The following is a 72,089-nucleotide window of genomic DNA, read 5'->3' as shown; positions in this document are numbered from 1 at the left end:
GAAGGACAACGAATAACATCTGCAAATTTATTTGAGCATTTGAGTGTGTGATGAGCTATGATTTTTGCCAGAAACCCCAGGTTTTAAAGAGAATCATTTCTTAGAAAGCATTTCTAGCAACAACACACACAACCAAAGCAGACCCCAAAATTGTATTAATAATAACAATAATAATACATTATTATTATTCTATTCAACTATAATGATTTCCTTTAAAAAATAGTTTTCATTTATGTAATAACAGATTTTCAATATTGTAATACAAATACAATTTCTATATGAATTAATGTCAAACTTAACTTGATTTGATCTTATATTGCTAAAATATCTCTCGTTATTTTTTACAATTAAAAGTCAAAAATTACATTTGAACCTGAACCGGTTTTACTTAACATAGGAAAGAGTTTAATGATTTGTTTGTGTCAGTTGTAGCCAATTGAAAACAAATGGTTCACCTGTGCTGACAAGACACCTCTAATCTAATCGCTTTGCTGAGAGCTACAAGGAAGAGTGTGATAACAATCTGACCATCTGTTAAGACCTGTAGGAAAGACGAGAACTCAAATGCAGAAAAAGAATCAGGGTGATGAGAGACTGCAGTGTACTATCACTTACTAGAGAGAGGAGTGACTGAGAACTAACTGCTCGGCTGAGCTTGAATGAACAACTGTTCTGCTATTGTATGGCTGATGCTGACTATGGGGTTTCTATTGTACTGCATTCAAAATCTACGCACAATGGGCTCTTGTTGCTTTATACTTAGTAATGATTGATTTCTTATACTGCAATCTGAATGTCTAAAAAGTTCAGCACCAAGATATCATATATATATATACATATATATTCAAATAACGTATAATGAAAACTTGCATTTTTCCCCTACAGTGCTAAACTGAAGAACAACAAGGAGGTGTGCATTAACCCAGAGACCAAATGGCTGCAACAGTACCTGAGGAATGCCGTGAACAGGTAAGGACACCCTCTAGACAAATAGGAGCAGAGAAACGGAATAGGAAATACAGGGTATTGTTCTCAAATGCACCATAAATTGTCTTACAGATTCAATTTTATTCCAGTTAACCAAACTATACTTACTTATCCCAGATTAAATCGTGCACTGCATCAAATATCAAAGTCTCATTGTTATAGTTTATATAATAGTCTCCCAAGACCCTAAACATTAAAACATTGGTATTTCTTGTTTTTTTTTTTATTATTGTTTCTGTCCGCTTATAGTGGTGTGAAATATTTATCTTAAGTTGATGTTCAAGATTAGAAGCTACTGCCTAGCAAATGAAAAACATGTTCAGGCTTTGTGGCCTTGCCTTAATAGTTCCTCCGCTGATCTTTATCGTAAACGTCTAAAGAAAGCAAAACAAGCTTTTGTTGTACTGAATCATGCGAAGAAAGACATTTTCCCACATCTGATCATGAGCTTGATATATTAGATCAGGGGATTGGTTGCCTCCCTCTTCATTTCACCGCTAGCTGTAAGATTGTCATGCACACTCACATTAAATTTGGGTGGGGTGAATATAAAAGGACTTATGGATGTATGGCGAAGTAGCTGGTACCATCATGGTGTGTTTGTATCTATTAAACAGCAAAGGGACAGAAAAGTGTAAACTGTCCAGTCTGCACAACAAAACACTCATAGCCAGAGATGAATGATGGCTCCATGGGGCTGAACACCCATGAATGGCCGCTAGACGCTAATGAGTACATATACTGTGCGGTCATTAGTACAGCTCAATTAGGGAAAAAGGAAGTTGTACATCTGCAGGTAGTGAGGGAGGCTGCTGCCATCTGAAATACCTCCGGTCAGTGAGCCAGAGAGTTTTTTTTAACTAATTGCAGCATGCGGTTACTAATAGAAATTGCCTTTAAAAGTACAGAAATGTCGGTTACATTCTTGCCAGAAGCAGAATTTAGGTTTATTGTTGTAATCACTGTGGAGATTCAGGCTATTTAAAAATGTCCTGCTTCTCTTAACTAGTCATGAACACATTTAGTTAAAATAAATAGTCATTGAATTCTCCAGCGTTATGGCATGACAGTTTTCTCATTCTGAAGTTTTTCTTCTTTTCATTGCAGAATGAAAAAAGCTCAACAACAGCAGAACTAAGAAGTCTGTCCAGATGACAAGAGAATCTGACAGCCCACCGTCACAGATATGTACCATATAGTCCTCTGGCATGCTTGCTGACCCAGCACTTAACCTGCCAAATATGCATCCCCAGTAAATGACCACCAGACCATCATTGCCACCCATGTAGTCTCCTCTGTTAGCACCAAGTGCAATTTTATATGTATGACTGTATTTTTTTCTTTTTTACATATGATGTATATACAATGTTTTTATATATCGTCTTAAAACAGTAAAGAGCTATTTTTGGAGTCGTGCTTGCTCCTTGTTTGTTGGGTTATGTTGGGTTAGGCAGAACGGCAATGAGATAATGAGGTATTTTGGAGCAAACATTCAAAACTCTGAAATATATTTTAATCTCAGATATTAAAGAATATGTGACTTTACATTAGCAGGACTGAATTTCTGACAATTCATATGCATGCAAGTGCTTTGACAGAAAAATAAGGGCATTGATTTTTTACTATTTCGTTATGTATTTTACTACTTCATAACTTAGACATCTGTAACAGCATAAACTACATGTAAACATTATATAGCATATCAAAAAAAGAGTCACTTGTTTTTGTTCTTGGAAAAGGCAGGTTACTTTGCAAAACAAACATGAACATTTACCCAAATGGTTTTTGAATGACTTTATGTAATAGGTTTGGTGGAAGGCATTCGAACACCGATAGAAAGTCTTTTGCAACGTTCTGTATATACCAAAACATCTGTGCTTGCAAATGTTAATGGACCGATCAGAGTGTGCGTAAGGAGCTTGGTGTCACAACATAATAAATCTTGCTCCAGCAGAATTATGTAATGAACAGAGACATTAGAGATGTCAGTCAACAAAGAAAAACAATTCAGGTTAGTGAATTAAAAGCAGTGTTCTGCAAATACTAATTCATTCAATGATGAAAACTGAATTTAAAGCATGGTAGGCATGCTAATCTCAAAAAACAAAACAAAACAAAAACAGCAGTGTTAGTGGAACATTTGAGGCAGACCTTGAGGTAGAACTAATTGATGTAATGACTACCTACTGTATATATAACAATGCACTTTATAACCCCTTGTGACATTGACAGAAAAAAAAAGATTCTGAATGACACGCATGACGTAGTGAATAGTTCCAGCGTCTTTGTTTAGATGTAGTTATGACTGTATTGCCAAATGTATTAAACATCTGTATCTTCAGCATCAGAATTATTTTGGGGTTTATTTGATTTGATTCCCCCCCTAGTGAAGAACAACCTAAGTGAGTCCCTTGGAAAACCATTTTGTCTAGGAATACACATAATGTGAACACCAAACATATAGCAAAGTATGTCAATGCCTTCTACCTCTCCAAAGAAAATTAGTGTATGGAAATTGTGTTACATTACTCCCAATTTCATAATGTTGAGCCGTTAAAAAAAAACAGACCTCACAAACACAACCCTTAGGCACAAAATCTATAAAAAACCATAATGTGTACAGGATGAGGGATTATATCCCCCGCCAGTACAGTACATCTTGCAAAAAATATCATGCACTCTTTGAAAATGGCTATTTCAGAATGTGGTTAAAGCCATATAATTAATGAATATTTTTCAACATTTAGAAAATGAAAACAGACACAATAAATGTGATGCCAATAAATAAACCATTTCCAGGATTAAACAGCAAAGTAAGGGTCGTTTAATATATATATATATATATATATATATATATATATATATATATATATATATATATATATATATATATATATATATATATATATATATATTCCATCAAATTGCCAATATTCTCAATGTTGTAATATAAGTAACTGTGGAATATACTGTCCTTCCACTCATTTTTCCCACTTAATGTGAAGATTACTTCTGTGTAAATGGCAGCTTAAAGCATATCTGTTGTTCTTTCTTTTGTAAGTTTGTATATTGCCTTGATTTAATCCCTTACATGTTGATTTTGAAATAAATCATGATGAAGAATTCTGTATGAAGTTTTACTAATGGATGCATATGAACATCAGTCATGTCGCCTGTGATTTGTTTCACACCAAGAGAAAAAAAGGTCACCTATATGTCTCCAACAATTAGAATCTGGATGTTAAATGAGCAAAAGGGAAATTAAGATTTCAAATGAGAATTGCAGGAAGACTCAAAATTCACACCTTGAATTCACACAGCTCTTATAAATAATCCTGGAAGCACTTTTTTTGATTTACACGAGACACTGAATGACTTTTCACCTGTCCACACATCCACTCAGGTTTGTTGTCAAATAAAATACCTGCCTTGTACATTTTATAAGTTGTCATATTCAATTTGCCTTAAAAACGGAAAAAGAAACCCAATAAAAACCAAACTTTACCCTTACTCTCAGAAGAAATCACTTATAGCACAGCAGGGGTAATTCAGTCATATTAAAACTTAGTATAGCTGTCAAAATCAATATGCACAATAAGGTCAAAATAAATTAATATTGTTAGTCAAAAAATCTGGTACAGAGCTTATGTAAGATATATCCTGTAAAATAAATTCAATCAAGTTTAAATTTGAGGTACTAATTAAAAACAGACATTTAACTGACAGTAATAGTATAAAGTACTTGTATAAGGTTACATTTGTTCAATGTTTCTAATACTTACAAAAGAGATACTTTAAGCAAATTAATAATGGAATTATTATTCAGATTAACACTTTTAACTGATATTAAAAAGACAAAGGGAATGTGTGGCTAAACAATATTATTTGTGATATGTTTATGAAAAGTGTAGAATGATAAATGACAAAAAACATTACATATTTAAATTGTATAAATTGCTTATGTGAGTTAAAAATGTGGAATATAGTCCAAAACTAGGAACATCACAATGTTTATTATGTATTATAATTTTTTTATAGTAAATAAAGTTTCAGATTTAAGTGAACAATTAGAAGTTTAAGTTCAACATAACTTCTTTCACCAATTTCACAAAAGTCACAAGCAGCTACTTTAAGGCTAAATGTGATGTTTCTAAAAGGTAATACTAGTTGCATGAAGTCTCCAGAGGTGAACTGATCGATTCAGCAGAGAATGAACTGAATGAAGAGTTTAAAATTGAAAATACAGAAACTCAAGGTTGCCTGAGCAACCGCATGTAAGAATAATACACCAAGCTGCTTTAGAGCTTGAAAATTAGGACACTTACAGTTAAATTGAGAAATTGCTTCATAGACTTCATAATGAAATCAGGAGCAAAAATATACAAAGTCCTTCACAGAAGTCATTCTGGGCACTTTATTAACAAGCATGTAAGATTATTAATCAAACAATCATTGTATGGTAAACTCTGACACACTTTTATTTATAACCACCTTGTTTTAAGATCTACAGTCTAGAATGACATTGTGTAAAACTGTTTGAGGATGCCTCATTTTATAACCTGTCATCAACTATTAGGAATGAGTTACAGTATTCAGAGAGAAAGCTATAAAGATATCATCAACCAGATCAGTGTTTTCTGTTGCTGTGAAGATAGATATGATGTGAGTTATGAGTGTCAGTTTATCTTCACCGCAGGGCATGAAGAATGTACTTCAAAATGTGATACAAATATTGTTGCCTTAAGTATACATAATATACTTATTTAAAACTTATGTTTTAGCATCTGATTGGGTCTCAAGAGAGCACAGAACAATCAGTCACTATGAACACAAGTGAAAATTTGAATGCACAAAACAAAGTTCAGTGAAACTAAATGCAGTAAAAAAAAAATTTTTTTTTACAGAAAAGGAAAAGTATAAATGTGCATTATGAAGCATAAAGTGTATAATATTTGCATGGCACTGGGAGACACTGGGAGCATTTGAGAGACAGTTTGTCAAAATTCAAGTCAACAAATCTGTTATTACAATCTATATATCAATACATTTCTAGAGAGAAAAAAAAAAACACTGCACCGACAACCACTGAACTCATTGCCAGTTAATCAACAACCAGACTAACATGCATCAAATATTCTTTAAAAAGCTTTTGTGCCATTTAAACATTTGTACTCTATTTGGAGGAAGATAATATATTTTCCTTTAAAGTTCAGCGAAATAAAAAAGTGTTTCTGTTTTACAAAGTGATCACCAGCAAGATTTTAGCTCTGCTAATTTCCAGTTCCTAACTTTGTGACCTCAAAAACAAACAGGAAAAGACTACAGTAACATGTTATTGATAATATCATATTTTGTCAATATTATAACTGAAAGTTATTAGAAAGGGATTTGTGACTACGATCTATCTGGATTAATTACAAAAAAAGAAGGTATGCTAAAAATGATTTATACATTTCCCTCATTCAGATCAGTGATAGGTCACAGCGGTTAATTCTCATAGGGTTTCTGCGTCAACCCCTGCATTATATTTTGTCTAATCTTTCAAATAGCTTGAAAACCACTCTAATTCGCTCCCCAGGGGACACACAGCAAGGGCTACTGCACTTTCTCATCACAATCTCTCTGAAGTTGTACGATGTGGCCTATGGCCATTTAACTTAGTCCATATTCTTGCCTTATTGCAAGCATGTGCTCAAATAATTGCTCAAGGTTATGTGACAATCACTGAGTCACAATCCAGCAGGGGATCGCGCCGCATTGGCAAGCACTAGTTGTTTCTGTATCTGATGAAACTTTATGATACAGCATGCAAACGCTTTCCCTCAAAAGGGCAATAATGATTCTGGAATGGCTCTGTTTGAAACGTTTCCTGATTATACATAGCTGAAAACCCTTTAATTGTTCCTTACAATGGACAGAACCTACAGAGACATAAATCAATTCTAGAAGGAAATAATTCGGCTGAATTTCTCGAGGGAAGGGCAACAATTGAACAGTGTTCCTGTACATAATAACATTGTCAGAGTTCCTTTAAAATATAAAAACAGCCCCCTGTGGTTGATGTGTTTCATGTGTTAAGGGAGGATTTTAGATTTAATGCCACAGAGTCCGAGGGATTATACAATATACATTATACAGGCTCCAACAATGGTGAATATAGATGTTGGCGAGAGCGAGATCTGAGCAGCAGACAAAGCATTGCACTGCCAGATTCTTTCGGAGTGACTCAGGCTCTGATGGAGGCTCCCCATCCTCCAACCATGTGAATTCCCTCTTTCAGATGGTTGGTGTTCTTTTCGATCACAGATATTCACAAGACAATAGACTCTATTTCATGCGGTGAAGTGACCAATAGAAAAACACTTCTCTGGGGGCTAACGAGGCATGACGGGGGCCTGTTTTTGCTTCCCCTCCACACCTTATGCTAAGATAATAATGTTTCAGGAAGCCATGTTGAAGTAAGAAATCATTTTCTATTACTCATTAATTACTAGCGGTAAGACACAGAATACAGTCTCAAGATATCATGACTTAAAATCACAAGAGGCCACATCCAACAGTGAGGCTCTAGGTGACTAAACCACTAAACAGCTGACTGCTGACAAGACAGTGATCTTATGAGATTTTTGAAACTTTATCGGAGACACTTTTAACTAATTAGAATCAGAAACAAGCAAGAATTCTATTCTGAAGTCACATTTGCCTGTGTGAGTGTATATGATGCTGGGTAACACAGTAACACTTCATAAAAAGGTTAAATTTGTTAACACTGGTTTATGCGTTAAGTATCACAAACTAGCAATGAACATTTTTACAGCAATTATTTACTAACCGTTTGGGGTTGGTAAGATTTTTAAATGTTATATGCTCACCAAGGCTGCATTTATTTGACCAAAATACAGTCAAAGTAGTAATACTCTGAAATATTACCATTTAAAGTTTCCATTTCCATTTTAATACGAATAATAAAAATGCTATTTGAGAGCAGAGGATACCGCCCATTTTCTTTTTTTCGAGATTTTGATATTTTATGTACTTAGTGGATTTTTTTATCATTCAAAATTAGCTGAGTGGTTAATAATAATTTTTTCTGTGGTGTGACAAACTCAGAGCACATTAATATTGACTTTACAGGGACTTTGATAATGATATAAAGCCAAAAATCCAGAATGTGGCCCAAAGTGGCAATAGCCTGAAAGCTTACAAAAGTTTGCATTCGTTCATAGCAGCACTAAAATGAAAAACGTATTGACACTTACAACCTAGCTTTTTCTAAATCTATGCTGCAGACAATGGAAAATCACAATAAACACAAATTCCAGAGGATATTATCTGTCTTATTCAAGTTTAACTTATGCACGACCAGCCAAACTCAAATGTTCAGATTCCCTCAGGTTTTGAAAAAGAGACCTTCAAGCTGTGACAGTGACATAATACAAAATGTGATGTTCAGCCCATTCGAAATGTCTGGGGTTAGTCCGGATGGAATTAAATTAAGATGACAGATGGGGAACATTAGAACTAATTACATATATTTCGTTAGCTTTATTATTACACTTTTCAGTCTTTAAATCAGAGCTGCTGCTGCTGCTGCTGCTGCTGCTGAGGAGATGTACAAGTGTTTGGTTTTTCTAACTGGAATGGCCAAATAATGTTGAGTTTATTTATTTTGGAGTGCTATTTATCCACAGACATACGAGAAGCCAAGTTGAGTCAGGGCTGTACTGGCACAAACATACTTATGTAATCATGCATATGGCTGTTGATCAGCTCCTTTATGCAGGTATCAGTTGTGAAAGATTAACTCTGGGCTGATCGTAATGAAATTCCTCTGGATCAACAAAACGGTTAAATCCACAAAAGGAACTTTACAGTAATAAAAGCACTGCTTCAGCTGGGAAATGTCTGAATGGCAGACAGTTGGAAGAGTGAAAAGGGAAAGTGCAGGGTCAGTAATAATTTGTAGTTTTGTTGAAATAAGCTATTCTGGGAAGAAATATTAATTGGCTGCTGTACATAGTCTTGCTTTACACATGTAAAGGATTATAAGAGAGAGAGAGAGAGAGGAAAGTTAATGTAAGAAGCATTGGATGCAGAGTAAAAATAAAATAAAATCTACCAGCAGGGGCTTTATTAAGCCAAACATGTAACAAGCCAAACAAAAAAAGAGAAGCAAATCTTTATTCAACCAGTTAAACATCTGCATGCACTCTTACCACATTGGTAAACTGTAATATAGTACCTTGGTACATCAAAACATATCTTTTACAATTAAGATTCATAGAGTAACAGACATGTAGGCCTACTGTTGAGAACATGAGACGGTTACGTATGGAGAGTTCCCAAAAAAACACTACCCTGATCCAAACTAGTACAACTTTTACGTCATTCACTTTTGGCATCATTCACGCTCTACTGTGCATTCAGCATTTTAACAGACACACTGATTACTTTTCAGATTCACAATGTATTCATTACATACAGACACAAGCCAAATGGATGACGCAATCAAGCATTTTAATATGATGGGCTGCTTTCTGCATGTGTCTTTTTTATTTTGACACCACAGACAACAAGATTGATTCCTCAACGAGGCATGGAACTGCGTAATAAAACAAGCTTTTAAGGTAAATAACAGTATGTCTTATTGTGATTGGACAGATAAGAACACCCTTCTGGCTTTCTTTTGAGCACTTTGCAAGTTCACAAATTCTCAGAAAGTATTGTTTTTTTTCTGTCACAATATTGAAATGATCTACAATGATGGTTCGTCATACATTTACTTTCACATTTAAAAAATGCACTTCGTAAGGTTGTAATTTAATTTTAATTTTGATTTAAAACCATTTTTAAAGTCTGATTTAATTTTTCTAAATTACATGTATAAACAGTTTTTTATGACCTCACCTAAGTTACATACCTTGACTATAAATCACCTCAGTTTCATGTTTGTCATTGCTTTAAGTTGCAGGTTTTACAATTACTCTGTCAATTGTTTTTTAACTGGCATTATTTTGTGACCAAAAAAACTCTACACAGCAAAAAGATGTGGGGTCAATGGCCACATGAAAATCCCCCAGATGGCTGTCCACATAATCAAACCCCTATGCATGTCAGTCTGTCAATGAAAAAAACCCCGGCCATTTTTACATTGAATTTGACAGTGTGGACTAATGGCACAGGTTCAAACAAAATACACTGGCAATACTGCTGTAAAGAACTGCACTCCTTTTCTAGTGTTTCACCAACATACTTCAGTTAAATGTGTTATAAGGCTGTAGAAACTGTTCTTTCTCAGCACATTCTCATTGTTAAGAAACCACATGAGGCTTATAGCAAGTCAATGAGAACTTTGCCTCCAAGGAAATCATATTTATTATCACAAATCAACGGTAAAGCCAAACCACACAACTAAACAGTCTGTTTGAATGAGTAACAGACAAAAACAACTGTCCAGATGAAAAGTGTTTGAAGTGGAATAGAAAATCAAATACATTTTCTTTAGTCCTATGAATATAAGGCAGACCATAGGGCTGTTTCAACATGGCACCATCACAAAAAATGTGTATTGTGCTTCACATGCACAAATATTGGTAAAATCATTAGGAATTTTGGATACAGATATCACTTACATGTTTTAAAACTCTTTTTTCCGCTTGCAAAATGTAAAGCATGCACATGCAGAACTCACTCATGCAAAAACATGAGTGTCTGAAGAAACAGCCTGCAGATGTTTTAGTCCTTCATCACTTCCTGCCCCACTGAGACGCCACCAGGTTTCCAGGCCCTAATTAAAAGGTAATTGAGTTGGACCGGTTAAAATCTACCTAACCACTGAGCACACATTCCAGACATGGCATGTTTCACCTCTCGAAGAAACAACAAAAAATACTTTGATATTTAAAGGCGTGCTGTTTTATCTCGGGTGGCATTACTTCAACAAACAAGGATAAACCGCAGGGTCATTTTGTTAGTGAAAAGAAGTCCAGGATTATTAACCTTGAAGGATGCAGTCTGAATGTGCTCAAAATTATTTTAGCAAATTAAACAAAAGCAATGAACGTTTCAACCGCTTTAACTTATATCACAGCTTAAACACTCAATATAATGGTATGAGTCATATTATTCACCAAAATCGTCTGGCTCAAACCCTCGGAGGTTCTGGTAAATCTGGACTTGGACACTCCTCAGTATGAGTCTTTGTGAAAAGTGGAACTGGAAAGTTACGTCAACTTTGTATTATATCTGAATTCTCTTGGATTCTTTATACACCATTAAGTTCTAGAAAATGGAAGAGCATAAAAGGAGAGCATAAACACTATTTCCAAACTTGGACTGAAAGAGAATGAGTCAAACTATGAGTCAAATGTTTAGAGCAAACAAAAGACCTCTACATTGAGAAATCAATAACAAATTGAAAATAAAAAAAGCGGAGGGACAGACAGAGATGGACAAGAAAAAAAAATGTAAACGACAGGACAAAAAAAGCAGATAAGATTCATACAAGAAGAATTACAGTAAATCCAAATGGAAAGCAAAGACATGACTTGGTGAAGATTCCTGGGAATTTGAGGAAAGAATAGTGAAATTAGAAAGACTGGAAGAAGTCAAAAAAGGTTCAAGAGTGTCATACAGAATCTTTTGAGGGGAGCAATAGAAATGACCAGTTACCACCAACATCTGTGGATCAGTTTCACCCCTAAAAGAAGAGCAAATTCCAAGAACATTCATAGTCTGATATTCTCCAGTAGTAAATCTCCACACGCTCCCTATTTAAAGTTTTTCATATTTTCAGGCTCGCACATTAACTCTGAGTCACACTGGTCAAATAATTCTTACCCTTTCACACTAGACAGCTATTTAAAAATTATTAATGGCCAGTTTAAATTTCCCCCTAAAATGCTCTCATGCTGAAACACCTGCAGTTCTTTAGACCTAGATTTCAGAAGCTGTCTGTGATGCACTGTCATAGCTTCACTGCTTTAAATGCACTGTAAATCTGAGTATCATCATGTGATTCATTACAATTCTTTACAGATTAAGCAAAATAATGTTTTCCTTTAAAATACCTTTAATGACTTATATATTATAAACATGACTAATATATGACATAATATATTTATGTGATTTCTTCATCTTGTTTTGAGATTTACACTGCATTTACTTCACTGTTTATATATTATAATTTGATGAAACACGGAATGTATAAATAATCTCCTACAGGTGGAGATACCTTTTATCGAACATAGCAATGTTGAACTCTCACTTGATGTTGGCTTACATACTAAGCCCCCCCAACTCCTAAATTAAAAAAAAATAATAATAATAAAGAACCTTTGCAAAGGGTATAATTTCCTGAGGTGAGAGAGCAGTTCACACCAATGCTGCTTTATTATTCCAAAGGTGAGAAGTATGTACTTTAATTTGATCTAGAGAGAGGATAAGGATATTAGTTACACAGGTTTTTATTGTTGTTCAATAAAAATGACAGAACAGAGTGTGCAATAGTCACATTCACACCTGTTTTTGTGAGACACAGTATAATTAGTTTAATGTGAGAACCTGCTTCAGAGTAAACTTTCTGAATAAACTTCTAACACAGTTGGTTATTATTATAGTCTTTAACAACTCTATAGTTGAACTCTTTGGATATTATCATACTATAAACAAGGACGTGTTATGCTTGGCACAATGCTTAGCATAAAAATGTTGTCTTAAATATAGGCATGTATATATAATTTAATAAGATGGAACTCTTTCAAATTGTCATATTGTTAAATTATTGTCAGATATTTTTATCATCATCTTTTTTTTTTCTTTGTAAATTTAACAATATATCAATAATGATCCAAAATGTGGTATTTCAGGACTGATCAATTTCAAAAGAGATTTAAAAAGTCAAATAAGATCAAAACTGTAATTCAATAGTGTAATAACATAACACTGCGTGAAGTACAGTGCAGCTGAGTGTGTAGCGTGAAAGTTCACTTACGTTTTTATTAGATTGTTTATAAGAAGAGTGTGAGGTTTCCAGTGAATTCCTGAATGTCAGTTTCATTCAAGCAGCTCCCTCAGTCCTGAGTTAAAGCAGAGATCTATAATCAGCCCCAGGCCTGACATCAAGTCATCCACAACTACCAACAATTTTTCACAGATCGTATGAAACATACGTCAACTACAAATCTCAACTAGAGCTATAAAGAACAGATAATGACCATATGACCCATTGATGCCCCACACTGTTGTAAAAATATTTCACGGAGCGATTGCTTCACTGAGAGATAAATGAGGAGTCACCTCGCTGAGAACACTGAAAGATGTATATGTTGCTTGTTGTTCTGGGCCTTGAGCTCATTTGTGCTCCTTGACACTAAAACTGGATGAGACCACAGAGATCAGATACTTTATATAAGCCCCTTTCACACTGCACGTTGGTCCAGGAAAATTGCCAGAGCATTATCGAATTGCCTTCTGTGTGAACGCAAACACGTCCCGGGATTGTCTCCGGCCCGGGATCGTTTCCGAGTTGGTGAACTAGTTCAATTTCCGGGTTCAGTCTTGGAACGAGCTCTTTGTGAACAAAAGCCAGAACCAATGCCATGAAGGGTGTCATAGTGATGATGCACATTATCGTGCAACTCTTTTACAGAGTGTTTTGAAGGTAGATCAACGTTTGCGACGAAAAAATAGGTGCAAACTGTAATGAAGCAGAGATCAGTTAGTTCCTCACCATCCGCACTGAAGCTTAAAGTTAACGTGCCTAGCGTTTTTGACTCGTACATTTCACGTCACATCCTGATGTGTCACGTGTCATTACGGGGCCTTTACGGGTTGTGTGTGAACCCACGCACATATTCCGGGAAATCACTGACAGTGTGCATGAACCAAAATCTAACGATCCGGGAACAATTGCCGGGACACATTACCTGTGTATTATCCGGAATCTCAGTGTGAAAGGGGCTTAAGACAGATGTATTCAGAAAAACACACTGCTACCTTCGTGACCTGCTTAATCAGATCAAAGGCGATCATGTGGCCTTATACCGATAACTGCATCACATTTGATGGAAAGCCATATGGGATGCATTGGAAGGGTTCTGTAAGCAAAACACAAACGATGTTTACAATAATTGTGAAAAAGACACTTCTACATTGCTAGCAGCCAGAATGAGACGTGGCAAACACATCTGCTAACTAATTTCTCAAATGGGACACTTGTAGCAGTGAGTTTAGCAGAACTGAAAACACAGCCCCTAGTCACCATTCACTTTGACTGTATTCAACATTCTACACAACAAAGAATGTGATCCAATTACTTCAAACATTCAAAAGGTGATATGTTTCACTCTTGCAGCGTGCGTTTAGCATTAGCAATGTTCCTCAGCTAAAGACTTGGTCTGTTTTGATTGCTGTGTGTGTGTGCAAAGGAGAGGAAGGTTATGATTTCACCCTGAACGGCAAGAGGTCATGAGTGATGTGTATTTGTCTTGCTCTGTATGTGAAGTCTGGGGATGTTATTAATCACTGCTGTTTTACTTTAATGGAGCTGGTGCTATTCATCATGATCGCTCACTGAAAGTTACCTGTTGAGAGTGATTAATTCAGAAAGAAGTCACCGGAAGAGGAATGAAACAACTTTACAACTCTTGTTATTTCATCAGAAGTGAATGAAAACATATTAGTACCTTCAGTTTTGGAGATAAATTGTGTTTAATCGTGATTTTTTTTTTTTTTTTCAAATTAACCAATCAAGGTGTTTAAGGAAATATTAAATTTAAAGTGTAAACAAATTCAGGTTGGACAATTTGTAGTATTGCAGCATTTGATGAAAACCAAATTTACAATACAAACGAAGCACAAAATCAGCTAGGATTTCCATAAAAAAATGTTTAAGCCTCCCAGCCAAATACTTGTTTTTATTCCATATGTGAAATTGAGAGGAAGTTTAGACGCCTTTCAAGGCTCACAAAAATATCTGAGGGGCAACCTCGTGTATCAGACCTCCAAGCTCTCCTGACCTTTGCCTCTTTATGCCAGGGTTTCTAAAATCACGAACGCTCAGGGATTTCACATGCTTATAAGAGGGCCTCAGAGCAGAAACTTGTTTTGCTGAGAGTGTGATTGTCTTTAAAGAGCTTTGTGTTGGTCTAAAAGTGTGAGAGATAATAAAGCAGGGCTTACAGATGCTTAGTAGGGCAGCAACCTTTTTAGCAGCATTACAAATTGGACCTGTATTACTGTGTGCTCAGATAGAAACACTTCACTAAGCCCAGCTGAGTCAATAGCGTCAGGATGGGAAATCCTACTACCTGATAGAAGTTAGATAGGAAGTACTGCAGAGATGACCAATAGGGCACACTAATACATTTATTTATCCTTAAGTCCTTCACAGACTATTAGTCAGGTTTGACTTTCATAGCAAGAGAATAATGTATCTTATAGATTAAAATACATTTATAATTTTTTTGTAACATTATACACTACTGTTCAAAAGTTTGGGGTCAATTATTTTTACTATTATTAATAGCAAAACTGTAATAATATTTTACAATAGTACTGTTTTTACAGTATTTGTATCAAATAAATACAGCCTTGATGAGAATAAGAGACTTTAAACATTAAAAATTTTATAATTAAAAAAAACAAATATATATATATATTTATACAGATATATTTGAATAATTTTCACAATTATTCTAATAAAAGACAAGAATCAGTTGATAATGTTTACATATTTTATTTATTAATTAAATATTTAATAACATTTAAATATATATGTATATATATTTTTACTGCATTCAAACAGAGAACTTACAATGTGTAGTAAAGTTAGACCAAACTGATCAGTGTGTTCTCACTCTATTGATCTCCTGACACTCTAAACATGAGTAATATATTTGCCACATAAAGGGCCCCACACATTGTATACACTACCTTAAGCAAGCAAAAATAAATGCAATGTTGAATGGGGGAACAGTGTGCTACATATATTTTTCCCTGGCCCCGTGTAATCACTAAAGATGGCTGTCAGTGTTTGCTCTTATCTGGTAGAGACTGATTGACTTCGTTTCTCGATCCAGTTTTACTTGCAAATTCCATGTCAGCATTTTTTTTTCTTTGTGAAAGGCCAGGGAATAAAATAGATGAACTGTAACTCACATTATTGCCTTTGCGCAATGTAGAATTATCTGAAAGCTCACAATAAAAATGACTAGGTTTGCATTTCTTACAGTTGCTTAAACTACACTCAGCTCCAGGGAACCAGAGTCATTTGAGTGAGCAGCAAACCCAAACCCAAACCCGGACTCTTTGAAAAATAATTGTACAGGAATAGAATGATTGCACACAAAAAGCAAAGAAACAGCCGATTGCCATATTTAACCTACTTCCAAAAAAATAAGATGTACCTCCTCTCATTTTTCAAAATATGCTTTTTGTAGAATAATAGGATATTAGCCCCTATGGCACATTCACAAAGAAATGCGTTCCTGTACGGTTCTAGATTAGAAATGCAATCTAACCCTGTGGCAAAACATCTGGTCCTCACATATGAGTTGTAATCTGTAGAGTTTGGAAAATCCCAATAGAACATTTGTCCCCAACTTCCATCCTCTCATTGACATGAACAGGATCTCTTGTATCAGATTCAGCTGAACAGACTCGTTACATATTTTCTCTGAGAATGTCTTTAATGTCCAGTGCCCTGGAGGCCTGAGTGCTGTCAATTTGGAGAATGAAAGGTGGCGACTGTATTCTGAACAGATTATATGATACAAACAGTGCCCTGAAGGCCTTAGACTGGTCAATAAACAATTATATACAGCACTACTTGGGGGTTTCCATTTCCTCCCAAAATTACATGCCAAATCCGAGCCCTTGCCATTCTAGTCATCAAATGAACCAGAGGAAGACTGTTTCAGTACATTTCATTTTAGAGTATATATATATATATGTATTCTTATTTTTTTAAGTTTTTAAGACTCCAATAAACAATAATCTTAAAAATACATTTGCTTTAATATTAAAATAACACTACACATTCTGCTAAATTCTAAAACCACACTTGCAAAAAACTTGAAGTTCCTTATAAAGAATGTTAAAGGGATAGTTCACCCAAACATTAAAATTATGTTGTTAATTACTCACCCTCATGTCTTTCCAAACCTGAGATATTTTTGATGAAATCCAAGAGCTTTCTGAACCTACAGACAACAATGTAACTACCACGTTCAAAGCCTAGAAAGGTAGTAAGGACATTATTCAAATAGTCAGTCAACCGTAATGTTATGAAGCAACAAGAATATATTTTTTGTGTGCAAAAAAAAACAAAAAAATACACCTTTATTCAACAATGTCTTCTCTTCTGTGTTGTGTTCATGAGAGCACCACAGCCCATGCATCTGCATTCCTTTGCTTGTAAACTTGTAAACATTTCTTGCATCAGCATCATCACATGCATGTGTTGTGGTCCTCCTGTGAACATGTCCACTGACAAGGAAGAGAAAAAATAATTGAAAAAATTTGTTATTTTTGTTTTCTTTGTGAACAAAAGTATTCTCATAGCTTCATAACACTATGGTTGAACCACTGGTTTCACATTGGAAAAAATATTTTAATTTGTGCTTGTGGGTTTAGAACAACAAGAGGGTGAGTAATTAATGACAGAATTTTCATTTTTGTTGAACCATCCCTTCAACATTCTTTTTAAAGGAACTTCAAGTTTTTTGCTAGTGTGGTTTTAGAATTTAGTAGAATGTGTTTTGTTATATAAAAGCAAAATTATTAATTTGTTTTTGTTAGAATTTAAATTTTTGGGTGAACTAACACTTTAAGGGGAAACCGTCTGCTTGAGTTATGTTCTCAGTGCAATGTACAAGTTTTTTTTTTTTTTTTTGGAAGGATAATGTGGGAAAATACATATTTCTTTCTTTTTATCACAACGAATAGCAGCAAGTTGGCATATTTATGAGGTGATCCTACAACAGTGAGTCTCTTTGTAATAACCTTTTGCCTGTACATAAATAATATATTAAGGACTGGGCTGTGTCTGCAGTTTGACTCTGGACCATTTAGTTATCCAGAATGGATCTGCTATTCCCTGCACACTTCTTTTAGGTTCACTCAAATTATTAGTGTACTGAATTTGACATATGATCCAATTCATCACAACATCAGTTATCTCTGAAAGATTAGCCAAGGCACAGGGCCAAGAGTTCACATAACCTTTACTATATTAGATTCAACTAAAAACCAGCAAGACTAAGTATAAGGAAAATCCCAAAAGGCCAAAATGATTGTCTGCCAAAAATAACAGATTATAAGAGATAAACTCTTGCTGCTAAAAGTAAATGAGGAAGTGCAGCATAAGCTGACATTATACAAATGCAATGTCACCAGGCCCAGAATACGATAACAAGGGTCCTGGGAAGAGGAAACCATTCAAGTGGTTTGCCTGCAAATATATATTTTTTGTAAATGAACAAAGGTACAGTTGGAATTTACAATGATCTGTTTGCCCCTAACTGGTACCTTGAGCAGGTGCTGACAGCAGCTATGTTGGGTGCCAAGCAAGAAAAACAAAGAACGCAGCCAAGAACATGCTCTGTTTGTAATGCCAATCCAACCCATGTTCCTTCCTGACTGCCAGAAAACTGAAAGTACTTTTTTTTTTCCTCTTAGTTACTTTTATTGATATAAAACTAACAAGGTGTTGACAAACAGGTAACACAGTGAGCAGATACAGATTTGGGACTTTCTCACACTGTGTTTGTCTCACATCTGTCTAAATGAATCCATTCCCAAAACCATTAGCAGTCAGTTTGGGACGTCTTGTAACAGTAAATGAACATTGCATAACCAGGATGTATGCTTGACCCTCCAAAGAAGCATTAATCATTCCCTCTTAATGTCAATTTACTGTTTATTTTTGATTACACCAACTTATTTCTTGAAACTCCTCAGTGAACCTCTGCAATGTCAAAGGCAAAGGACCTGTACATACCTTACAAAAAATACAGCACATTCTGTTTTTCAACTATTATTAGATGTGGCTAGCTGATTCTTGATTTTTGTATCCCCCCAATTCCTAATATTTCACATTGAACAGTCTCCTCTCAAAGTAAATGAACAAGGACATTATGTTTCTCCCAGCAGTGATTGTGCAACTGATACAAATTTGTGCAAGCTGTAAGATGGATCAAAAATATGTCTTCCATGACCTGCAGTTGATTTCTGAAAGTTCCAGATTGTACACACAAGAAATAAAATGACAAAAACAAAGGTTTGTTTGATGGGCTGTGACTCTGTCACCTGATTTTCAGTTGGTTAAACTCATTTAATTGTTAAAGGTCTTTCCCCTGGGCCACTACAAGAAGCTTGCACAGCTTCAAGCCTGATTCTGTGTGACATTACAAACCTTGTAGAACATGACTTTAGTATGTTGAAACAAATGAAGTCTGAACCCTTGAGGTCTGGTCTCTCTAGTCACTTACCTGAAGCACAGTCGACTTCTGCAGCAATGAAAGCATGCTGGAAACATTATTTTGACAATTAGATAAATTAAATTCATATAGAATATATTAAACTAGAAAAAGTTATTTTAAATTGTAAATGTTGTTACTGTTTTTATTGTATAAATGCAGCCTTGGTAAACATTAAAAAAACACTAAAATAAGGTGACAAGGCACACAAAATTAACTTATGTATTGTGAACATCCCAGTTCTATAAATAGACAGAATGCACTCTTTCCTAGAGCCACATTTTTTTATTTCATCGTCCATGATAATTATGATTAATATAACAAATTGCCAGTCTGCCAGGGTTTTTATTGTGCTTGACAAAAGCAGCATCTGTTTCCTAGAGTCCTAGCAGGGCACACTGCAAACTCACCAATGTTGGGAGTGAGGACAGAACTGTGGATTGCTCCTTGACTAAACTTCAGAGTCTGTTGTAAATGATCTGTGACTGCTCTTTTTCTGATTTAGCACCTCGAGTTAAATAACATCGACCACAGGATCCTCGTGGGCGCTCTGCACTAGGCCAGGACAGTCAATCTTTGAGTCTTCAGTCTCTTTCAGACTTTAGAAAATATCAGTGGCTCCACCAGCTGACATGGGTAAAAGATAGAACGATACGGGTGGACAGTTCTTTTGACCTGAGATTTTAATCTCTCATGACTTCTGGTGGGGGGGCAAGACTTGACTGGAAGCTCAGGTCTGTTCCCATTCAATGGCATAGACTAATTGTCTAAGGTCAGCGCTTGAGGAAAAAACTAAACAAAAAAGAGAAAAGAAACATTGACCTCCTCAAACTGCGAAAACACAGAATCAGTTTGTTGTCCTCAACAGTATTACTCAGAAAGGATGTGAGCATCAGACCTGGGCTACTTCTGTGTTGCAACCTACCACATATTTCCTGTCCTTTATGCATGGGATCTTCATTGGGACATTTTGTTTTGCTGTAAAAGACAATGCCACACACATCTGTTTGTCTCATTAGAGATAATAGAGGGGCAAGGTAATATCAGGGCACTGAACTCAAGTCTTTCACTGCTGCTCGCTTACTGTAAAACTCTTATTATCCATATAAACGTAGCAATGCCTATATATACAGTATGAATATATATATATATATATATATATATATATATATATATATATATATATATATATATATATATATATATATATAAAACGATATGACCTTTGTAATCATCGGGAAGAAGGAGGCGGGAACCGGCGCACAATCAAAACATTTTTAATAATTGAAAAATAAACGCAAAACAGCACACCAGCCCCTCACGGACGACTGGTGCGCTCAAAATAAAAAGCAAACATAAAATAATGTCCCAGGCCTGGTCCTCTCTCGTCCTTCACAGTCGTTGCTCCAGTTTTATATCCTTCCATCTCCTACGTGGGACTCGATACCGGCGGTGGGGCGCAGGTGCAGCTCATCTTCAATCACTACACCTGGCCTCACTCCTCGTTCCCACGCCTCTCGGCCCCGCCCCACTCGCCACAATATATATATATATAGTGTCTGGAGCAGAGCAGATGTAATCTTTTGTAATGTTTCATTTTATCTATCTACCTATCTATCTAATAAGCTCTCAGAATATGGCAAGAGCAGACATGATTCATTTGATTCCTTAGCACTAAAAGTGTAATACAGTCTGAGTCTGCTGGCTCAGGGGGGTGTGATGGCTCATTAATAGTGTTGACACAGTGAATTCTTTCTCATAAAGGGAAACATGGACACAAAGGGGAGGTGGCACAAGGGAGAGAAGGGGAAACTTAGTGAAAGCATGTTTCCTACCACGGGAAGAGGTTTATAAGCACATACGGCCTAATTGCAAGACTATAAAAGTGCCAGAGCCATATTTAACACACTGATCTGCTAGAAAAGACTGATGAAGATGCGACGCTTCTATCTGTAGCCTTGTTTCTGTTTCTCCTTAGAAAAACAGGAAAATGAGGTCAAACTTAAATCTAATAAATTATTGTTAATGACTGCTAGAAAAGACTGATGAAGATGCGACGCTTCTATCTGCAGCCTTGTTTCTGTTTCTCCTTAGAAAAACAGGAAAATGAGGTCAAACTTAAATCTAATAAATTATTGTTAATGACCACTAAAGACTTTGATTTGAATGCAATTCAAATACTATGTATCTTCCAAAAATGAACATGCTATCATCATTTACTCAAGTTAATGTTGTTCTAACTCATGTGATGTTATTTCTTCTGTGGAACACAAAAGTAGTTTGGCTTCAGAAGACACGAAACAGTGTGTCCTAACTGGCTTAATAGTGCTCATCCGCTCCTAAATATTCAGCTTCAGAGTTCTACATATGTCTTTGCAGTCTGCATTGAATGTGATGCAAAAGGGAGACAAATGCAAAAACAAACATACAACACAACCAGATAGATTCATGAACAAATTATGAGCAAGTTTTTACATTTAAAAAGACGAGTTACCAGTTTCAAATCTTTTTAACTTAATCCATTAGTGGCTACTGAATTTTCTGATTTATCGAACTGCAAATGTGTTCCAATAAAGACAGAAAAGAAGCGCAATAAAAGTATTAATAAAGATTCAAAGACAGAGACTAACATTAGATAATTATATACAATTGAAGCCATTTAACTATAAATATGGTGGAATCTGTGGTTACGGAACCATCTTCTGACTCACTCACTGAACTGCAAATCCAACAAATATATACAGCGTTCCAAGAAATAAAGAAAACCATATGCAAATAGGGTGAGTGAACGTTTGCTTTTGGATGCAGCAGTTCCTTTGTTGTTTTTCTGACTTGCACTAAACCGTTGCCTTCACACTGAATTATGCATCTGTAGCCTGTTCAGTGTCAGTGCAACCTCAGACAGAAGATTAGACGGACATGTTGTGTGCTTATTTCTCTGGTTATTAATCTCAGGCCTTTGACTCCTCCAGAACTGTAACCCTCCCGGAGCTCTGCTAGTGAATGGAGTCCTGATGCCATTGCTGAAAAGACACAGCATACATCACCCCCTTGGAATTCCAGGCACACTTTCACTAGTCTGACCAGATGTCGACTCATCATGGTTAATCATTATTTTGACTACAGCTGCTTTTTCTCATGATTCACAAATGCTTTTTCAGTGGATGCACTTTTGCATTATAAACCAAGGCTTGATTGTGGCTGTAGAAAATGGTTCCAGTGGACAATAAGATCCCTGTGAGATTAATTCCAGAAAAAATGAATTGTTGCTCGACACTGACACCTCAACACCAGAGGTTTCCAAGCCTTCATGTCCCATCAACACATCTGATGTGAGCATCAGTTCAGAAGAGCATATAATGGTTCTTTTAATTGCTAAATAACTTACATATGTATTTTAACTCAGTACTGCTTAGCTAATGGATGTGATGCTACCAACTCATCCAAGCTAAATATGAAGCAAAGGCTCAAGTCATTTATCATCATCAGAATCATGGCAAACTGTTCTCTGCAGCCATTCCCTACAAAGGCTGAAGAATTTAATTACTACCATAAAAAGAGAAGGGACGGGTGCTGTAGAGAAGACATGTTATGATGCAATCTCTGAGTAAATTATGATAATACAAGTACAGTGAAGCCTTGGTTGTATAATCAGAGACAGCTGTTGAGAAGTGTCCAATCACTAATTGAATTTGTGCAATCAGGAACCGATTATCCCCAGTGTATAAACAATTCATTCCTGTGAATCAAGTTTCTAACAATCATTAATATGGAATAGAAAGTAAAATTATTTAGCAGGAAGTTCATCCATTTGGTCACATAAACAATTTGTGCATTAATGCATTTGTAACTCAGATATAAACCAAGAATATTAGATCCACCAGTGTTGTTAATGATGTGAGAGGGGGAAATATCGCAAAGATCTTCTTACACTCCACCTGTCTGAACTGGAGTTAATGAAGAATGTCATTAAAATGGAAGTGTTTTGCTGCTTGCCTACAGATGTATGAGTCTCATTTCCTTAAATTAATCTTAAGACTGTCAAGGGTGCTATGGATCCATATAGTGACACCCTACAAAAGACTCACTGGACAGATCCCCAGCTCTGATTTCATGAATTATTATCTGTACATGATATGGCAGACGCATTAACACAGCTGGTTTCTCATTAGAGTCTAAAAAAAGTGCCTAGTGCCTCAATCTTGAAGAATCTTGAAGGTATATTCCTTGTACAAGTAAAGCTTGGTAGAACCTGTGGTTAGGTATACGTCCATTATCCCAAAGTAAATAAATAAAATGAACTATTATTATTATTACCATTATTATCAAAATCATTACTTTGACTTGCCCCTTCCTTTCTTTCAAAAAAGCAAAACTTAAGCTTACAGTGAAAGACTTTTAGTATCAAAAACCTTTTTGTGTACAGTTATATACTTATACTTTGACAATGTAAGTGCCTCACCATACCCCTGATATTGTTGGTTGGTTGTTTTTTTGTTTTTTTTTTATGGTAATAAAAAGGTTGATTGATCTTAATTTCTATTGAACTAGGAATATTCTTTTTAATTTATTCTTGACAACTTCCTTAAACCTATACCAGTGAATCGACAATGAAAAATACAAACAATCAAGGCATGCAGTCAAGCATAAGGAGTTTAATGAACCTACAAAATCTAAATTAAAAAGTAGTGGCACTTATTTCACATCTATTAGTTCTGGTGCCTTCTGCTTGTGTATTCCTAAAAGTTGCTCCTAAGAAAGTAGCAACATAAACCCATTAAGATCTTAAAGGGGTCATATGATGTTGCTAAAAAGAACATTATTTTCTGGATTGGTGTAATGTAATGTGTTTATGTGATTATGTGATTTAAGGTAAAAAAAAACACACACACACATAATTCCACATAATGTACATTATTGTTTCTCCTCTATGCCCCACCTTTCTAAAATGTGCTATTTTTTACAAAGCTCATCAGTCTGAAAAGCAAGGTGTGCTCTGATTTGCCAGCTATCCAGAGCGTTGTGATTGACTGAATGCCTCAAGCGTGTGACAGAAATGTTATGTATCTTACCGTGATGCGTGTCCTGGTCAGAACACTGGTGTGACTAGACAAAAACAATAAAACCCATTAGAAACGAGCCATTTGTTGCATCCAATGGGGACATAAGTACGAATTATAATGACTTATACTGTCCTTTTGCGCATTGCGCCATGCCACGTAAAAATAAAACCATGTCTGCATTTGTGATCGGAGAAACGACAAACAACAAGTGCTACTCTACACTGCTCAAAACTTGATTTGGAACAGTGTTGTAAATAGAAAGTTACGCATTCTTTATTTGCGTGAACATTTGGGCATTGTTATGCAAATCTTCCCACACAGTGACATAGACATGTGGGGGTGTGTTTAAACGAGGCGTTTAAGGAGGGTGTGGACGAGTCTAAACATTTATTAAAAATATCTCTTTGGGCTTGAGACTTTAGTCTTTGCAACTTTAGGGATGTTATCCATTCACGAACAGCTTGTGACACTCCAATGAGAAAGGAAAACTTGAAATAGCACCATATGACCCCTTTAAATTTAAATATCTGAATAAAAATCCCAGTTGGTCTTTGTATCTGGGGTGTAGGCAGGATTTTCTCTTTGGATTGGTCTCCAAAATTGTGCATTGTGGCTGGGTGGGCAAGAATGCAGGTCCATGCTGGCCTAACCAAAGTAATGTGCCTGCTTTATACGCAAAGTCCTGGGTAACTGCTCAATGCATCTGTGATGTGGTGGCAAAATCTTTAGAAATTATTGGGTCTCCAAGCACATTAAGTTCCCATGGTGATAATGGCAAGCAAAAGGTGAAAAAAAGACTTACGGTCCACTTCATTTCTTTCAAAGAAATCACATATTAGTCTTCCATCTCCCCTACTGTTGTGGGAATTTGGGCAAGAACTAATAGTGCTGAATTAAAAGGGAAGGGAATTGAAGGAAATGCCAACTCCAGTTCTAATATTAGCCATGTCATGCAACAGTGAATGCACAGCTAAATAAATAAATAGTATACACACATGATAGTTCAGAAATCATTCTAACATGCTAATTTGGTGATCAATGTTTTTACTATTAAAAATGTTGTGCTGCTTAATATTTTTATAGAAACTGATTTTTTTTTTTCAGGATTCTCCAATGAATGAAAGTATTCATTTCTTTAAAAATTTACATTTTACTGACCCCAGAGGTAGTGTATGTAGTTATTTGTTATTTTTAAATATCATTTACAAATAATTAAAGTACCTTTTTTATATCACAGTATAAAATGTGGCAGCATAGTAGAAAACTTATTAATTAATTTATTAATGTATTAATTGTACAAGCTGTATGTGCACTGCACTTTAAACTAGCAGCACCAACGTGTTTCTGAGGACATTCAAGCATTTACAGCTACAACCGCAGGTGGTTGCCCAATACATTACCACCTTATAAGATTCAATAAATGACTCATATCTGCTGGCAAGTCAGATCAGGGAGAAAATCCCCAAAGTATGGAGCCAGTTGACATTCCTTTTAACAGGTCAGCCTTTGATTCCAAACAACATTAAGAACATATCACTGGCTGAGGTAATTCATTTGTGGCTCCGTAGTTTATTTGAGTAAGCTTTCTCCACCTGCCTACACTCTTGGCTCTCTCCCGGAGCAACCTGTACAGACTTGTGCTGGGAGCAATTCAGACATCTACTTTTATTTCCCTCCCATGAGATTTCCCCTCTCCTTTTTCATGCAGTGTACATGCTGAGTAAATATTTTAATTGCCCATCCACCTTCAAAAAATTCACACAGAGGCAGAAATTACGTAAAGCAGTGATTAAGTGATTTCATCATACACATTTGTTCAAGATGGCAAGAGATTTACTGTGGTGCTTGTAGTTTCTGTGCCATAGACATTTTAGTGAATTCTGATAAAGAATGTTCATGTTAAAGGAATAATAAGAATGCAAAATATTAAAAGTATCATAAGAGTGTAGTCATACAACATGTGTGCTATATTTCTCTTCTATGCACAATAGTTTGTTGTGAGGAACAGTATGAACTTGTTCAAACTCTGTTATTTAATATTAACAATAACTCCCTGTGTATATGCAATAAATGTTATTTGTTTCTGCTCAGTGGGCCTACGTGACATTTATTAAGTCTATTCGCAACATACAAAAAAAAAAACATTGCTATAATGCGCTGTGTATATTTTAATTTAATGTTTGGTTAAGATGCCTCTGCATTTGTGTATGGCTGAGTAAAACGTGGATACGATTTTAATTAAATCCTCTGTTTATTTTGAAATGCTCCGTAAATAAACACTTTGTACCATCGGCTTTGCTTAAGTTTCTGTTCATAGTACAGATGTTCCAGTGAAAAAGAAAAAGTTAATTTGGGGTTTACACAAAACACCTTCCCATCAATCTATCAATAATCATCTGAAGCTCCACTAATAAGTAACATTATTCCTCATATTTCACAAAGATCTAACTTCAGGGGTCAGAAACTACAAAGTAAAGGAAAGAAGTGAGATTTTAATTTATAGCATCATCAGAAGCATAGACTTAAGCTAACCCAAGATTCACAAACACACACACACAGACACACACACACACACACACACACTCAGTCTGATCCACTGAAACCTTCCAGGTGCTGCACATCATTGTATTTTACAATATGAATAAAAAGCATTTAATGTAATTCATCACTGAAGCCTAGACTTATGATTCCGATTTGGGGATTTTTCTATAATCAATGGATTTATGGATCTTTGTATCATTTATATAATTTTCGGTCAATTCTTAATAAAGATATCTACAGTCCAATTTAGTCAAATTGACAGTCTACTTCTAGCATTTAAGATTATTAAATTTTCAGATAGTAAAAAAAACATAAGATTAGAATTTTAATAACGTCACAAACTCAATGAGCTTTTCAAGTAAGATACACTGCCAACAAAACAAATAAATAAAACCATTGTGATTGTTGAAAGATGAACGTATTAGGAATTATAGAAGACAATTAAGAATAAAACATTCAGAAGAAGAGATTAATTAAACACTGGATATATCAGTTAGTACCTCAGCAATCCCAGGTTGACACAAAGCCAAATAATATCATTTATTTCAGGCTTCTGAAAGGAAACATACGGGAGTGGAAAACCTATCATATGGAAGAAAACATCTGCCAGCAAACTCAAGGACAAAGAACAATTGAATTAGGCTGACATGATATCATCAGGAAAATAAGTAATAAAGTATAAAAGTTGTGCAGACCAAGCACAGGATATTATGGAATGGTTGTTTTCCTGATCGCTTACTTTGATGTGTCACAAACTCTTGTCATTCCTACTGTAGCCTATTTAACAGAGCCATTGAGGAAAGGAGGAAAACAGAATTGGAAAACTAAATATAAATCTATTATTCTTTCGGACTTTATTTGGATTGGATTGGAGGCACGAGAAAGTAATCAAAGTCTGGGAGACAGTCAATAATATTAAGCAGTTCGCTTTCGCCATCTACAGTTCATTCACCAGTATTATTCTAAAACAAACACAAGCCTCAGCCGAATTAACACTAAACGCTTGAGAAATTGTCATTTATGTAGCCTATATATATGTTTTATCCCTTAATGATGTTGAACATTTTAACTGTAAAATATACATTTATGAAGAGGGTGACCGTGTATTCAGTGTAGGGATTGTACCACTGGCGTATATTATCCAGACCCTCAGTGGATTGAAAACGTTTTGATCTCAAGAGGGCGCTGTATGATCTTGTAACGTGTCCATTAAGCGGCAATGTTGGCATGCTAGTCTACTACATAATGTTTTATAAAATTATAAAAAGAAGGTCAATAAACTGATAATCATAGTTGTAAAATGTTAAATCAAATTGATTTCGAATTCAAAATATGTAAATAATACACAATTTATACACAATAATAATAATAATAAATGCAACATCTCAAAGCGCTTCACATAACAAATAAAACAAAAACACACCATAAAAATGTATGAAAATAAGTGAAAAACAAACAAACATATACATACATACATACATACATACATACATGCATACATACATATTATATATATATATTCATTAATAAACTAATTAATTCTTCAGCCCACAAGTATGCATTTTATATACAATGAATACAAACAGGTAAATTAACTCGGGTTAGAATTTTTGCCATTATTAATATGGCAATAACAATATATCTCTCTTTACTTTCACTCAGAGCCATATAGAGTGGCTCTCTATATCTCTCTATATGGCTCTGCTTTCACTGTACATGCGATATTGACTTTTATTTTGACACGTTTCCTCAGTCGGTGACATTTACGTCGTGCCTTGAACTTTCTTTCTTCACAGTTTAAAATGCAGTGATTGTATAACAAGTTCACATGCTAGACAGTAGTACACAGCAAAATAACGAGATCTTAATGGATTTCACGTTAAAAGAATAAATCATTTAAAAGAGTCGGGTCGTTGTGAAGGTTTGTTGTTTAATGTTGTGCTTTTTAGAAGTCATGAGTTGAAGGCTAACAACAATAATAGTATGCTAGCAGTTAGCATTTAGCACATAAGCCTATACTATTAGACAAATCGTTATTTAAATAGTTTTCAATTTGAAAGTGAATAATCAAATATCATTTTAATCACATTTGTTTTCAAATTAAACGGTTCATCGCGTTGTTATTGTGTGTTACTTTGAAATTCGTGGCTGTTGTAGTATTCAGTTATTGTGTAACGTTATGTCTTTTGTTAAGTTCTTTGACAGTTACTGTAATTGTTCAGTATAGCTGCTTTAACCATTTTAAAAATATATTTATGACACAAAGTACATTTTAAAATGGGATTCGATATATAAGTTATTATTGTTCAATGGTTTTCTTGTTATTTTAATACTTTTACTTTGGTGTCTAAGTAATCAAACGTCCAATATTACAGTCTTAGATCACCCTTATTCACAGCTGCTTGATAATGCCAGTAGAAGGTAACAAGGACCAGGCCCTGGCTCCTTTGTCCAGCCCCGTCAGTGCCCTTACTCCTGGAGTCCAAGAAGACAATGGCCTTTCCATCCCAAGAAGCAGTAAGGAAGAGCCAGCAGCAACATGTCCCGAAAATGTTGGTTCACAGAATCCTAGAAAATCACAGGCCCTGCTCCAGATCAACCGTCAGGAGATCCAGTCAGTGGACCGCAACTCTCAGGCTGCTGAGCTGCTGGGATTGGGAGTGGATGTGTACGACCAGGATGTTCTCGAGCAAGGTGTGTTGCAGCAGGTGGACAGGGCCATTCAGGAGGCCAACCAGGCTGCGGCTAAAGCGGAGGCTGAGAAAGAATATGAGTCCGTACTGGATGACGTCAGGTGAATTTATGCTTTCTTTGTTGATCTTGAAACAGTGTACATTATGTATGTTTGTCAAAGGATGAAGTTAAAAGCTAAATATAATGTAGTTGGTTTGTAATGCATTTCAGGTCATGTACAACGGCTTTGAAACACATCAACAAAATTTTAGAGCAGTTAGCCCCTCATGCTGCATCTAGCAAGGACATCAGTCGGAAAATTGAGTCTGTCAAACGACAAAAAGAGAACAAGGTTAGCATGAGCTGGAATTTTTTTAATTATTATTATTTTTATTTTTGTTGTTGTTGGATTGGTTTACCCTGTACCACTGTGGATTTTTTTAAATATCCTTTTTTTAATTGATTGATATTATGTTAAATATATTTGAATTTTAAGTCTGTTGCCTTTTACAGGAGAAGCAGTTAAAAAAGATCAGAGCCAAGCAGAAGAGATTGCAGGCTGTTCTTGACGGAGAGGATGTCCAGAAGCTTGAGGCAGAATTATTGATTGAGGATGACGAAGGTAAGTTTGAAACAGTTCTTTGCAGAGGCTTTATGTTCATTATTAGCACTATCAATTAAATATATTGGAGCATCATGAGCTCTTTTGATCTTGCTGAACAATAATTTCGAGTATATAAAAGTGTCACATATTTTACATTTACAGACTATCTGTATCATGCAAAGTTGTCTTTTAATATTTACTTGAATGTATTTTTGTGGAGTACTTAGATAATAGTGGTTCTGCTTACTGGAGAAACCTTTTAAGGAGCAATGTTGGGGCTCTGAATTGATGTTCATTAGATGTTATTTCCTAGATATAAAAACCTCTCAGCATATTGTCAATTTATAAGACTCAGTGAGCTAAAATAGATTAATACTGACCAGTATGGTTGTTAATATTATATTATATAACATTAAAAAAATAGTTGCACAATTATTATATTATGTAACATTTAAAAAATAAATGCACAATTTATGATAACAATAAATGCTACACATACAATTTAAATATTCAGAAATTATTCATGCTAAGTGTTTTCAGAGCTGGTTTATTTATTCATTCATGTAAAACACTTTCTGCACATTTAAACAAAATGTGACAGAATGCCTGCATCATGGAAAGTAAATTTCCCTTTTTGTCTTTCTTCAGTGTTTGCTTTGATAAGCTTTTGTGTGCCTGTTAGTTTTACTGTTCTGCACTCTGTTTGTTTTTGTTAGAACCAGGCCCATCCACCTTGGGCAGCATGCTTATGCCAGCCCAGGAGTCTGAATGGGAAGAGCTCATCCGCACAGGTCACATGACCCCCTTCGGTTCACGGATCCCTCAGAAGCAAGAGAAGAAAGAGCCTCGAAAGGTTATGCTCAGTGAGAACTCCGGATTCGACAAGTACCTTGATGACCAAGCCATGTTAGCGGATAGTAGGAAGAGACCCATCTTAAAGAAAAAGATCACTAAGAAAAACTCAGGGCAGACCATGGATGGCAAAGAGAAAAAGAACAAATCCCTCTCCAGCAAAGATAAGAAGCTCCAAAAGCGAATGCGTAAGCTCCAGAGGACTGCTCTGAAGGCTCACCCCAAAGCCAGGCCAAGGTGGAGAAAGAGCCACCCCGAGCCAGGAGGAGGAAAGGTGATGGAGAGCAGACGTCCGACAGCGAGGGTTCAGAGTACATCCCGAGTGATGAGCTGATGGATCCTGAGGAACCAGAGAGAGATGATGATGATTTCTGGGTGGATGAAGATGAAGAATATCAACTTAAACCATACAAGAAGAAGAACCAAGCCAAAACCAGGAAGCCCAAGAAGGAGGATGAGAGTGATGAGTACATTCCTAGCAGCTCAGATGACGAAGACTCACAGAAAGTCAAAAAAGTCCAAAAAATGTAAAGACGATGGAGATATTGAGTGTTACAGGCAAAGGATTAGGTAAGTTTAGTTTGAATCCATTATTTCCAAAACTGTCACAATCATTACAGTCAGAGTCCATTCATATGTTTAGTTACTTTGCCTAGCATGTATGCTGGAACAGATAGCCTAATCCACTGATGAGATTGGCAGCTGTTCCTTGACTAAGCAAATTCTATGCCTATTCATATTTTTTCATTATGGTATGCATGTATTTATTCCAGTGTTAACGTGCAAATAGATGGAAGCAAACCTAACAAGATTTATGCATTTGTATTTATATTAAGCAAATTGAGTTGGCATACGCTCTCTCTCCACAGTTTCTCCGCTCTGATTAGGTTTAAATGTGAATGCGGCTACTCATTTCTGCTATGGTGGCGCGCAAGCAGTGCCGAGCGGCGGAGGAAAGGGGGGAAAGCGTAATTAACTGAACCAATGCTTAGTCTTGACTTAATTACAAGTGCAGTCTCGGAAGCCCCAGATAAAGGGAACAGTTTCATTGCGGAGTGACAGGACCAACCCCAAATGAAGATGGATTTTGATGGACTCTCTGTGTACATTTCTTGGGGAGCTCAAACTCCTAATTGTCTATATCAATCTTAATTTGCCTTTCTGATGCCACTTCCACTAACTGCTGTAGCTTTCCCTGAAGCCAGAAATGGGTCAATTAAATCTGGCCTGCTGGAGTAAGGGGCAGAGGAAGGGAAAGGTCTCTCACTCTCTTTCTATCATTGGTTTCCGTCTTTGTCTGTCTGTAGCTCTTTGGCTAGGAAATTAAAAACCGAGGCCGGGGACTTTTGGTACCTGCCCGTCCCTTGCAAACTTTCCCGTAGGAGGCATCTTTAACGGAATCCGATTTTAAATGTCAGCAGTAGACTTGTTTTAGTTTGAGAAGATTGTTCATCAAATACGTTATGTGCAGTCTTCAGCATGGGAAATATCTGTGGGGTCTGCTGTTCAGTGTGACACCGTGTCCACACCAGTCTGCGCTGCGTTTCTATTTTTGACATGCAGCACAGCTACTCGTGCCACTTTGTTACTGAACTGTAGCCTTGTGCTTAGTGGTCGACTGATATTAATTTTTTTATGGACGATATCATGCAGAGCAGGGTGGCTGTAGCCATAATAAAACAGATATGTATGTGATCACTTATATCACACTTAATTTAAAGTGTAAATAACACATGCTGCAATAACATTTCTGTATATTTTACACAATGTGTGTTAGAAATAAGAAATCAATCATTTGAAAACAAATCAATATGAAAAAAAACAATTAGTTGTTGAAAAATAAAACTTTAAAATAAAGATATTTATACTTTTGATAGCAGTTTCTTTGATTCTGTATTAATTTCTTACAAATAAAGAAATAGTTAAAATATGACTAAAAAGGAAGTATATTCCATAGTCTGTGCGCACTGGGAATCACATTCCGGTTACACAACTAGTTCGAGATCGAGAAAAACATTTTGGCCAACGGGATCATTATATATTGGTCAACAACTACTCATACTTAATGCTGATTGGTCTGTATTGATGAATGTTCAGTGATAATGTGCCGATTTAAATGCCTGTAATGGCATTGTTGTGGTTTTGTCTTCTTGCAGGAGGTGGAAAAGGCGCAGACTTTGTGAAAAAGAAGCGAAGAAAGAAGCAGGAGAGGATGAGTCCGAGGAGAGCGACGTGGAGTTTGATGAAGGATTTAAAATGCCTGGTTTCCTCTGGAAGAAACTCTTTAAGTATGGCTCAACACAAATCACACATACAGTACTCTAATAATAAAAGAAAAGAATCAATAAGTCAAGGTTTTCTTGCACATGCTCATACAATAGGAAATATTAACTGTGTCAAAAAATGTATGAGTCTTGAAAGCTGAGCTGTAAAGGAGGGGAGGGGTGAAGTGCTGTAGACTTGTGTTGTGTTCTGGTTGTGTTTTACAGCACATCAATTGGGCAACACTTATGGCCCATTTATCCAGAATCAATAGTGATAATGGCCTTATGATTAATTCAGCAGCCACTGTGTTTGTATTTGTGCTGGATCTGCGTTTTGTACGACAAAACGTTTGCTTTTGTTGTCCAGGTATCAGCAGACAGGTGTCAGGTGGATGTGGGAACTGCACTGCCAGCAAGCAGGAGGTATTCTGGGAGACGAGATGGGCCTGGGTAAGACCATCCAGATAATTGCCTTCCTGGCAGGCCTGAGCTACAGCAAGCTAAAAACACGCGGCTCCAATTACAGGCAAGAGACTCCACTTGGTCATACATTTTTGTTTATATATCTGCTGTATTTATGGAAATCTGTTTCAGTTTCAGAAGAAAAAAAAAAGATTTTATAAGTAATCAAAAAGTAGTTGATATTAATATAAAACAAATTCTTAACATTTCTTTTTATGGAATGGAAATGGGCTTCTGTATTCTGTCTTTTCTTTGAGTCTTATCCTTTCCAAAACATGCTCATCATCATTAGCCACCCAGTCACACACGCACACATACATGTGTACAAACACTGGTAAACACTAACACACATAAACACAGCCGTCAGCCGTCTCCCCCACCCCTCCCAGACTCCGAGTCTCGATTGCGATGAATATTTCAGCAGCTGGATTTCTGGTGGAGAGAGGTTTTGGATGAATTATTAAAGACATTTCAATTATGATATTCCTCTAATTCTCTTAGTGGCGGCATCAAAGGAGAAACAAGGACGTGACATGAAAGAGAGACTGCTGATTGGGCAGGGAGCATGGAAAATGACATGTAATTAAACATGCTTAAAGTAGTGCCTTTTTACTTTTTGGCTTTTCATGCCATACACACTTGAGGTGGAGGCCCTCCTGGATGGTCAATAAGCTGTCTGGCATCGCCCATCCGCAAATTGATTGTTTGCAAACTCAATTATGGCTTGCTATCAACTGCTTTCACAATCTGGAATATGATATCAAGCCGTAATGCTCCCAAAGCCATTTAGTGCGTTTCGTCAGTTCATCTCTTTTAGTAAACACTCATGTAGAGAGGAAGAGCAGAACAGCTGTGGTGTAAGCTCCTGGGGTTCATCACCTTGAAGGTAATGTGTGTAATTGCAAGTAAAACATTTGTAGGTGGATTTTACCAAAAAGGACTACAGATAATAAGCCAATAATGGTATTGACACAGAACTCTCCTGTTTGCCATTTGCACAACATCACTGAAGTCAGATAACCAGTAACCAGTAACCAGAGAAAGGTTGGTCTACAAGATGCTTTTGAATCACTAAAACAAAATGACTCACAAGAGACATTTGTTCATGAATCATTTTACACTGGTTATATTTTTTTTAATGCAATCCACAAGGACAACTCTATAGAAAGCAGTTTCTTAACGTTGTTTTGCAGTAAATTTGCAAACTCAAGTTCACAACATAGCTTACATGTATATTTATTTCATAAATGTATATTATTTACTTTTTTATATATAAATATATGCAATTTATTCCCATGATGGATTCAGTGTCACAGAAATGATTGTATTATACTAATTTAGTGCTCAATAAATATTTCTTCTTATTAAAAATAATAAAAAATAGTGGTGCTGCTTAATATTTTTGTGAAAACATTATTAATATTATTAGCATAAATCTTGGGTGTCATTCTAAATATCTTTACTGTCACTTTTGATCAATTTCATGCATCCTTTCTTAATAAAAGTATTAATTTATTTTTAAAAAGTCATCATGACCCAAACTTTTCAATGGTATCATTTATGTATTTATTTTCTTGCTTTGCTGCTGAAGAGTGCAGGGCTTTGAATTATATTTGATTAAAGGCTTTTGTTTACCTCATATGAACAGCAGATGACTGGTTGCATATTAAAAACCTGGTGCATATTAAAACTAGTAATCCAACTCTCATAGTTTCCCCAGTGTTGTGACCACATTCTCCTCTCCTGTAGGTATGCTGGATTGGGGCCCACGGTCATTGTGTGTCCAGCTACAGTCATGCATCAGTGGGTGAAGGAGTTCCACACTTGGTGGCCTCCATTCCGTGTTGCTGTCCTCCATGACACGGGCTCCTTCACCTGCAAAAAGGTGAGTCACGCTTTTCCGGAGCTGAGAACATCCATTCTTGAGACTGTCATAATGCAAACTGTTTTGTTCCACTCTGTATGTAATCTCAACCCCCAAACTTTTCCATGAAAAGAAGCTACATGACAACAAGAATAAGATGAACGGTGTCATTTTGGCCTGTAACGTTTATGCCAGTGTGAGGTTTTCCCCTTGTCAGCAAATATCCTAGTGTGTGGAGTCGAATTGGCTCCAAGGAAATGTTAAATTAATTAAAGCTAAGGTAGCCGGAGCTGCTGTGGGGCGGCTGTGAAGCGTTTACTGTGAGTGGTCTTCACTGCCCCCCTCCCCACCCTGCCTGACACAGTGATTAATGGGGGTTGTTGTCTGGCAGTCCGTGCTTTGCCCTCTAGGTGGAGAGTTGGTCTCAGGAGCTTGTGGGAGAGAGACAGAGGAACGTTTATGCAGCGTTGGCACCTAATGATACGCCTTCACGCTAACACTAACACTCCTGTAGAGCAGATGTACCTGATTAATTGGCTACAAAGTAAAAAAAAAGAGCGTGTGTGTGTGGGGGGGGGTGGTCTGGGAACAGAGGTTAGTTGCTTTGCAGGTCTATAATTGGAACACACTTGAGACCGTTCATGTGAGACATCAAAGCAGATGTATAGACTGGTTGTTCTGATGAAGACGATATCACCAAGGGCCTGATACTGGCAACCTATAGCAATTTCCTCAATTTAATTAACAGCCAAAAAAGACAAGCGAGTTACTTTATTTTATGTTTTACTCCTTTATTCCTCTTTTTTCAGGAGAAGCTCATCCCGGAAATAGTGGCGAGCCACGGCATCCTCATCACTTCCTACTCGTACATCCGTATCATGCAAGATTACATCCAGAAGTACGACTGGCATTACGTCATCCTGGATGAGGGCCACAAAATTAGGAACCCCAACGCTGGGGTTACGACGTCATGCAAACAGGTGACCGTTGCCTTCTTTATAATAGAGTTCTCCTTTATTTTACAATCAAGCTGTCAAATGAAGTCCCAGGGGTATCGCAAAGGATCACAAGTAAAGCTAGTAGAGCTTTAAGAATGATCTTTGTTCAGTGTGTAACAAATTATATGAGCTCCAGTGCTATTGATCGCTATATAAAAAAAAATCAGTTTGAAATTTCACAACACTTTGATTTGGTATTGAATAAACTGAAGCTAATGGAGCTTTAAAACCAAATCCATCACAAAGGGAGTCGAGTATTATCTAACTGCTTGTGCACTTAAGCTTGAAAACTATTTTGATCTAATAAATTATGAAGGATTGTCACTGATTTCTGTGTTTTTTTTTTTGTCTGTACACAGTTCCGGACACCCCACCGTTTTATTCTCTCTGGCTCACCCATGCAGAACAACCTCAAAGAGCTGTGGTCGCTTTTTGACTTTGTGTTTCCAGGGAAGCTGGGGACTCTGCCCATCTTCATGGAGCAGTTCTCTGTGCCCATTACCATGGGAGGATACTCTAATGCGTCTCCAGTGCAGGTGAACCACTCATCACCCAGAGCTTACGGATCAATCCAGTTAAAAGTCTCTCATTATTAAATATAAGGCTATAATTTGCATCAAATATAACAGCATAATGAACACAGAACACATTGTATGTTACACAGAGATGGAAGTGCCTGTATTAATTCAAAGGCATATAAAACAATTCAAACAGCATAGTGATGCTGTATGGTGAATGAAATCTAGATGCACCATTATTAGGAAACCTTTTTAATAGCACACTTACTTTATGGATTTCATTTGCGAACTGCTTTAAAAGGCTATTGATGTTTCCTCTGCCAATAATAAAAACCTTTACTAATTATTAATGTTATTAAATGGTTGTAGATAGCTAACCCCTGACTCATGGCGCTCTCTCCTTTCCCAGCTGTCTGCACATTCCCGCTGACCAGCCTCATACATTCATACATTTTGTTTTAGTGGATATTCATTTGAGAAATGAGAGAAGATGATCTTGCAGTTAGAACACTTTCTTCTTTTCTTTGCACGAAAAATATATATATATGAAAAATAAACTAACATCCATCCAGTGCACTATTTAAAATCACTTTGCACTCTCATATATCTGACTCCCAGCTATGGAGTTTTTAATTTTGTGATCAAATTTAACACCCTTATTTCATGAAGATATTTTGTAATGATCATTTAAATGTAACTAATTTTCACATTGTTTGTTATAGATCAACATCTCAGGAAAATGTTATGGGTTTTCAAATCAAAATAGGCCTTTCAGTTATGAAACAGGATATCAGTTTCAGACATGTCCACTTTAGAGGACACCAGGACTTAAAGGGATAGTTCACCCAAAAATGAAAACTCAAACAGTTGGTGGTTACCGTTGACTTCCATAGTATTTTTCTTTTCCTTCTATGGAAGTCAATGGCAACCACCAACTGTTTGATTACCAGCAATCTTCGAAATATCTTCTTTTATGTTCAACTTAAGAAAGCAATTCGTACAGTTTTGGAACGACATGAGGGTGAGTAAATAATGACAGAATTTAAATTTTTGGGTCAACTATCCCTCTAAAGAATGTTTATTATGCATTTTGGGAGACACAACAAGTGAATATGAAAATAAATTATTTATCAGTATACCTAATGGTAATTATTAAACTTCTTTTTCATTACATGTTGCCACCAAAAATACATTAATATGCAAATTAGAAACAGTTTATAGATACATTGATTATAATGGAAAAATGTTTCCTGTTTATGGCCATTTTACACACATTGAATAAAGCAAAATGGTATATCAGATAATTCTGTTATATAGTTTATAGCATAGTTGAGAATCATCTTTATACAAAATTTGGTATAAAAAATAAAAATTGGTTGGTTATTAAACAAAATCCTACTATTTTTGCATTTTCATGTCTTTTCATAAAAAAAAAAAAAAAAAAAAGAGGACTAGTGAGGACATAGCATAGCATATTAATAAAATATTATTTAAATATATATATATTTTTCAATGTAAAATAATAAATAATAAATGTGGGAAATTCTAAATTTCAGAATTTAAATCAGGAGAAAAAACATTCAGGACTTTGAGCAAGACAACATTAGGACATTAGAAATGTTTTAAGAGCCTTTTAAACAACAGTTTGCTAATTCTTTTATAATCATGCATGCAGCTTTTACATATTTATATATTGAGAAACTACATGTAATATATATACCTTTAAAATTTTATTTGTTATATTGCAGGACCATTTAAAATTAAACAGTGAAGGGAAAGGTTTTTCTTTATTGTTGAGAAAATAATGATGGCTTACAAGTCCAGAAAGAAGGAAACATGAAGTCTTGAGCTCTTTTGCAGCCAGCTTCATTTCTAAGGCATATGCTGTATCACTATTTATTCACACTTCTCTCTCTGTATATTTTTCTCTTTTGTACTCTCAAATGGGCCCTAATCCGGGCTCATTGTATGCCCTACAGTGTTGTGGTTCAACTGCAGGCTCTCTTTTGATCTGCAAACCCCTTTAAATTACAGCTAAATGGCATTTGGCCTAACGCTGGATCAGGAGAACATTATTGATAAAAGAGTGCAGCCCCCTATGGAGTCCAGCAGCACTCTTATGAATCTTTAATGTGTCAATCTGCTGATCGGAGGAGAGAAAGAGAGCAAGCGGCTGTTGACATGCCTCAGGACACACACACATTTGTTTGCCTTTCATAAAGTCTATTGAAGTGGATGCTTGTTAATTAGCCAAAAACATACATAGATTTTAGTTTTTTGGTGCTTGCAAAAAAGTTAAGACATACACACTGATGTTTAAAAGTTTGGGGTCTGTAAATTTTTTTTTATGTTTTATGTTTTGTGTCTTGAAAGATGCTTACCATGCATTTAAATTGCATTTATTTGACAAATAAAATAAAAACAGACATATTTAAAATAGTAAAATTTTAAATATAATTTTTCTACATGGTTCTGCAGAAATCATTCTAATTGTTGCAAAAACATTTATTTTTTCATATTTATTTTTAATAATGAAAACAAATGTTCTGCTTAATATTTTTGTGTGCAACTGTGGTACAATTCTTCAAGATTCTTTGATGAATAAAGTAAAAAAAAATGCATTGGTTTGAAAATATAATCATTATTATAAGCTCCTTTATTGTCACTAGACATTTTAGATTTTTTGAATCTAAGTACTATCAACGGTTTTCATGTTCATGAGGAATATTGTTATTGATTTGTCGCTAATGGTATTTTTTTAATTTCTATTCCTCAGGTCCAGACAGCCTATAAATGTGCTTGTGTTCTTCGTGACACGATTAACCCTTACCTGCTGAGAAGAATGAAGGCTGATGTGAAAGCAAACCTCTCTTTACCTGACAAAAGTGAACAGGTGCCCATACAGTACATATAACAAAGAAATCTATACTCCACTATTTGTCTGGGCATTCCTTCTTACAGGAACTTGCATTTCAGACTCTGCTTGGCCAGTTTATTTTTTTATTTATATATATATATATTAAAAAAAAATGTTTTAAATGAAGCCAGTGCATCAAGCTTTATGTCCGCAAGCAATTCCAGAATTTGCAAACATTGAAACTTCATTCTGTTGTTTTAACTGTTGAATAATTATTTATAATAATTATTAAATATATGTTGCCTTCTATCCAAACATCAACAATTATAGCCTATAATGTTTTATATTCCGAACAGGTCCTGTTCTGCAGATTAACAGAAGATCAGCGTCAGGTTTACCAAAATTTTCTGGACTCCAAGGAGGTTTATCAGATTCTGAATGGAGACAAGCAGGTAAAGGATCCATGTGTGAAACACTAATGTGATTGTTTAAAATTGATGATCTTCTGTTACTCACATATTCAGTATCCATTTATTTGAGAGCGTTGACGGGCTCTATCATTATATGTTCACATTCATGTTTAAAAGCATGTAAAGAGTAACATTTAAAGAGGTTCAGGAATTTGTAATGAAATGTTTGAATGAGATACAAAATATGTATGATTCACCATTAATTCACCATTAATTGTTGGTCACTAAAAAAAGCTAATTAGCAAATCATCAAGTTTTAAGCTTTTAAAGCAGCTGAAGCGCTGCTGTCGTCAAAGCAAAAGTGAGTCAAACTATGCAACTTTACAAGCAAATTATACAAATAACAGTATGTAATGAAAAAAATGTTAAGTTAGAAAAATGTAAAAGTGCACCTTTGAACTGCACTTTTTATTAATAATATGTGTACGGATACATTTTCTTTATTGATAATTACCTTGTCACAAGCATGCAGAATCTGTTTCATTGATAAATGTTTTGTCAGCCTTATACAGTTAAGACTGGTTGCATAAAAAAAAAAAACGGTCCATGTGATCTATTGACACTCCTTAAGTGTCACAGAAAGGAGGAAGCTCCTTTATTCAAACTATTCATCACAATGCTCCAAATGTGTTTTGTGGAGGAAAAAGCTGTGGGTTGCAGAGCAGTTTACAAACCCCTCTTATGTGGTCACAAACTCCATTAAGCCACATATATAATGCAAAGACTGCATTTACTTCAAGGAAGAGACTGTACTTTGCTCTGGTCAGTTACCTTCATTAAATTAACCAGGTTTATTAATATTAAGATTTGTGTTTGCTATTTCTTACAAGGAAAGGGAACAGTTTTTCTCCCTCCATTAAATGTATTAAGATATCCACCCGGTGTATTAATCTCAATTCCCAACCCTGTGGTTCTAGGTTTTCTCAGGCCTCATAGCTCTGAGGAAGATCTGCAACCACCCGGATCTGTTCACAGGCGGGCCACGGTTGCTCCGAGGCATCCCTGATGATCAGCTGACTGAGGAGGAGCACTTCGGTTACTGGAAACGCTCTGGGAAGTTGATTGTGGTGGAGTCACTGCTGCTCCTGTGGTTCAAACAGGGACATCGAGTTTTGCTTTTCACCCAATCCAGGCAGGTCAGTAAGAAATGAGTGACGAAAATAAGGAGAGGAAAAGAAAGTTTTGCAGGTTGGCAATATGATCGGTGGAATTTAGCCAAATCCATCCAAATAGATCCATCAGGCCATCGTTGAAGTAAAGATGTGCAAATAAACCAACAGTATTGATGGATTAGCTGCACTCTCCCTATTTCCAGCAGCACCACTAAAGGACCAATAAACGTATTATGTCATTTTGCCCTCTAATAGAATTCATTAGGAGATCTTATTGCATTGTAGGGTGTCTGTCAGGACCCAGCTGTCTTTGTTCAATAGAAATGAGATTTGGCTTCAGAGAGAACCTAAAACCCACACAGTTGGTACTTCTGTACATGTAATATTAATCTCACTTAATCTTGTTAGCACTAATCCTGTTCTCAATGCTCTGTCTGAAACCATTTCTCCCACACACACAGATGCTGGAGATCTTGGAGGTGTTCGTGAGGGAGAATGGCTTCTCGTATCTCAAAATGGACGGCACTACTAACATTGCATCCAGACAGCCAATGATCACTCAATTCAACCAGGTGAACAAGATCACGGTGTCTGTGTTATGCTTTCTGTGATGGTTAAGAAGCTTTCAAATAAACTTTTTTTTTTTTGTGCTTTTTTTTTTTTTTTCAGAACAAAGACATCTTCGTCTTCCTTCTGACAACAAGAGTTGGAGGTTTGGGAGTCAATTTGACTGGAGCCAATAGGGTTGTAATCTACGACCCAGACTGGAACCCAAGCACGGACACTCAGGTCAGCCAAAGCAGTATCTTGCAATTAGAATGCATGTTCTTGCAGTATCTGATCCAAACTATTCTTCTTAAAGCGTGCGGCAAAGAACGGTATTGATGTGAACTGTTGACCTCTTCCTGTAGGCTCGTGAGCGTGCCTGGAGGATTGGGCAGAAGCAGCAGGTGACGGTTTACAGGCTGCTGACAGCTGGAACAATTGAGGAGAAGATTTACCACAGGTTAGTTTCCTAGGGTTTGGCATTGAGAGCTGGTAATGGTGAGGAAGACTATTATAATCCATAATGTCCTACTTCTGTCTGCAGGAGCTCAATAGACAGTAATTGAAATGCATTATTTTTCTTAATTAGATATCAACACAGTTTGCTAATTGGTCGCTAAAGGCTGTCGTAGACTACCGGGTTATTTGTGGGGAGGCGATGAGAATTTGGAAAGGACTGTGAAGACCAGGATTGTTTGCATATAAATTTTTGCTATTTCGAACTAACCACATTGTATTTGTTAAGCAGATAAACCATCCAGCAGGGTGAGATTGTAGCATGTCAGTGTTTAAGCTATAAAGGAAATAATTCAGAAAATGTGGGACTAGGTTATATAATAATGATTAAAAAAAAAAAAAAAACGTTATTTCTTGTTTCTTTCATTAGACAAATCTTCAAACAGTTTCTCACCAACCGAGTGCTAAAAGATCCTAAGCAGAGACGGTTTTTCAAGTCTAATGACATTTATGAACTCTTCACGCTGAGCAGTCCTGATGGCTCCCAGGGAACAGAAACCAGTGCAATATTTGCAGGTAATTCATGGATATGTTAACAAACTGAACATACTTTCTTTGCAAGAATGTTCATTTGGCTGATTTCACAAAGAGAACATTTATTGAATTCATTGTAAATGGAATTAAAAACTGCTACACTTTCAGAAAAAAAATGCTTGTCACTGGGGCAAGTACCCTTAAAAGACAACTATATACCTTGACTACCCTGAAAACATGGATATCATTATCATCTTAAGGTAGCAATATGTGCCCTTAAGTTACTACAATTAACCATTTAGGGATACATAAGATACAAAGTTGATCTTTGCACCAGTGACAACCTGAAGTTCTAATTTTAACACATTTTTTTCCCTGAGAGTGTAAATACCTAACTTTTATTAAATTGTTTTGTCTTTTTTTTCTTATTTTATAGGCACAGGGTCAGATGTGCAGGTTCCAAAAAGACACAAGACCTCCCGTCCATCTCAGGGGACCTCGAGACCATCCTCTTCATCTACATTTTGTGTTGACGACCAAGATAACACATCTCTGTCAGGAAATAGAAACGCTACCTCAGTCAATGGTCTCTCAAACAACAATGCTTTTGGGTCGCAGAACAATAGCCTTGAACCTCATTCCACTGCTGATCGTTTGACAAACAGCACTAGTAAAGATCATTCTTCTGCAAACAGCCCTCAAAAGCACAGAGAGAAGAAAAAGCACTGTGAAACACCAGAAAAGGACACGATATCCTCAGACAGACACCAGCGCAAGCATAAAAAGCGCAGGCACTCTGAAGACGCGAAGTTTGAGGGCTGTCGCATTCCGCACCTGGTGAAGAAACGGAGGTACAAGAAAGAGGAAAATGAGGAGGAGGAAGAGAGAAAAAATGAGAAAAAGAGTGACGATTATGTTCTAGCCAAACTCTTTAAAAAATCAGGGATCCACAGCGTCATGAAGCACGACACCATCATGGAGGCATCGAACCCGGACTATGTGCTTGTGGAAGCTGAAGCCAATAGGGTTGCGAAGGATGCGCTTAGAGCGCTGAAGATCTCCAGACAAAACTGCAGGCTTTCTTTCTCAAGAGGGCCAACAACAGCAACCCCACCTTCAGTCAAGTATGTCTGTTTTAATTTTAATAAAAAGAATGGAAATTAAAAATAATGTGTATTGTAATATTATCAAATTTAAATACATCTTAGTAAATAGTGAATTTTGCTCCTAGGAGAAGGTTTGGGCATAAGAAAAACTCTCTTCTGTCTCAGTCGTCTGGGACAATGGCAACAGCAGCAGAGAAATGCAAGGTATGTCTATAAGGAGACAATATCCTGTGAAACCCCAAAAGAATAAGAAATAGTTGTTGGGCACTCATGTTCTGTTCCGTCTTTTCTTTTTTTACTATAGGATGCAGATATTATAAAGAAGTCGGTTGTAAAGAAACCAGAAAATGCTGCTCACTTCAGCGGTGAAGGAGCGCAGGAGGAGTCTGGTTCTCTCTCCTCATCTTCTCTTCTCGCTAGAATGAGGGCCAGGAATCATCTCAAACAACCCCAGAGACTAGAGGAAGAGGAAGAGGGAGAGAGAGAGTCTGCTGCCGTGCATGCTACCCCTACAGAACACGATGAGCTTCTGGTTGACCTGAGGAACTTTGTGGCCTTCCAAGCTCAGGTGGATGGCCAGGCGAGCACCAAGGAGATCCTGGAGTACTTCACCCCGAGACTCACTTCCACACAAACACCAGTGTTCAGAGAACTGCTGAGGAATATTTGTGAGTTCCACAGACTTCCTGGTCAGGAAGGGATGTGGAAGCTTAAAGCTGACTACAGGTAGACAGAGCAGAGTATATTAAAAGCTATATACTGAGAAGCTCCAAATGGAATATATACCTCACACTTCGAAACAGGTGATCAATGCATTAGTTATTTTAAGATTACAAAATGTGTGAATGCAATTCATTTCAATAATCCTCCTAGAACTTTCCAGGTTGGCCGTAAAACGTACAAAAGAATTGTATTGACCCAATTATTGTACAACACTCCTATTGAATTGAAAAAAAACCTGATGTCATCCTATTGTTGTTTTTTGTAAAATTCCTGGAATTTACTTGAACTTGGGAAATCTCTTGAAAATGTGTTATTCATGCAATTATTGTAGAGACCAGTACTTTTTTCTATACTACGTTATAATACTATTACAATGTTTTTGTAATACTGCTGTGATTTTCTTTTATATTTCTTTTTTTTTTATTATTATTCACTCAATTATTGGTTGATAATTGAGTTCTACCAATAATTTGGCAATAATGGAAAATGTACATTTTATATAGGGTTTTCTACCCTATAAGGTGCTTGGTGTCAATGTGTTTCCATGACATTTTAGTAAGTGAAGATGATTTTGAAACTTATCAAATCAACATTATTTAATGTCTTGAGAGTACCTCTGCCTTTCACTTACTGTATGTTCACTGAGAACAAATTAGATCTAATGTAATTACAATGTGTAAAGCCAGTGATGGAGTTGAGGGAATACTGAACACATTTAAACAATTAAATGGATTCATTAAAAGTTACCCAATAAGCATCCTCCTTTATATCAACTCCTTTATATCAAACATTTTATTAATATAAGCTAGGAAATTTAATGCATCACTAGATGATGAACCAGATACACCACCTCAAAGGGGCTTATTGGATCTCATTTAGAAAAGGACTATGATTTTCTGTTGTTGCTTGTTGCACATTAATCACAATGCCATGGCCTCTCAGGGACAGGCTTTTATTTCTTGTAAGTTAATGTGTCAGAAATGAGTATATTGTTTGCCAGTGCGAGTAAGCACACAAGCAATTAAAAAAAAATTCAAAAATACCTCTGCAATTGCAAAATTATTTTATTTTATTATATTAGCGCTTTTGTTATAATACTTTTCAAATAAGAGCGACTACATTTTTAAATGAACTGCAAAATGCTTTTTGAAACAATATAAAACAGAGCTGAATTTATTCAACGCTCTATTCGAGTTTTCGACCTCATTAAAAAATTTTATTCGTTTCTGCAGTCGATAATGGGCTCAGAATAGTATTTTACTAATTATTTTGTAGTCTATTATTAAAATGTTATGTTTAATATTGAATATTTGTGCGCAAACTGTCCTGTTGCTGACCAGGGTACTGAAAGTTTGTGTCTTTTCCTTTCTTATGAGACCTCATGCACACACAATCATTCTGTTAAAAATTGAAAATAGCAATTATTCAGTCGCACGTGCATGATAAAGACATGTTTTAAACAGAGCGCTTAATTCCACTTATTTCATCTGGCACATATAATACACTCCCACCCAGTCAGACTCCCACGATCGTAGAAATCAGTTGATCTAAATATATCAGTTTCGTATAGGCTAATATTACAAATGTCAAGTTATAAAGAGCTCGTCCCCCAGTTTCCGATGCATTTTGACGAGATCATAACACCAACTTTATTTTCAGCGGTGCATAAATTAATTACACGCATTTAATAACTAAAATATCATTATATTCCCCTCTTAATATCATAAACGTTCTACGCCAGGGAAGCACTTAATAGTGCAGGGGGCCATAACAGGCTATTATCCTTGTGTAATGCTATTAGAGAACCAATTATGCACCATTACACTTGCTTTTTTGCAGTTTATGTGATTTCATCCAATACCGTCCCGCACTTCAAAATTTCAGCTGCTACTCGGAGCCTCATTTCCAGCAGCAGAGGAGCTGCGGTGTCTGCGCGCGGCGTCCCGCGTGCGTTTTAAAAGTAATTGAAAGGGTCCCGCAGCATATAATTTATGAGAGAGTGGGAAATAAATCCTTGGACCCCTTGCTGAGAACAAAATCAAAATTTGGACCTGCGAGCGCGCAGCCAGTGGATTCTCGTATAAAGTGGACCCCTAACCCATATAATGAGCAATTACTGGTCTGACAGCCAATTTTAAATTCAAAAAACAGTAATCTAGATTTTTAATATAAAAAGCAACTGTGTAAAAAAAATAAAGTGCATCATGCTTGTGCCCGTGTGTTTGTGATTTGGGAATATGCATGCATCGAGCTAAAGTTTCGTAGTATTGATGCCTTGGAGGATTTAGACGTTTCCACCACGTGCAAGCCGGTTGGCCGCGGAGAACCTATCCAAATGACTTGAAAACGAAAATCTGATTAATTGCAATTACGTGGGAGATTATAAAGGCAAGTGTTGTCATGCTCTAAACAGTCACAAAGACATCTGGTCACTCCCTCCTTATGCGCGAGAGAGCGGATAAACTGAAGCGCTCAGTGATTGACGGAGGGAGAGCGATTGCTTTGCTTAGGTTGTGCTGGGACACGAGAATCGCGATTGCATAAAGACCATCTATTGGTATAGATGCTTTTTTACTTTATCTAATTCAAACCGATTGCAGAAACGTATTAGTATTGTCAATTTTAACGTATGATTCAAATTGATTCGTTAATTTCTTGAAATATACCGTCCACTCGCAAAGCACCGGGAAACATGTTTTACTTTCACTGTCCTCCACAGTTAGAGGGAGAGTGCTGCAGGACCAACACATGTAAGTATGATTCATTTCTTCTGTAAGAATGGAGTTTCATCTACAATGTTAACTTTGTAATTTTATATATTAACAGTTCTTTCTGTGGCAATTTATAGTTCCATAATTTATACCTTCATAATGTGCATTACTATATTTGACAATCAAAGTTACTTAATAATTAGCCTATGTTTGTGTTCGTCTTTTGGTGTTTAATATTTTGCCACATGGTAACGTGATCGAGGGGCTTGAGAGCCGCCCAGCTGAGACTTTTTGTTGCAGTCTGTCTGAGAACAGATGTTAGATGTCATGCTTTTCAACTGGCGTTTTGTTGGTCACGGTTTCTCATTGTGTCCGGCGATAATTCAGGACTCTAGCAGATGAATACAATAAATCAACTGTTCTCTGTGAATTAGTCCGTAGCGATCAAGTGAGAGACAACCGAGGGAAATCATATTTCCATCGCATTTGAGGATATATGAAAATGTTTTTTTTTTTTTTTATCCTATATAAATGTTATTTTTAAAAGTGTGTCGTTACTGTTTTAAACAGTGAACACAAATGGGTTTGGGAATCACGCCTCTGGAGACTTTGATGATGGTTTCCTGCGCAGAAAACAACGCAGAAACAGGACGACTTTCACTTTACAACAGGTATCAAGATTTCCAGTGAATACAAAATAGAACCACTGTTCTCAAACTTATTTACATAGGAATGTTGATTAATAAACGCCCTGTGTTTATTTTTGTATTTTTATTTCTTAGGTAGCCTATGCAGTAGGCCTATGTAGATGCACCTAAACATACATTTATGAAGATATCGCCTTTTAGAAGTAAACTTGTTCTTTTATCTGTAATTCAAAAAAAACAAGCATTTGCTTATTTAGGTTAAACATTTACACTACAAAATGTAGACATCCAGAAAGGCCGAAGAGTTAGGCCTGTTTTCATTTGAACTAGGCTTTCTGTTTCAAAATCCATTCAAAGTGTTACAAAAATTCTAATTCCTGTTATTCTACCACTTAAGGCAGCAGTTAAACAATTTTACAGTTTTAGTGCATTATGCATGTAATTATTAATTCTCAGCAAACGCAAGATATTTCTTTCTGAATTATAATGCATAAATTCTAGAAATTAATATATAAAATATGATTTACAGTTGGAGGCTTTGGAGACGGTTTTTGCACAGACCCACTACCCAGACGTGTTTACGAGAGAAGAGCTGGCTATGAAAATCAACCTAACAGAGGCTCGTGTCCAGGTGAGAGATTTTCCACAACTGTCCCGATCCAGAGAGGTAACCAATAGATCACTCAAAATAAAATTCTCATCGAGCAGGTTTGGTCAAAGAAAGTAGGCTAAATGAAGCCACTCTGCCATTTCCGTGATGCGCTTTAATAACATCAGCATAATGTAGAATATTAGATTAGGTTGATTAATCGGTCATTCATAATTAACTAGTGGTAATGCTCTACACTAATTTGCCCTCGTCTCTAAGGTATAAAAAAATTGCTTAGATGCACTACCATTTCCGTGTTTCAGCAAATGGAGAGAGGATGCATGCGTTTCAAACAAGACAAACATCCCGAGAACGATTTTGCTCGGTTATAAAGCTCTCGTGCACCTGAAACCTCCGATTTCATATTCTGCGGCCTTGCAAAACATCCGCAGTAATATCAAGTTGGCCACATATAATTGCATTCAATGTGTCTGTATGTAATTTCCTGCATTCCAGATTTGCTTTTGGGTTTCCTTCTGAGCTCAGATCTAATTGTGGGGAATATAATAGTTTCCCTTTTGTTCCCCAGGGTCATCTTACTATCGCTTAAAACCAATGACTGCGACGCGATAATGGAATTCGCTGCTGTAAATTAGGGATTGTAAACAAATTATTTCTCTCTAATCGGATTACCCGATTCCTTTTATTAAATCTGAACATGAATCGGTCGCAGCATGCAGGGATATTAAACTTACATTATTATTAGGAAATAAATTTTCTTTTTGTTGTAGTATAGTGGGCATCCACCGTTTTTAAAGTGTCAATTGGCTTGTGCTGCATTAAGAACAAACTGCAAATTGAGATTAATGGTGCAATTATGGCGCATTCAGTGCTTGGGGATCATGACTTCTTGCTGGAAGGTGCAAGGGTGAGATAATGTTGCCACAATTACATTGTGAATATTGTTGTCCTGCCAGTAAACTGTTGTGTCATATTATGTGGAGAGAGCAGCTATATGTGTGGCCTTTTGTTTGTTTGCATCAACCCTTTGCACAATGCTGGCCAGGCGCTGGAGATATGGATGCATTATGCAACCTTTCCCATTCAAATATGATTAATGCCTTAAAGAGCACAGACTTAATCAAATCTGATGTTGTCAAACAATCACTAAATAGAGAAATAAACGACTTCATCATGGTTCTCTCCCAGAAGCAGGGAGACTGTCAGTAGGAAGTCATTAAAAAATGATAATGAAAAATTGCTCAATTAAATGTTGTTATAGGCAATGACCTTCATTCAGTTAACATACAAGAACTTCACTGCATATGCTCAGCAGTTGTGTTCGTGAAGTTTCAAATAAGTCACTGGCTTGTTAGATTCTGTAGCATATTTCAGAAATCAGCACTGGGTGCAAATAAGAATTATAATATTTATGCAACTACAACTTAACAGGTGACATTTTATAGACAAGGTTTCAGCAGAGGTGGATTTCACCCCCAAAATGACAATTCAGTAATTTATTCACCCTCATGTTGTATGACTGTTTATCTTCTGTGAAACACAAAAGGAGATGTTAGCCATCTTTCGCCGAACATCTATTTTCTGCAGAATAAATCAATTCACAGTTTTCAAATGTCACGAAAGTGAGTAAATGACAAAACAGAATGTTTTATTTTTAATCAAATCAAGAGACAATATTACTCATTATTACTCATTTTTTTTAATACTGTGCTTTCTCTTTAGGTGTGGTTCCAAAATCGAAGAGCAAAGTGGAGAAAAACAGAAAGAGGAACTTCAGACCAGGAGGGAAGCAAAGAACAAATGAGTGACGGCACCCCTCCAGCACGAAACCTCAACCAGTCTCCTGTTGACCACGGCAGAAATAAGAAAGAACCAATGGAACTACAGCAGAAGTGTGTGGATCATCAAATTAAATATATGTTTGTTTGTTTTTGTCAAGAGATATAATGCCAAACTCTTTCCTTTATCCACAGTATTAACAGAGTGGTGGGTTCAGGTGGACCTTTTTTCCCATCTTGTCTGCCCGGGACTCTGCTGAACACAGCCACTTACGCACAAGCCCTTTCACAAGTGGCAACATTAAAAGGTAAGATCAAGGAATTACTAGGATGAATGTCATCATAGAAACGTATCCGATAGATTTGATATCTTAGTTTTTTTGTTACTGCAACTGATATGGATGAAACGTATAATATACAATATATTTTTATAATATTTTGTTGTCTCTATATTAGAATCGTAGATATATTGCATTACCCTAGAGCTTACCTTAGACTTAGAGATAGATATATAGATCTTGAGATTTTGAGCTACATTTTTTTTTGCATTCTGTGTACTTTATATATAGAACCTTTTTTCTGAACTAATTTTTTTCTGAAAAAGTCTGAAAAATGTACACAACTTAAAAAAAAACATCACATGATGTATATAAGTTTTCACAGAATAAGAATATGTGAATAACTCCATTTTTACAAAAATGACAAATAGAACCTTATAATTCTAAGGGGACAGTAGGCTGCCAGATTATGACACACACTTCTACTCTAACTAGGAAGTCCACTGTGTTCCTGCTGTGTGCCTGACCCAATGGGCCTCTCCTTCCTGCCACCATATGGATGCCAGAGTAACCGGACAGCCAGTGTTGCAGCCCTACGGATGAAGGCCAGGGAACATTCGGAGGCAGTGCTGCAGTCAGCCAACCTGCTGGGGGCAGGGTCTCCAACCGGGACTGGAGCAGGTCCAGGGGTCGGGCTGGGCCAAAGCACTGTTTCTGTGGGAGGAAGTGATTCCAGTCCTAACTCTGGTACCTCTAAGATTATATCAATACGGAGAACTCCAGACAAACATTTGCACTGCCAAAAGGAGGGTCCGGATAAGAAATGAAGGAGCCTTGTTTTTTTTCTTTTCTAATCCGAGGACACTTTTTGGACGAAGGATTTACAATATAATCAAACATTGACTGCCTGCTGCCTCTTTTTTGAGAGCACTGATATACCCCGGACAGGACGGTGTTAAGTGCAATTCCTTGTTGTGTATTCTGCGTGTTTGTGTCAAACTATTCATTCAACTGTAATTTTTCCTCCCATCCTTCACTTTTACTCATGATTCTTGCCTTTGGTTTTCTTTGTTTGGGTGTATGTGGGTGCTGCAAGTCAGTTTTATTTTTTTGTGGTGGAATGACTTTTGAACATGCTGTGTGGTAAAAGAAAACTCCCTGGATGCCAATGTGAACTTATTTAATTTGTCACAATCCACTTTGATGTTTGACTTGTGTACTGTGAAGTCAGGTGGTGATAGACATTCTGCATTGTGTCAAGATATATGCCATGCTGAAATATAAATGTACTATTGTGAAATAATATATGTAAGATAATATCAAGGACAGAACTGTATATTACGTGGTTGGTCATGTTTTATGATGATCCGGCTAACTCTTATTCATGCTGATATGATGGTAACTGACATCTCTCTTGTCATCACATCTGTACATCCATGATAGACTGCAAGAGTTCAGACACTGGTCCTGTTTTGACATGTTCTATAAAACAATTAAACATGTAGGCAATCATGTACATATCATGTTGCCTATTGCTCATACCATCTGGCTATGATCAATTATTAATTAGTTCACAAGCATTAGGGCTGAAAAAATGGAAGCTATGGTTGGTCTTATTATTTATTTACAGTAAAGTACATCATGACTTTCTCAATTCTTTTTTATTTTAAAATTACAAACAAAACTACAATGTTTTAGATTGTCAGTGCTATTATATGATGAAGAAAAGGCATTTAAGAGCATACGAACCATCAAATAGGTTATTAAAAGGAAACGTGAGTACTGGTTTTCGAAGAAACACTTAGCAATATTGGAAAATCAAGTTAGTTTAAGAACACTTAAATGCTACCTTTGAAAAGAAGCTGAACTGATTAAATTCTCGTCCTTGAGGATTTTCAGGAAATTACTTTTGATGGGCAATAACACAATTGAGTAAACTGCACACACATTAGCATTAATAACTGATGTTGAATTATGTATTATCACAAAGTAGTGATTTAATTATTCATGATGTGACACCCTGGTGAAAAAGCAGAGGCAGATAATGTCAAAAGTCTTGCCTGATGGCATATTTGCATTGTTTGGTGACAATAATATACGCTTTGTTTAAAATATGTGTAAAAAAATGGTATTATTTAGATTGAACTTAAAGAAAACTCTTCTCTTTTTTTGGCTACAAATAATATGAATGATGACAATAATAGAAAATGAGACTATTATAATATATACAAATAAGGTTAGAGAAAATTAAGTTTGACCAGGCCACAAATCGCTCATCTCCATATAACAAGCAGAATTACTATTACTCATAACATGATGTTAAGTGCGAAACAAATGAAAATTGTCATATCACACGACACATGCAAACAGATGAAAGAATGTTGTGAATCTACAACAAAATATACTGAAAATAACTGTACATGTTCTCCATACTCAAACTAGTTAAAATTAGTTGGATGAACTATACAGGAACATCTAAAGTATAGATAAGTCTTGCATGTAAAATATGATTAAATAAAGATTAAAAATGTAAACACTCTAAAAAATGCTGGGTTAAATACAACACAGCTCTGGGTGAAATATGGACGAACCAAGCAGCTGGGTTAAATGTTTAACCCAACCTTCTGGGTAGTTTTATTTAATTTATCTATTGTTTAAAAATTATACTATACAACTATATGCATGGCTGGCTTAAAATAAACCCAAGATAAGATGTAACTTAAAAATCAGACACAATTACTAGAGGACTCAGCAATAATCAAAAGGTGAACATTTATTAATAAGCAATTAAAAATATATATTATTTGAATATTATTTATTCAACTTATTGATAAATGTTGATTTATTGACCATATAAATACATGTTAGTTTTCAACCTATATTGGGTTCATTTATAGAAATTTTTAAGCAGTGGTTGAGTTAAATAAAATTACCCAGATGGTTGGGTTAAACATTTAACCCAACATAAAGATTAAATATAATGTCTAAACTTAATGTCTAAACTTAAATATTAAATCAGAAGTCCACACTAAATATTGAATTATGCAAAGTGATGAACAAAGCAGAACAAATTAAGATTAATTAAGTGACTGATTAGGGGAGCAGACATATTGTGTTTTTTTTTTATTTATGTATTTTTATCACTCTTCTGTCATCAAACAAGAGATACCTCTAAAGGTCTCAAAAAGGGTAAAGATGCAGTGCTTTTAAGGCCACATTTACACAACAACGTGTTTTTTACACAACAACAATTTTCCCTTGCATTTTTTACAAGTTTTACGTATACACAACAACACTTTCAAAATGATTCCTTTTTACACATATCTGCGAAAATGGCCAAAAATGCTGTATTACGTATGTCAGGCCAGTAGTTGGCACCCTTTGTTACGTAACTAAAGTGGCGAAAGTGGAGTGCATCGTCTAACATTCCACACTTTGTTTTTTCGTTTATTTAAAGGGGGGGGGGGGGTGAAATGCTATTTCATGCATACTGAGTTTTTTACACTGTTAAAGAGTTGGATTCCCATGCTAAACATGGACAAAGTTTCAAAAATTAAGTTGTACGTTTGAAGGAGTATTTTTGTTCCAAAAATACTCCTTCCGGTTTGTCATAAGTTTCGGAAAGTTTTTTTCGAGTATGGCTCTGTGTGACGTTAGATGGAGCGGTATTTCCTTATATGGGTCCTAAGGGCACCGTCTGCCGGAAGACCGCGCGCTCCCGTATCGCAGAGCAGAGAGAGCACAGACATTCACTGATCAGAGCGAGAGCGAAATGTCACAAAAGAAGTGTGTTTTTGGTTGCCAGGGCAAGACAACCCTTCACAGATTACCAAAAAAAAAAAAAACATTAAGAGACCAGTGGACGGAGTTTATTTTTAAAGAGCATCGACGGAGTTGTGCAAGTGTTTTTGTTTGTTCCCTGCATTTCGAAGATGCTTGTTTTACAAACAAGGCCCAGTTTGATGACGGATTTGCGTATCGTTTATTTCTTAAGGATGATGCAATCCCAACGAAAAAGGGTCACGATCGTGTGTTGGAACTGCAGGCGGTGAGTAAAACTGCTTAAAATATCTCTCCTTGTTAGTGCGTCCGCCACCCATGCAGGAGATCCGGGTTCGAGCCCCGCTTAGAGCGAGTCGTTGCTGCTGCTGCTCTTGTTCAGTTTCAGCCTCAGGATCTGATTCTGGTTCATAAATAAACGGCTGAATCTGACTGTTAGCCATGGTTTGTTTTGGATGTTTTTTTCCTCACTGTAATGTCACAGCTTCCAAACGCTCTCAACGCAAAAGCCTACTCGCGCTCGTGATTCTTTAGCTCCGCCCACACGTCACGCCACCAGCGGCTCGTGTTTTTCCGAAAAAAATCGGCACAGACTATTTTTCTCTAATAAATATGATAAAACTAAAGACTTTTTGGAGATATGAAGGATGCAGTACTACTCTATAGGTACTCAAAATTAACAGGAGATTGAGTGAAAATGAGCATTTCACCCCCCCTTTAAGTGCATTATGCAGGTGTTTAAAGTGCTTTTCTTTTTGGAATTTTCAGTGTGAATGCACTACTCACACTATTTATATTGCAAAACATCATAGAATAGTGCATAAGTATGTGATTTGGGATGCACCTTATGTTTGTTCGCACTTGTCTTTAAAATTATATTGACATGTATTGCACATGTCTATACCTAACACATAGTACGCAAGCACATGACATCATTGCTTTCAAAGATTCCCGTTTTGAGTGTTCACACGGAAACAATAATGTGCCGTTTTCAAAAACTCGCACTTGGAAACCCGTTTCAAAAATGCATTCCAGCCCCAAAATGCTGCTGTAGTGTAAACGAACAGGCAAACATATAAAAAGTTTCCCGTTTTTGGCTGAAAATGTTGTTGTGTAAACGGCCCCTATCCTGTCTTCACAGCGCCCTCTAGATTGATATACTGAACAGTGAGTGGCGGATAAACTTTTCACCAATATATATATATTGGATAAGTATTAATTTATACATTTAGCCTTAATTTATGTGAAAAATGTATGATTAACATGTTGATTTATACTAGTATACTAGTTATACTAGTAACCTATGTAGACGTACATTAAATCAAAATGTTTCAAAATATTACAAAAATGTTAAATTCTTTTTTTACCTACAGATCCCCAAAATGTAATCAAAGGTTGTTGTTGTTGTTTATTTCTGTGCTGATACATTTTGTATCGAATTGTTGAAGGGCTTGTAAGCCTGTAGCCATTTCATTTAATTTTGTAAGACTTTGTAAGTCATTTACAATTTTAATAATACTGAATAAAAAACAAAAAAAAAACAAACCAATGACATAATCTCTGATAATGAATAATACAGAATAAAAATTATATATTGATGTTTAATATTAATATAGTTACTTTCAGTAAAAGTGTGATAATTTCATTATTATTATTTTTTTCAGTATTATTAAAATTGTTGAGTTAAATTACTTTACAAAGTCTTACAAACAGGAACAAGTAGGCTATAGGCTACTACATAGAAATTTCCTGTCTGTGCTAAGTGGACTCTGCTTTTCCAGTGAGTATGAGCAGTAGGCTACATGGGTGGTGTGCCATAGATTTTCAGACGTTTTTCTCTTTCAGCCAAAACCCGAAAATACCATTTTCAGGCGATAATTTTTGGGCCCGAAATTTTGGTGCATCCCTAATTTGCCATTTGTAGTTTGCGACGAGTGTGTTAATCTAATCTTGTCAATTAAAGTACAAATTATGTTGTAGCCTATTATATTGATTTAAATGATTAAATATTAAATAATTTTTATTAGTTATGTAGCCCAATGGGAAAGTTAAAAATAGAGTTTAAAAGCAAGTGAAATATGTTTATCTTGCAATGATTTGAAGTGATATGAAATGGTATCAAAATGTGAACTCGTCAAAAGGCAACTGTGTCAAAAGCAGGCAAAATACTGGTCATAACGATCACAGTTTTTAAATATCTAAACCTAAAACATGTTTGCTCCATATGTGACCAGTCGTCCTCGGTATGTTTCTCTCGTACAATAGAAATACTATTGTAACTGCACATTGCATCGGCTGATAAAGATGTCTCCACTTTGAGAAAACCCAAGGGAAAAATCAATTTAGACGCTGTTGCTGTTGTTAATCTTTTTTCCTTTTCCAAAATGAATTCCCGCACAGCAAGCAAACAGAGAAACAAATAGCCTGTGATGGTTTTAAGTAATTTAGAGTTATTGTAGTAACCTAGTAATTTTAGAAGATTGTTCATAACATTCATTACACGTGGATTATTGATTATTCAGTGCAGTAATTCATTCTATTATGAGAAGCATTGTTACATCAAATTAACTGGAGAGAGGCCAAGCAATCCTAAAAAACCTTAAACTAAACTAAATAATGACACAAATCATTGTTTCAAATTCTGTTTGAATGAAGTTAATGAGTTCTTTTGTTGCATTAATGATACATTGTCAGTGAAGTCATATCCAAACTCCGGTGCTCCAGTTGTTTGAGATATGGGCCTCCTGCATAGGTCAAGATATGGTCAACATTTGTGCAGTCATCACAACTGCCTGGACTTGCGTAAAAATAAGATCAAAAACTCTCTACATTTATTTTGACTAGGAAAGATAAGACAGAACTATCATTAATGGATCTGATTATGCTTAAACGTTTTCTTACACAGTGCTGAATATTTATTATGCCCAGTTAAATTACTGCAGTTTTACAGGACGAAAGAAAATATAACTTATAAAATAATTTTCAACCAGATTATTATTTTTTACAAAAACAGATGTATCTGTAATATGTAATTTCGTTGATTTATTATTGAATATAGTTTTTTCATTCAAAGTTCAATGCACCTTTTGTCCACTAGAGTGGTCTATTGTGCAGATACTGAATTCCCTCAAACCCACAAATAGGCTATATCACAGCACTGGGGTAAAGAAAGCAATGAAGCTCATTCTCAAGTTTACGTCAGATATTACCTGCATATTTTTAATGCATTAGCTGTTTAATGGTACCTGTCTGAGAACAAATTCATTCAACAAATTTTTATTTTACATTTTTCTTTAATGATGATGTAATGAGTTTCTGAAAGTCTGTAAAAGTGGTACATTGCAAGTAGTCGTTTAAAGGCAATATTTTCATAGTCATACATCAGCAACCATGGCAAGGTAAAGACAGTCCACCCCTTTTTAATATATAATCTGCCAAAGCACATAAAGGGAAAAGCTGTTTTAATATGGCAAGTACCATTATCTGTCTTTTAAACCTGACAAATGAAATTTTCATACATATTGTGAGCCATTTGGAAAACCGATTTTTATTCTGGCTGGCTCTAAGGGTAGGGCCTTAAAAAGTCACATTCGAAATATTCTTGCCTTAAATGTACAGTGTGCTCTGTGGGTATGGTCTTTGTGGTATTAAAAACAAGTACACTGCAAAATTATTTTCAACATAATTAATTGGAATGCTTTACAGTTTTTTTTTACGATAAAGAACCCCTGCCTACCGTGATTACGGTAACTTCAGCTACAAAACGCAGTTTAACAGCAATCCTCAAATACAAATCAAAACAGTTTTAAGAACTAATTTAACATATTTAAAAGTCACATTTATATAGCTTAGATGTACAGTCATTTAGCTTTAGATTTGTGTACAAACAGTATTTACCTATCTAAACAACTAACTTTACTCGTCATGTGCTCTCCATTGCAAAGTCCTCTAATTCACTCATAGTTATAATATCTGTGTGTCTTTCATTGTTGTTGCTATTGTTTTCTGCAAACAAAGAGGGATTGTGGTTTTGCTCAGGGTATTGCTGTGAATCTCTATTGCTATTCTGCAGATGACCATTCTGACTCCATGGTTCACCACCTCTCTCAAGCATATCCTGGTTGTCTGCTGGTGCTGACATTTCAGATGGTGACCTCAAGGGTGTTAATGAAGACGCAGCCATTGGCAGAAGCCCACGATATAGCATGCAGGGAGTGTTCAACACCTCCAACGATCCTGGCTGTGTTAGAGCACCCTGAGACCTGTGACGGACATTTAGCTGTACATATTTTCCAGTTTCTGGGTCATAAAATGTCTTTGTCTTAACCAGTAATGGTACATCCACCATGAAGTACTGCCCTGAGTTTGGGTCTTGCAAAAGTTTTCTCTGTGTCACGGGGAAAGGTTGTGTGACTATACTTTGTGCTGTGGGGATGTGATTTGGTTGGATGTCATACTGTGAAAGAGGAGGTGAGGCTTGTACCTCTAGATGTGTTGACAGTGTGTCCGAAGGTGAAGAGGGCACACCAGAGAGGTTTCTGATTGATTTGGACTCTAGCTGGTCTTGGTTTTCAGGTGCCATCTTGGGCGTCTCTGCCTTTTTCATACGTCTTGTTGTAAGTCTTTGTGCACGCCGAAGAGCTTTTTCAGATTTTGGGGGCACCACTGGAGGTCTACCGAGTGGCCTCATATCACTACAGGCTGATTCTGGTCTTTCATAGCAGGATGACTCTGGTCTTTCATAGTAGGCGGACGCAGGCCTTTGGTAGGTGTCTCTGTAACTTTCATGCTTGGGCATGTAGGCCAGAGTTACGTTGGCCACATCTGTGAGGCTCACTGTACAGTTCTCCATATCCCCTGACATTGTGCTGATGACAGAACGAGTTTCTTCTTCCTCAAAATGCTGGCTTCTTCTCTGATGGCTCTTTGATTGTTTTGCTGCATATTCTGCTGAGGGCAAGTTGTTGTGGAGTGTCTCTTTTAATTTATAGAGCCCAAGGGCAGCAATAGCTGGTTCATGGTTGACTGGAGGGTTAGCGGACTCTATGGGGTGAATTACATCTTCTTTCTCTGAACCGTTCAAGTGTTCCTTTGGGGAGCCAATCCTGAAGTCTTCAGAGAATGACCTGTGAAAACAAGGCTTGACGGTTTTGGTCACAGAAGATGTTCTGATGGTATTATCCTTCACTCTGAACATGACAGGTTTCTCCATGGCTGGAGAAGAAGAGTTGGATTGCGGTCCTGTCGCATGAACTTTACCGTAGTCTATTAGACTTTGCAAAAATGAGTCTTCCTCTGATTTTTCAGTTGAGTCTGTGTTTTGAGACATTTTGAGAATTGGAGGAGGTGGTTCAGGTGCGTTTTTTGGCTTTGTTTCAGTGTCAAGAGCATTCACTGTGTAATATTGTAGCTCTTCCATTTCTTCTCCAGGTGGTGAGGCCATATTTATTTGGTTGTCTGCTGCTTTTACAGTGCCAGACGCGGACAAGTTTGCAAGAGATTCTTGTCTTCCATAATGAGAAAGATTGCCTTCTTCAGTTGTTTTGTCATGAGTCATTTGTCTTGGTCTGCTTATTGTTCTGTTGGCTTGCAATGGTACACCTTGGGGATTCTTGGACTGATAAATGTTGTCCCTTTCCCTTCTGGCTGGATGCTCCATGAAAGTTGGTTTAGTGTTTGATTCCTTTTGATTGGTTAGAGCCTTTGGTTGGGTGCCCACTGATGCAGCTTCATTTTGTGAACCTGAAGCTACCAGTGACACAGGTTTTAGTTGAACTGTACTGGGAACCAAGTGGTCTTGGTTTTGAGATAGTGTCTCATAATCTGTTTGTTTTTTAAGTTGTGATGTTTTTTGCTTGAGATTTTGACATTTCTCCATTGAAATGACATCTCTTTTAGATTCTCCCCCTACATCTGACACATTTCCATATAAATCTTTCTGAATTCTTAAAACTGGTTGATCATAACTGTTGTAGAAGTCCGTTTTAGGGAATATATCAAGCTCTTTCGTATCATCTTCAGCAGAGATAACTTTCAGTCTAGCATAGTCTGCGATAGCTGATATTTCTGGTATAGTCACCTTCATGTTCCTCTGAGTAGCTTCTGGTTTGGATAATATACCTTCATTTCTTGTTTCTTGTTGACGTAACTGAGCATGCTCTTGTTCATATCTTGCACTTCCTTTTGTTTCTGGCTGAGACTGGTTTGTATTACTCTGTTCACCCTGTTTTGTCTCCGTAACTTCAACATTTCTTTCTTTATTCCCTCTGCTTCTGTTTTCATTAACTTTCAAATCACCATCATTTTGTCCACTCAGACTTAATACAGGGTCTTCTTTCTTTCTTTTGTCACTGTTCAGTGTGGGTTGTTTATTATCATAGACTTTTACTTCATGAGTCTCAACTGCTCCTCGTCTTGGATTAATTTCTGTCTTTTCTAATTTAAATGGATTGCCTTTCTGAAGTGGTGAACTTTCTTTTCCAAAATCATATGTATTTTTGTTTACCATTTCAATGTGCCCTTTCATATTATCCACAGTTTCGGGTTCAATTTGGTCTGTAAGGGTCTTCACTGGTAAGTTCTTTTGCTCTCTAAAATCTTTTTCACCCACAAGCTCAGTCACAACAGCTCCTTTCTTTCCTTTCAGATTTTCCTTCTTATCACTTCATGTTGGTTTTTGTGGCCGGCCATGAATTCCTTGTTTGATGATACTTCCGCTGTAGACACTTTTATGTCCTCTAAGTGAATTTTTGGGACTTCAAAACAGGCCTGGTCTTGTTTTACAACAGTACACACATCCTCACCAATACTGCAAACTTTATCCCTATAATTATTAACATGTGTGGCAGCGCCGCCTTTAAAATCCATTTCATTCCTCGTGTTAAGTTCAACTTGTAACTTCTCTTGTGACCTTTTCTCCCCTCCTTTGTCATCCTCCTTCACATTCTCTCGCAGAGTTTGAGCATGTTTGTTGAATTCTTGTTTCATAGCCATTACAGGATCCTTTTGTTTTGCCTCATGTACAGTTTTATCAACTTTTAATTTAAATGTTTCTGTTCCATGTATTTTATTCTTTTGAGATGTAAATGTATCAGTATCAGTAAACAATTTGTCTTCACCTTCCTCCATTTGAGACTTCTTTTTAGATTGGGGTATCATCCTTTCAAGAATTGTACGTTCAGTGAGATTAGTGTTGACTGTCTCCCTCACCATGGATGAAATGGGTGCCTTTAAAACCTCAGTTTCAAGTGGTCTTGTTGATTCATCTGTTGTTGTAGGTTGTTTAGCTGTCAGGGATACATTTTCAGTTTTCTTTGGGGACTCTCTAGAATTAGATTCAATATCAATATTTCCTGCCATTTTCCGACTTTTCACTTTATCAGTGTTTCTTACTTGCTTCCTCAACTTTCTCTTCCTTCAACTCAATATCATTTCTCCTACTTTGCCTTGATGGTTCAATGTGAGTATCTTGATCTTGTTCAGCATTTTCTGTATCTTTGAGTATTATGGTGGCATCTCTTGTAGAATTACCAAGCTTTGGTGTATTGTTTCCTGTACTCTGTTGCTTTTCAGCCATGTTGTTGGAATGAGTTTTTGATATGGTATCATAGTGTTGCACTTTTACTTGCTTGATTTCACACTCAGTCCCCTTTAAAGGTTGACTGGTAATGGATGCTTGCTGATCATCAGAAACCTGTCTGGAGTCTTCTGGATGTGTTTGTGTTGTATCTGAGCTTTTTTCTTTGGATGGTAGAGGTCTGTTCATTTCATGATCTACTGATTTGTGCGGCAGGTGAGTTTCAATCTCCTCCTTTTCTTTTTGTTCTCTCTCATCCTGCATATGTTTTGATGTGAGATGACTGCAAACTCTGACCGGTAGCCCATATTTAGCTAAGAGGTCCTCATATGATGTGCTGATTCTTTCTGTGATGTCGGACTTATCTGTAGTTGTTTGTGGGTCACACTTTTCATTCTTGTCTTCTTTTTCTTCAGTGTTTGAAGACACTTCAGTCTGTCTGTGAACATCATCACGTTCATTTTCTGCTCTCTTGTTTTTAATACAAAAGCTTTCATCCTTCACAAATCTGTCAGTTTCAACAGAACTCTCCTCTTCTCGTTTTACCGGATTTTGTTGCTCATCAATAGGACACTTACTGGAGACACAAATAGTGTAGATCATAGGTTCATCATTTGAAACTGTTTCTGTTTTGCTTGAGACACAAATACTGTAAATTATAGGTTCCTCTGCATGCTCCTCATTGCTTGGAGTAAGAATGGTGATGTTTGACGTATCTGCTGTGGATTCTACATTGTGTGTTAAAACAGGCTGTATATTATTTATTTGAGTTGCATCCTCCTCTACTATGACTTTATGCTGGGGAGAAACATTTGCTTTTAGAGCATCTTCAGATGATTTTTGGGGTTTGGAATTGGTCGGATCCACTTCTTGATACTCTTTTGTGGACTTTTTGGATTGTTTTTCTCATGTGATATTTCTAATAGTCTGGGAAATCCTTGTTCTTGTTTTGGGCTTGCTCTTTCTGTTATGTTCTCTCTCTGTTGACAGTTATTTACTACTTCTGAATCATCTTTTATACTTGGGATACCCTGATGATTTCTTGGAAGTTCATTCTTGTCAAATGAGAACGGAGTCTTTGTATTTTCATCATCTTGATGGATTTCTTTTTGCCGACAGCTTTCCTTTGCTTCAGCTGAAGCTATTTGTGTTAGCGATTCTTCATCTGCTTCTGGTTTTGAGTGACTCTCCACCATTTGGTTTACTGAGGTCCTTTCTACAGCCTTGACTTGTGAAGTGTTGTTTTGTTGCTTAGCCAAGTCATTTCCCTGTGTTATATTGTTTTTGTTTATTAACACTGGTACATCTTCATTATTAAAAGGTTTTAGTGTTTCGGGCTCCCCGGTACTTTGTGTGGCCACGTCATTTGTTGGTGCAGAGTTGATTTTTTCTGTTGATGACACCTCTGAATCTGAACTGGCCCCAGAATTGTGTTTGTGGGTTCTATTTATAAGCTGCTCTGGATCTACATTCAATGTATTAGTGTGAAGGTTTGAGGTGAGATCTGATTTGGCTGGTTCCATTAGTCGTTTAGTAGGTGGAATTCCATTTTTAAACTTAATGTCATTTGATGAGGATGTCAGTTGACTAGTTGCAATCTCAGAGCTATTTTTGATTGGTTCATTTTTAGACTGCTCCACGGCAGCAGTAATCTTACTTTTAAGATGTACATAAACTTCCTCAGATTTGGGTGTGTTTTTCTCCAATCCCAAGAGAGCATTTTTATTCAAACCACTGTTTGATTTTGTAGTTTCAGTGCTTGTAACATGTCCTTCTTCTTTGATTATATCAGCAGGTTTAGTCACAGCTTTTTCAGTGGAAGTATACTGACTCTGGCTACTTCCATACAGATTTTCCTTCCGATCATGCTGAACTGTTTGTTTGTCATTATGCTGTGCAGGTGGATTATGGGAAGTGTTGTTGTCTCTGTAAGTCTTGACTAAGGATGTAAAATGACCTGACATCGATTCCTCTGGTGATATTTCATGACTTTGTTTCACCAATTCCTTATTAGTGTTTATATGCTCTGAGCTTGTCATACTGTTTTGTTTGTCTTCTGAGATTCTGGATGTCTGGTAGTTTTTATGGACATTATTTTTCATATTTGCCACTGTTGCCTTTCTGTACTGATTAGACGTTTCTTTGATCTCATTTTCATCTACTGGATGTTTGTCATTCTGCCTTACTATAGTTAAAGGTTTGTTTTTTATATTTTCATCCTTTTCTGAGACAGCATTCTGATTATCTTCAAAATGAAGAGGCGATATTTCTGTTGACGGTGGAGATCTATTCTTGGGATGGTCACTGTGCAATTTAATTTGTTCTTTGTACTGGGTTACACTGGAATAAGTTATATCTTGAAACAAATGATTCAGCTTGTCTGCTGTGATTTCCTTCTTTACAGAATGACCTTCTTGGCCATCATTATTGATAGTCCCTCTTGTTTTTGTTGCGTTTCTCACAAGAATGCCTTGTTTGGCAAGTCCCTTTTCTTTAATAGCTGATATTTCCTTTTGAGCATGTGCTTTCAATTTCGAAGTCAGTATTTCTTGTTTACTTTGGCTTCTTTCCTTGTAAGAAAGCACTCTTGGTGTGACCTTGTCAGTATCTTTACTCATTGTACTGTCTTTTGTTTCATTTGTATTTTGAAAATCCTTTCTTACATAGCCAGGTGATGGACTGGTAATGTCCTGCACTTTGTAGCCTTGTTGCTCTTTTACAGGCTCTGTTACAGTTAGTTTTTCAGCTGTTTCATATTTAATTGGATTTTGTGGGTTTTCAGATTTAGCCAAAACAAATGTATTATCTTTCAACCTCCTTGCTTGCTCATTATCTCTAATGGAAAGAATATCATTTATGCTGAACCTGTTCTCTTGTTTAGTTTGTAAACTTATATTATTTTGATGTGAGGTATCAGTGTTTGGGATGACCAAATTTTTATCTTGCAAAGCAGGATTTGATTGTTTCTGTGTCCATACTCTTTCCTTAGTGTGTCTGTCTTCGCTTGTTGATGACATGTGCCACTGTTTGTTAGGTTCATATCTGTATGGCTGATAAGAGTACAATCCTTCATTCTTTTGGCCTTTATTAAAGTCATGAGCTCTCTGATCAAATGTATTTTGTGTCACCATGGTGTTAAAAGAAGAATTTTGCGCTGGTTCTCCTTTAACAAAATCATTTTTGACACTGAAGCTTTGTAAACCACCATAAACGTCTGTTAGAGGAGATGTTTTGGTTTGGAGACTGTTTTTTGGTATTCTGTATGATTCAATAGGCTTTGAAAATGTGCTTAATTGGTTGTCATGAATAGCTTTTTCACTGTAAGATGTTTTCCTGGGTGATATTGTATCATCCCTGACCTCTTTCTCTTCCTTCTTTGCGAGTCGACCTAGTTTAATGTCTTGATTCACTTTTTGCATGTACGTTTCCTTTCGGACAGAATAGCTGTCATTGGCAAAATATTGCTTAGCGGTGGCCTTTCTCTGTTTGTCCATTTCAATCAGTGCTGCTATTTCTCCTCTAAATGGCTGTGATTCAGATCTGCTGGCTGTTTCCTTGACTGAACCAGTCTGGTCCCATGAACATTTTTCTTTAACAGCTTCATTTTGACTGTGTTCAATAAATGTTTTTCTTCCAAAGTCCTTTCTTTGTTTTAGATCATTTTGACTTGTGTATCGCTCTGATGTCTGAGCAGCCAGAGAATGTGTCGGAGGGTAAACCCTTGGAAGCACATTGGCTATTTTTGTCCTATCAGGAATAAAATTATTGAGGTCTTTTAACTGACCTTCTGACGTCAGAGAGCTTTTATCCTGAGCTGAAAGAAAGCGTGTTGAGATCTCTATGTTAGACAGCGGATATGTACTGGGAGAGTGACCCTCTGAAGTTCCACAGAACAATTTGTAATTAGTGACTCTGTCCTGAATTTGAGTTGAAGTTAATGTCAAATTATCATATGATCCAAAGCCATCTGTATAATCTTTAGGGGTGATAGAAGCTGCACTGGGCTCTTGAATTAGGTTACATGAGGCCCGTGCATCATTTCCAATACGATTCTCCTGAGCAGTTTCTTGGGATACTAAAATATCTGAATATTGGGATTCTCTGCCCTCCAGCTTTGAGATGAGCTTATTTTGATCTGTTATTTCTATCCCTTTAAATTTAGTGGGACTGTACGTACTCTTGACTATTTTTCGGTTATCTTTGAGGTTGAATAGCAGACTTGAAGCTTTGAATTTGTAGCTGTCACGCAGATGTTTGACATCAGTCTGAATATTAGGGTCAATTTCACCCTGGGAAGAATAGTCAGAAGCATAAGGGTTTTGTGCAAACTGCAGGATCTCAGACGTCTCTGTTTCTTGTCTTGTGTGAATTACTGGTGTAAGGAGCTGAGTAATGTTGAACGGCGTCACACTGCTAGACAGGTTGCTCTTGACCACTATCTCATGTGTAACTTTGTTATTTCTAAACAAATTTGAATCCGGCCTACACGTTCTCTCATTAGTAGGTGAAACTGTAGAGGGCCGGTTGCATGGAAGTTTGTTCCTTACTAAGTTATTGTTTTTCTTCCAAGCTGGATAGTTGGAAGCCATTTCAGATTCACACCTCTTCTCAATTGCGGAGGTTTTCTGGACAACTGTGGACATGGAGCTCTGGCTGGCCACAACATTCTGAATTTGTCTCTGATTGAAGCCCCTACTTTCACACGGAGAGTTTGGAATTGTGTGGTTGTCTTTCAGCTCTTTGTACATAGGAGAATCATACCACCGTGGGAATTCTCTAGGTGGCATGAACCCCGTACATGTGTACTTTGGAAGGAGAACCTGTTGTACTCTTCCCAAAGCTGAAAGGGACTAAATTCACTATGGAAAAAACTGTTTTTAGAATTCAGTGCATTGAACTTACTTTTCAAAGATTTCATCAGGACTGTTGTGTCCATCTGTGCCACTGTGGCAGCCACGTCGGATGTGTAAAAATGGTTTCTGTAAGACTGAAAGGGGGCCCGACTTAAAATTCTGATGATATCCTGCAGAGAGATCGCTTTGGATGCTTAGCATAGCTGATTTGTCCCATGATTCCCTGCCAAAGTCTCTAAACCTATCCCTTGCCACAATAACGTCACATGTCCCGCTGTCATGGTAACACTCCCCTGAACTAAAGGCTTTGATTAGAGATGACACTCTGGATGTGCTCCTGCTTTGCTGCCATGTCACCTCCTTGGAGCCATTGTTCATATGAGACAAGTTTCCCTCTCTGAAAGCCTTTTCCTGATGGGTTACATCCACATAGGAATGCTGGAATGTCGAGGCCATCTCTGACTGTGCTTCTGCTTCCCCATATTGCTGAATGCTGTATGACAATGCTTCATGGGAGATTGTCTTTTGCTGGGTTTCCTCTGAAAATGCCTTCTGTCGTTCAGTAGGAGATGAGGAGAATTCTGAGTCATTGTAAATGGCCTCCTCGCCGATGCACAGGCTCCTGAAGGCACGATCAGTGAGATTGCTCACCTCCCTGTCTGTGTCATCCATACAGCTGCCACTGATGGATGTGTCCCTGGGGCCATCTGAGTATTTGCGGTGACCCTGCATGCTTTCCCGCTGGCCTGTGTGGCGCTTTTCCAGGGAGCTCATTTCAAGCGCTCACTCTCATAGGCGCAGTTGTCCCTGTCAGTCTTCAGATGGCTGACACTGGGTGTCTTGCATTGAAGTCGTTCACCTTCTAAAAGGTGATCAAAATGCCTTCTTTTCCTGCAAAAGTACCAGAGATGTCATAAACTTGCAGTTCACTGTAGCTTTTGACAAAGTTGCAAACTTGCAAATCACACTGCTATTGCTGAGTGATTCAGGTTTTTTGAAATTCAGATTTTGTCATGATCTTTAAATCTGATCATTTGTGAGTTGAGCCGCACTTTTGCCTTGATCCTGAATATTCATATATTGTGAAGCACAATATAATTAGAGAAGGAAACTGCTTCCCATTCTTACACAGATTCACATATTAACCTTCTCTGATACTTGCATACATGCTAAAATAGGTCCCACTGGAACACCCTGCACATGAACTTCATGTGTTAGTATTGGTAGAATTATAGAAGTACTCGGTTCTAGCATTACGTCCAATTTTAGATCATTTAAATAATAGTATGTTTTGAAGTAATTCAAACTATAATTTTTTTGCATTTTGACTTTACATATTTCAAAACGGTTGTGAACCTTGAGTAAATATAATTAAATATGGATTATTTTAATACCTCACCTTTTATGCAGAGCAGTATTTAAATAATGGCAATTATTTTCAAGTTAATTGCTGGGGTATAGCTATAAATACTTGCCCCACATCAGTGTGGTTACAAATTTAAACAAAAAATCCCCTGATGCTTTGAAACATGCAAGACATTTCGGTGAGAATACCTCTGGAATGTCTTTTCCTTTGTGTTGATCTAGTATTTGCAAGTATGTAGAATTATGAATGTGTAGACACTTACACACACACACACTGATTTTAATTATAATTATTACTTTGATTTGAAGTGTTGTCTGAATGATTAAAATACATCGAAGTTTCAGAATAATCTTTAGATGATAATAAAATTATTTATCTACTTGTATTTATTAAAGCAGAATATGATATTTGTTTTAAGGCTGATTCGTAGTGTTTTAACTCTTTTATTTTTGTCCCTGACTGTCCTGCATTCACAGATTAGAGATGCTACTTTACAGGGATATAACCATATTAGGAATAATGCTCAACCAATATTTATTTATTTTATTTTAATGATTCTTAAACATTTACATTTATTTATTTTTACATTTGTATACATCCTTGCTTAGTAGTATGAAAACATAATAATAATAATAATAATAATAATAATAATAATAATAATAATAATAATAGTAGTTTGGGTTAGACTGTCTGCATGTACATTTTGTTTTTATTAAAGCTAAATAAAACTTAAAAGTGTTTAACATTGCAATTTCTTTTATTTTTATTTACATATTTTGGATGATGGTACTCATACCCACAGATAATAACTTATTTAACATATTCTATGTTGTTCAATTGCATATTTCTATAAACAACATAATGAATACAATTTAGTTCTGTCGAACTATATCCACATTACATTCTGTACACAAGTGTGCTTTTTTCTTACCTTTTGCTATTATATCGCATTTTTTAGTGGATAATTTTTTCATGCTTCAGAAAGAAGCTATTCCTCATCAGTTGCATATGTGCAGCAAAAAAAAAATCTCTTCAACAGTGCTTTTGCTGGGCTTTCCTTAAAGTTAACAAAGTGCAGATGTAAATGCCACTTTGTTCAAGGGCCCCGGAGGGGCTAAAGCAACGAGGCTTCCGAAGCAGAAACACACTGAAACAGCAGTGGCATCAGTCAGAGATGACAGAGCTGGAAACATGGGATGATGGCTTGAGACCGTACACGTATTGGAATAACCATGTGGTGTCAAGTGTCAAGCAGATGAAAACAAAAATAAATAAATCCTTAAACCCAAGCCTGTAATTCTGTTGTTCCCTGTCAGTCCTTAATAATCAAAATTACATTGGAGCACCATTTAAATGTATAATACCAGGAGAAAAATCCCTGTTGTTTGTGGCATAACATGTGTCCACTTGTAGAGTTGTTGTGGTGGATAGCATGTATCTAACCAGATGAACATGTGCCCACGGTGTAAAAATAGCTTCTTGCTTCACATACAAGTGTCACTCTCTTCTTTTGGCTGAACTGTGCTCATAGACTTCAACAGATGATATCTGACCCCTTTTTGGGATTTTAAGAGTTAAACATGTCTATTCAACACATTTACCTCATTTTTTTTTTTTTTTACCCCAGTAACTGTCAGTTATTAAAGCCTAAGAAAATTGAATAAACTGGACAGTCTCTTTTATTACAATTTCCTTAATATAAGGGGGTAATAAAAGGGTCACAATAGTAGGGGTATTTTTTGAGTCAATCCAATTTCAAATGTCCCCGATGTCAAGCTATCTCATGCCAGTCTTAACTTTGAAGCCAGGCACTGCTATAATAGGACATGGGTGCAGTAGGCTCTTTCCCAGGAGTCTTGGCTGCAGCAGAGAGCCTGGTGTGTAAAGGTGATGGACACTCACATGTGGAGCTCTTTAGAGCTCTGTTGCTAAGCTCTCATCAGAGCTATTTCTCCCTCACTCACTATCTCCTCAACACTCACAGCTGTAGTTTGCAGCCCAATACTGAGCAATTCATTATCCTCAGCTGAACAAGATGATATGTGATGACCAAAACAACATGATTCTAACAGCTGAGAACATGAGAGCTGGTTACAATATAACAATTCAGTAATCCATTTTTGTAATCATAAACATTTTTGTTTTCATTTGTGCAATCAAGAAAATTCTGATCATGAAAAATGTTTTTTACAATGCAAGAAACTTTTTATAGTAGAATATATATATATATATATATATATATATATATATATATATATATATATATATAATGTATATTATTATATTTATATAGATATATTTATATAGTTAGAATGGTCTCTTCCAAGGACTGGTCGTTCCCTCTGTGAATCACCCTCAAGACATTTATGAGATCATGCTGCAATTACAGGCATTCTGCTTGTCAAGTATTTCTAAATGGTTTATCATAAAACAGATAACATTGCTCATTTAATAAACTCTTAAGTGTATTGTTGCACAGCTGCATCAAAACAAATATCTTGTTGTTAAGAAACTCCTGCTTGCACACTCTTTCACTTTTACTTTGGATAAAATATCTACCAATAATAATTTTAAAACTTTATAAAATAATAAGTTTTAGGGAGAGGCAATCTATTTATCTAATGGCATATAAGGTGAATAAGGTTTAATTATTCGGTCATCATATGAAGTCCACATCATATAAACAAAATTAATTGTCATGGATTGGGCTGGGTTTTGTTAAAAAAATTTAGATACCGATACTGATAATGATATGTCTTCGATATCTGATGCTGAATGATACTTTTTTCGATACCAATTTTATGAAATAAATTTTAACAAGATTATATTACACATTACCTCAAAAAAACCTATTTATATTTTAAGAGACTCCAATGGAACAAGACAGCACATAGGAACAAACTGTAACCAATACAGTAAATCAGTGCAAACAGTTTTAATAAAGTTCAAATAGTTTTCAGTTTCCACATCTTTTAGGCTACGTTGCACGAGTGCGTTGTATTTTAAAGGGGGGGGTGAAATGCTATTTCATGCATACTGAGTTTTTTACACTGTTAAAGAGTTGGGTAACACTTTATAATAACTGCACACTATTAATCATTAATTAAGCATTACTAAACAGATAATTCATAATTTATAAAGCATTAATAGACAGTAATAAGCATTTTATAAATACAGATATAAATGCTTTATTCTTTATTTAAAAGCATATCTATAATGTGTTTAATAATTGTATTTTCATACTTTATTCATGATCAATTTATCATTTCTCAATGAAGTATAGCATTATTTACAAACCAGTTATTTAGGAGTTGCCAGTGATTCATAAGATCACAAGAAATGTAGTAAATTCAGGTAGTAATAAAGCATTTAGTAGTGGTC

At 36.3% G+C, this 72,089-nt stretch overlaps 4 protein-coding genes across 4 annotated transcripts in view; 3 read left to right on the top strand and 1 right to left on the bottom strand.

Annotated features, from left to right (window-relative positions):
- The window catches only part of cxcl12a (chemokine (C-X-C motif) ligand 12a (stromal cell-derived factor 1)), a 6,386-nt gene extending 2,852 nt beyond the window's left edge, over window positions 1-3,534 (top strand). The window contains exons 3-4 of the mRNA XM_026278199.1: window positions 886-969; window positions 2,095-3,534. Coding sequence (XP_026133984.1) covers window positions 886-969; window positions 2,095-2,125 — 115 coding nt within the window. The 3' untranslated portion in view covers window positions 2,126-3,534. The remainder of the gene's footprint in view (window positions 1-885; window positions 970-2,094) is intronic.
- A 25,313-nt stretch (window positions 3,535-28,847) lies between these two features.
- Window positions 28,848-46,128, top strand: LOC113112533 (DNA excision repair protein ERCC-6-like). Its single transcript, XM_026278198.1, is given in 22 exon segments — window positions 28,848-28,991; window positions 29,446-29,864; window positions 29,975-30,095; window positions 30,257-30,365; window positions 31,064-31,432; window positions 31,435-31,718; window positions 31,720-31,769; window positions 33,356-33,487; window positions 33,831-33,989; window positions 35,675-35,810; window positions 36,599-36,769; window positions 37,147-37,323; window positions 40,082-40,198; window positions 40,519-40,614; window positions 41,550-41,768; window positions 42,206-42,316; window positions 42,414-42,533; window positions 42,656-42,750; window positions 43,177-43,322; window positions 43,717-44,404; window positions 44,512-44,590; window positions 44,691-46,128. Coding segments are annotated over 21 exon segments (4,191 nt in total). The 5' UTR covers window positions 28,848-28,991; window positions 29,446-29,478; the 3' UTR covers window positions 45,117-46,128.
- Window positions 46,129-47,771: 1,643 nt separating this feature from the next.
- Window positions 47,772-52,656, top strand: LOC113113163 (dorsal root ganglia homeobox protein-like). Its single transcript, XM_026279337.1, has 6 exons — window positions 47,772-47,859; window positions 48,391-48,491; window positions 48,997-49,098; window positions 50,800-50,969; window positions 51,051-51,163; window positions 51,629-52,656. The coding sequence occupies exons 1-6, from the start codon at window positions 47,802-47,804 to the stop codon at window positions 51,958-51,960; spliced, it is 876 nt and encodes a 291-aa protein (XP_026135122.1). The 5' UTR covers window positions 47,772-47,801; the 3' UTR covers window positions 51,961-52,656.
- A 10,561-nt stretch (window positions 52,657-63,217) lies between these two features.
- On the bottom strand, window positions 63,218-70,123 carry LOC113112532 (uncharacterized). The gene is given in 4 exon segments (XM_026278197.1): window positions 63,218-67,284; window positions 67,287-67,492; window positions 67,494-68,233; window positions 69,640-70,123. Coding segments are annotated over 3 exon segments (4,806 nt in total). The 5' UTR covers window positions 68,117-68,233; window positions 69,640-70,123; the 3' UTR covers window positions 63,218-63,307.
- Between the last annotated feature and the right edge of the window lie 1,966 nt (window positions 70,124-72,089).

The sequence above is a fragment of the Carassius auratus genome, chromosome 13 (assembly GCF_003368295.1).
Source record: "Carassius auratus strain Wakin chromosome 13, ASM336829v1, whole genome shotgun sequence".
In the NCBI taxonomy this organism is placed as follows: Eukaryota; Metazoa; Chordata; class Actinopteri; order Cypriniformes; family Cyprinidae; genus Carassius; species Carassius auratus.
The sequence above is the reverse complement of the archived record's forward strand: the minus strand, read 5'-3'. Positions and strand labels throughout refer to the sequence as shown.

Coding starts and splice junctions, on each gene's coding strand:
- LOC113113163 (XM_026279337.1), top strand. CDS start 47,802: ATGTTTTACTTTCACTGTCCTCCACAGTTAGAGGGAGAGTGCTGCAGG. Junction 48,492..48,996: donor CGACTTTCACTTTACAACAG/GTATCAAGATTT, acceptor TATGATTTACAG/TTGGAGGCTTTGGAGACGGT. Junction 50,970..51,050: donor CCAATGGAACTACAGCAGAA/GTGTGTGGATCA, acceptor CTTTATCCACAG/TATTAACAGAGTGGTGGGTT.